Source organism: Schistocerca gregaria, unplaced genomic scaffold (assembly GCF_023897955.1).
Source record: "Schistocerca gregaria isolate iqSchGreg1 unplaced genomic scaffold, iqSchGreg1.2 ptg000317l, whole genome shotgun sequence".
Classification (NCBI taxonomy): domain Eukaryota; kingdom Metazoa; phylum Arthropoda; class Insecta; order Orthoptera; family Acrididae; genus Schistocerca; species Schistocerca gregaria.
This window is the reverse complement of record NW_026061795.1, coordinates 4,256,213-4,328,301: the sequence shown is the minus strand read 5'-3', so window position 1 is coordinate 4,328,301 and position 72,089 is coordinate 4,256,213.

The window sequence follows — 72,089 nt, the reverse complement described above, 5'->3', positions numbered from 1 at the left end:
TCGCGTGCTGCGGTATGCGCAGACACTAAAAGCACCATAGTAGAAAACAGATGAAGCTTCTATGTTGATGTAATAGCCAGTAAGAAGTAGTACAACTCAAGTTTTAGGTATCGATTAATGACTTTTTAGCTTGCTTTTGTGCCTTGGACATGAGCTAGGACCTTAAGAATCTGCATGAAAGGAGGACTAGCAGCCGAGTTGCACGGGAGAATGTGAAAAGTGTTCACATGTAGCAAAAACATTAGAAATCCGTCCGTTTTCGTCATTTGTTATCGAATCGACTTATAGCCATATCGTTACATTGGCCGCTCTTCTCTCTGAAACGGTTGTACTTATCGTCTGCAAAGCTATGACGCGTGCTGCGGTATGCGGAGACACTAAAACCACCATAGTAAAACACAGATGAAGCATCTAATTTAATGTAATAGTAAGTAAGAATTAGTACAATTCAAGTTTTAGGTATCGATTATGGACTTTTTAGCTGGCTTTGGTACCTTGGGCAAGAGCTAGGACCTTATGAATCTGCATGAAAGGAGGACTAGCAGCCGAGTTGCACGGGAGAATGTGAAAAGTGTTCATATGTAGTAAAAACCTGAGAAATCCGTCCGTTTTCGTCATTTGTTATCGAATCGACTTAAAGCCAGATCGTCACATTGGCCGCTCTTCTCTCTGAAACGGTTGTACTTATCGTCTGCAAAGCGATGTCGCGTGCTGCGGTATGCGCAGACACTAAAAGCACCATAGTAGAAAACAGATGAAGCTTCTAAGTTGATGTAACAAGCCAGTAAGAAGTAGTACAATTTAAGTTTTAGGTATCGATTATTGACTTTTTAGCTGGCTTTGGTGCCTTGGACATGAGCTAGACCCTTAAGATTCTGCATGAAAGGAGAAATAGCACCGGAGGTGCACGGGAGAATGTGAAAAGTGTTCATATGTAGTAAAAACCTGAGAAATCCGCCCGTTTTCGTCATTTGTTATCGACTCAACTTAAAGCCAGATCATCACATGGGCCGCTCTTCTCTCTGAAACGGTCGTAATTATCGTCTGCAAAGCTATGTCTCGTGCTCCAGTATGCGGAGACACTAAAAGCACCATAGTAGAAAACAGATGAAGCTTCTAAGTTGATGTAATAGCCAGTAAGATATAGTACAATTCAAGTTTTAGGTATCGATTATTGACTTTTTAGCTGGCTTTGTTGCCTTGGACATGAGCTAGGACCTTAACATTCTGCATGAAAGGAGTACTAGCAGCCGAGTTGGACGGGAGAATGTGAAAAGTGTTCATATGCAGTAAAAACCCGAAAAATCCGTTCGTTATCGTCATTTTTTATCGAATCGACATAAGGCCAGATCGTCACATTGGCCGCTCTTCTCTCTGAAATGGTTGTACTTATCGTCTGCAAAGATATGACGTGTGCTGCGGTATGCGGAGACACTACAACCACCATAGTAAAACACAGATGAAGCATCTAATTTAATGTAATAGCCAGTAAGAAGTAGTACAATTCAAGTTTTAGGTATCGATTGTGGACTTTTTAGCTGGCTTTGGTGCCTAGGACATGAGCTAGGACCTTAAGAATCTGCATGAAAGGAGGACTAGCAGCCGAGTTGCAAGGGAGAATGTGAAAAGTGTTCATATGTAGGAAAAACCTGAGAAATCCGTCCGTATTCGTCATTTGTTACCGAATCGACTTAAAGCCAGATCGTCACATTGGTCGCTCTTCTCTCTTAAACGATTGTACTTATCGTCTGCAAAGCGATGTCGCGTGCTGCGGTATCCGGAGACACTAAAAGCACCATAGTAGAACACAGATGAAGGTTCTAAGTTGATGTAATAGCCAGTAAGAAGTAGTCCAATTCAAGTTTTAGGTATCGATTATTGACTTTTTAGCAGGCTTTGGTGCCTTGGACATGAGCTAGGACCTTAAGATTCTGCATGAAAGGAGGACTAGCAGCAGAGTTGCACGGGACAATGTGAAAAGTGTTCATATGTAGTAAAAACCTAGAAATCCGTCCGTTTTCGTCATTTGTTACCGAATCGACTTAAAGCCAGATCGTCACATTGGCCGCTCTTCTCTCTGAAACGGTTGAACTTATCGTCTGCAAAGCTATGTCGCGTGCTGCGGTATGCGGAGACACTAAATGCACCATAGTAGAACACAGATGAAGCTTCCAAGTTGATGTAATAGCCAGTAAGAAGTAGTACAATTCAAGTTTTAGGTAGTGATTATTGACTTTTTATCTGGCTTTGGTGCCTTGGACATGAGCTAGGACGTTAAGTTCTGCATTAAAGGAGGACTAGCAGCCGTGTTGCACGGGACAATGTGAAAAGTGTTCATATGTAGTAAAAACCTGAGTAATCCGTCCGTTTTCGTCATTTGTTAACGAATCGACTTAAAAGCCAGATCGTCACATTGGCCGCTCTTCTCTCTGAAATGGTTGTACTTATCGTCTGCAAAGCTATGTTGCTTGCTGCGGTTTGTGGAGACACTAAAAGCACCATAGTAGAACACATATGAAGCTTCTAAGTTGATGTAATAGCCAGTAAGAAGTAGTACAACTCAAGTTTTAGGTATCGATAATTGACTTTTTAGCTTGCTTTTGTGCCTTGGACATGAGCTAGGACCTTGATATTCTGCATGAAAGGAGTACTATCAGCCGAGTTGCACGGGTGAATGTGAAAAGTGTTCACATGTAGCAAAAACATTAGAAATCCGTCCGTTTTCGTCATTTGTTATCGAATCGACTTAAAGCCAGATCGTTACATTGGCCGCTCTTCTCTCTGAAACGGTTGTACTTATCGTCTGCAAAGCTATGTAGCGTGCTGCGGTATGTGGAGACACTAAAAGCACCATAACAGAACACAGATGAATCTTCTAAGTTGATGTAATAGCCAGTAAGTAGTCCAATTCAAGTTTTAGGTATCGATTATTGACTTATTAGCTGGCTTTGGTTCCTTGGACATGAGCTAGGACCTTATGATTCTGCATGAAAGGAGGCCTAGCTGCAGACTTGCACGGGAGAATGTGAAAAGTGTTCATATGTAGTAAAAACCTAGAAATCCGTCCGTTTTCGTCATTTGTTACCGAATCGACATAAAGCCAGATCGTCACATTGGCCGCTCTTCTCTCTGAAACGGTTGTACTTATCGTCTGCAAAGCTATGTCGCGAGATGCGGTATGCGGAGACACTAAAATCACCATAGTAGAACACAGATGAAGCTTCTAAGTTGATGTAATAGCCAGTAAGAAGTAGTACAATTCAAGTTTTAGGTATCAATTATGGACTTTATAGCTGGCTTTGGTGCCTTGGACATGAGCTAGGACCTTAAGAATCTGCATGAAAGGAGGACTAGCAGCCGAGTTGCACGGGAGAATGTGATAAGTGTTCATATGTAGTAAAAACCTGAGAAATCCGTCCGTATTCGTCATTTGTTACCGAATCGAATTAAAGCCAGATCGTCACATTGGTCGCTCTTCTCTCTGAAACGATTGTACTTATCGACTGCAAAGCTCTGTCGCGTGCTGCGGTATCCGGAGACAATAAAAGCACCATAGTAGAACACAGATGAAGGTTCTAAGTTGATGTAATAGCCAGTAAGAAGTAGACCAATTCAAGTTTTAGGTATCGATTATTGACTTTTTAGCTGGCTTTGGTTCCTTGGACATGAGCTAGGACCTTAAGATTCTGCATGAAAGGAGGACTAGCTGCCGAGTTGCACGGGAGAATGTGAAAAGTGTTCATATGTAGTAAAAACCTGAGAAATCAGTCCGTTTTCGTCATTTGTTATCGACTCGACTTAAAGCCAGATCTTCACATTGGCCGCTCTTCTCTCTGAAACGGTCCTAATTATCGTCTGCAAAGCTATGTCTCGTGCTCCGGTATGCGGAGACACTAAAAGCACCATAGTAGAAAACAGATGAAGCTTCTAAGTTGATGTAATAGCCAGTAAGATATAGTACAATTCAAGTTTTAGGTTTCGATTATTGACTTTTTAGCTGGCTTTGGTGCCTTGGACATGAGCTAGGACCTTAAGATTCTGCATGAAAGGAGGACTAGCAGCCGAGTTGCATGGGAGAATGTGGAATGTGTTCATATGTAGTAAAAACCTAGAAATCCGTCCGTTTTCGTCATTTGTTACCGAATCGACTTAAAGCCAGATCGTCACATTGGCCGCTCTTCTCTCTGAAACGGTTGTACTTATCGTCTGCAAAGCTATGTCGCGTGCTGCGGTATGCAGAGACACTAAAAGCACCATAGTAGAACACAGATGAAGCTTCTAAGTTGATGTAATAGACAGTAAGAAGAAGTCCAATTCAAGTTTTAGGTATCGATTATTGACTTTTTAGCTGGCTTTGGTTCCTTGGACATGAGCTAGGACCTTAAGATTCCGCATGAAAGGAGGCCTAGCTGCAGAGTTGCACGGGAGAATGTGAAAAGTGTTCATATGTAGTAAAAACCTAGAAATCCGTCCGTTTTCGTCATTTGTTACCGAATCGACATAAAGCCAGATCGTCACATTTTCCGCTCTTCTCTCTGAAACGGATGTACTTATCGTCTGCAAAGCTATGTCGCGTGCTGCGGTATGCGGAGACACTAAAATCACCATAGTAGAAAACAGATGAAGCTTCTAAGTTGATGTAATAGCCAGTAAGATATAGTACAATTCAAGTTTTAGGTATCGATTATTGACTTTTTAGCTGGCTTTGGTGCCTTGGACATGAGCTAGGACCTTAAGATTCTGCATGAAAGGAGGACTAGCTGCCGAGTTGCACGGGAGAATGTGGAATGTGTTCATATGTAGTAAAAACCTAGAAATCCTTCCGTTTTCGTCATTTGTTATCGAATCGACTTAAAGCCAGATCGTCACACTGGCCACTCTTCTCTCTGAAACCGTTGTACTTATCGTCTGCAAAGCTATGTCGCGTGCTGCGGTATGCGCAGACACTGAAAGCACCATAGTAGAAAACAGATGAAGCTTCTAAGTTGATGTAATAGCCAGTAAGAAGTAGTCCAATTCAAGTTTTAGGTATCGATTATTGACTTTTTAGCAGGCTTTGGTGCCTTGGACATGAGCTAGGACCTTAAGATTCTGCATGAAAGGAGGACTAGCAGCAGAGTTGCACGGGACAATGTGAAAAGTGTTCATATGTAGTAAAAACCTAGAAATCCGTCCGTTTTCGTCATTTGTTACCGAATCGACTTAAAGCCAGATCGTCACATTGGCCGCTCTTCTCTCTGAAACGGTTGTACTTATCGTCTGCAAAGCTATGTCGCGTGCTGCGGTATGCGGAGACACTAAATGCACCATAGTAGAACACAGATGAAGCTTCCAAGTTGATGTAATAGCCAGTAAGAAGTAGTACAATTCAAGTTTTAGGTAGTGATTATTGACTTTTTATCTGGCTTTGGTGCCTTGGACATGAGCTAGGACGTTAAGTTCTGCATTAAAGGAGGACTAGCAGCCGTGTTGCACGGGACAATGTGAAAAGTGTTCATATGTAGTAAAAACCTGAGTAATCCGTCCGTTTTCGTCATTTGTTAACGAATCGACTTAAAAGCCAGATCGTCACATTGGCCGCTCTTCTCTCTGAAATGGTTGTACTTATCGTCTGCAAAGCTATGTTGCTTGCTGCGGTTTGTGGAGACACTAAAAGCACCATAGTAGAACACATATGAAGCTTCTAAGTTGATGTAATAGCCAGTAAGAAGTAGTACAACTCAAGTTTTAGGTATCGATAATTGACTTTTTAGCTTGCTTTTGTGCCTTGGACATGAGCTAGGACCTTGATATTCTGCATGAAAGGAGTACTATCAGCCGAGTTGCACGGGTGAATGTGAAAAGTGTTCACATGTAGCAAAAACATTAGAAATCCGTCCGTTTTCGTCATTTGTTATCGAATCGACTTAAAGCCAGATCGTTACATTGGCCGCTCTTCTCTCTGAAACGGTTGTACTTATCGTCTGCAAAGCTATGTAGCGTGCTGCGGTATGTGGAGACACTAAAAGCACCATAACAGAACACAGATGAATCTTCTAAGTTGATGTAATAGCCAGTAAGTAGTCCAATTCAAGTTTTAGGTATCGATTATTGACTTATTAGCTGGCTTTGGTTCCTTGGACATGAGCTAGGACCTTATGATTCTGCATGAAAGGAGGCCTAGCTGCAGACTTGCACGGGAGAATGTGAAAAGTGTTCATATGTAGTAAAAACCTAGAAATCCGTCCGTTTTCGTCATTTGTTACCGAATCGACATAAAGCCAGATCGTCACATTGGCCGCTCTTCTCTCTGAAACGGTTGTACTTATCGTCTGCAAAGCTATGTCGCGAGATGCGGTATGCGGAGACACTAAAATCACCATAGTAGAACACAGATGAAGCTTCTAAGTTGATGTAATAGCCAGTAAGAAGTAGTACAATTCAAGTTTTAGGTATCAATTATGGACTTTATAGCTGGCTTTGGTGCCTTGGACATGAGCTAGGACCTTAAGAATCTGCATGAAAGGAGGACTAGCAGCCGAGTTGCACGGGAGAATGTGAAAAGTGTTCATATGTAGTAAAAACCTGAGAAATCCGTCCGTATTCGTCATTTGTTACCGAATCGAATTAAAGCCAGATCGTCACATTGGTCGCTCTTCTCTCTGAAACGATTGTACTTATCGACTGCAAAGCTCTGTCGCGTGCTGCGGTATCCGGAGACAATAAAAGCACCATAGTAGAACACAGATGAAGGTTCTAAGTTGATGTAATAGCCAGTAAGAAGTAGACCAATTCAAGTTTTAGGTATCGATTATTGACTTTTTAGCTGGCTTTGGTTCCTTGGACATGAGCTGGGACCTTAAGATTCTGCATGAAAGGAGGACTAGCTGCCGAGTTGCACGGGAGAATGTGAAAAGTGTTCATATGTAGTAAAAACCTGAGAAATCAGTCCGTTTTCGTCATTTGTTATCGACTCGACTTAAAGCCAGATCTTCACATTGGCCGCTCTTCTCTCTGAAACGGTCCTAATTATCGTCTGCAAAGCTATGTCTCGTGCTCCGGTATGCGGAGACACTAAAAGCACCATAGTAGAAAACAGATGAAGCTTCTAAGTTGATGTAATAGCCAGTAAGATATAGTACAATTCAAGTTTTAGGTTTCGATTATTGACTTTTTAGCTGGCTTTGGTGCCTTGGACATGAGCTAGGACCTTAAGATTCTGCATGAAAGGAGGACTAGCAGCCGAGTTGCATGGGAGAATGTGGAATGTGTTCATATGTAGTAAAAACCTAGAAATCCGTCCGTTTTCGTCATTTGTTACCGAATCGACTTAAAGCCAGATCGTCACATTGGCCGCTCTTCTCTCTGAAACGGTTGTACTTATCGTCTGCAAAGCTATGTCGCGTGCTGCGGTATGCAGAGACACTAAAAGCACCATAGTAGAACACAGATGAAGCTTCTAAGTTGATGTAATAGACAGTAAGAAGTAGTCCAATTCAAGTTTTAGGTATCGATTATTGACTTTTTAGCTGGCTTTGGTTCCTTGGACATGAGCTAGGACCTTAAGATTCCGCATGAAAGGAGGCCTAGCTGCAGAGTTGCACGGGAGAATGTGAAAAGTGTTCATATGTAGTAAAAACCTAGAAATCCGTCCGTTTTCGTCATTTGTTACCGAATCGACATAAAGCCAGATCGTCACATTTTCCGCTCTTCTCTCTGAAACGGATGTACTTATCGTCTGCAAAGCTATGTCGCGTGCTGCGGTATGCGGAGACACTAAAATCACCATAGTAGAAAACAGATGAAGCTTCTAAGTTGATGTAATAGCCAGTAAGATATAGTACAATTCAAGTTTTAGGTATCGATTATTGACTTTTTAGCTGGCTTTGGTGCCTTGGACATGAGCTAGGACCTTAAGATTCTGCATGAAAGGAGGACTAGCTGCCGAGTTGCACGGGAGAATGTGGAATGTGTTCATATGTAGTAAAAACCTAGAAATCCTTCCGTTTTCGTCATTTGTTATCGAATCGACTTAAAGCCAGATCGTCACACTGGCCACTCTTCTCTCTGAAACCGTTGTACTTATCGTCTGCAAAGCTATGTCGCGTGCTGCGGTATGCGCAGACACTGAAAGCACCATAGTAGAAAACAGATGAAGCTTCTAAGTTGATGTAATAGCCAGTAAGAAGTAGTACAACTCAAGTTTTAGGTATCGATAATTGACTTTTTAGCTGGCTTTTGTTCCTTGGACATGAGCTAGGACCTTAAGATTCTGCATGAAAGGAGGACTATCAGCCGAGTTGCACGGGTGAATGTGAAAAGTGTTCACATGTAGTAAAAACCTGAGAAATCCGTCCGTATTCGTCATTTGTTACCGAATCGAATTAAAGCCAGATCGTCACATTGGTCGCTCTTCTCTCTGAAACGATTGTACTTATCGACTGCAAAGCTCTGTCGCGTGCTGCGGTATCCGGAGACACTAAAAGCACCATAGTAGAACACAGATGAAGGTTCTAAGTTGATGTAATAGCCAGTAAGAAGTAGACCAATTCAAGTTTTAGGTATCGATTATTGACTTTTTAGCTGGCTTTGGTTCCTTGGACATGAGCTAGGACCTTAAGATTCTGCATGAAAGGAGGACTAGCTGCCGAGTTGCACGGGAGAATGTGAAAAGTGTTCATATGTAGTAAAAACCTGAGAAATCAGTCCGTTTTCGTCATTTGTTATCGACTCGACTTAAAGCCAGATCTTCACATTGGCCGCTCTTCTCTCTGAAACGGTCCTAATTATCGTCTGCAAAGCTATGTCTCGTGCTCCGGTATGCGGAGACACTAAAAGCACCATAGTAGAAAACAGATGAAGCTTCTAAGTTGATGTAATAGCCAGTAAGATATAGTACAATTCAAGTTTTAGGTTTCGATTATTGACTTTTTAGCTGGCTTTGGTGCCTTGGACATGAGCTAGGACCTTAAGATTCTGCATGAAAGGAGGACTAGCAGCCGAGTTGCATGGGAGAATGTGGAATGTGTTCATATGTAGTAAAAACCTAGAAATCCGTCCGTTTTCGTCATTTGTTACCGAATCGACTTAAAGCCAGATCGTCACATTGGCCGCTCTTCTCTCTGAAACGGTTGTACTTATCGTCTGCAAAGCTATGTCGCGTGCTGCGGTATGCGGAGACACTAAAAGCACCATAGTAGAACACAGATGAAGCTTCTAAGTTGATGTAATAGACAGTAAGAAGTAGTCCAATTCAAGTTTTAGGTATCGATTATTGACTTTTTAGCTGGCTTTGGTTCCTTGGACATGAGCTAGGACCTTAAGATTCTGCATGAAAGGAGGCCTAGCTGCAGAGTTGCACGGGAGAATGTGAAAAGTGTTCATATGTAGTAAAAACCTAGAAATCCGTCCGTTTTCGTCATTTGTTACCGAATCGACATAAAGCCAGATCGTCACATTTTCCGCTCTTCTCTCTGAAACGGTCCTAATTATCGTCTGCAAAGCTATGTCGCGTGCTGCGGTATGCGGAGACACTAAAATCACCATAGTAGAAAACAGATGAAGCTTCTAAGTTGACGTAATAGCCAGTAAGATATAGTACAATTCAAGTTTTAGGTATCGATTATTGACTTTTTAGCTGGCTCTGGTGCCTTGGACATGAGCTAGGACCTTAAGATTCTGCATGAAAGGAGGACTAACAGCCGAGTTGCACAGGAGAATGTGGAATGTGTTCATATTTAGTAAAAACCTAGAAATCCGTCCGTTTTCGTCATTTGTTACCGAATCGACTTAAAGCCAGATCGTCACATTGGCCGCTCTTCTCTCTGAAACGGTTGTACTTATCGTCTGCAAAGCTATGTCGTGTGCTGCGGTATGCGGAGACACTAAAAGCACCATAGTAGAACACAGATGAAGCTTCTAAGTTGATGTAATAGCCAATAAGAAGTAGTACAATTCAAGTTTTAGGTATCGATTATTGACTTTTTAGGAGGCTTTGGTGCCTTGGACTTGAGCTAGGACCTTAAGATTCTGCATGAAAGGAGGACTAGCAGCCGAGTTGCACGGGAGAATGTGAAAAGTGTTCATATGCAGTAAAAACCCGAAAAATCTGTTCGTTATCGTCATTTTTTTTCGAATCGACATAAGGCCAGATCGTCACATTGGCCGCTCTTCTCTCTGAAATGGTTGTACTTATCGTCTGCAAAGATATGACGTGTGCTGCGGTATGCGGAGACACTAAAACCACCATAGTAAAACACAGATGAAGCATCTAATTTAATGTAATAGCCAGTAAGAAGTAGTACAATTCAAGTTTTAGGTATCGATTATGGATTTTATAGCTGGCTTTGGTGCCTTGGACATGAGCTAGGACCTTAAGAATCTGCATGAAAGGAGGACTAGCAGCCGAGTTGCACGGGACAATGTGAAAAGTGTTCATATGTAGTAAAAACCTGAGAAATCCGTCCGTATTCGTCATTTGTTACCGAATCGAATTAAAGCCAGATCGTCACATTGGTCGCTCTTCTCTCTGAAACGATTGTACTTATCGACTGCAAAGCTCTGTCGCGTGCTGCGGTATCCGGAGACACTAAAAGCACCATAGTAGAACACAGATGAAGGTTCTAAGTTGATGTAATAGCCAGTAAGAAGTAGTCCAATTCAAGTTTTAGGTATCGATTATTGACTTTTTAGCTGGCTTTGGTGCCTTGGACATGAGCTAGGACCTTAAGATTCTGCATGAAAGGAGGACTAGCAGCAGAGTTGCACGGGACAATGTGAAAAGTGTTCATATGTAGTAAAAACCTAGAAATCCGTCCGTTTTCGTCATTTGTTATCGAATCGACTTAAAGCCAGATCGTCACATTGGTCGCTCTTCTCTCTGAAACGATTGTACTTATCGTCTGCAAAGCTATGTCGCGTGCTGCGGTATCCAGAGACACTAAAAGCACCATAGTAGAACACAGATGAAGGTTCTAAGTTGATGTAATAGCCAGTAAGAAGTAGACCAATTCAAGTTTTAGGTATCGATTATTGACTTTTTAGCTGGCTTTGGTTCCTTGGACATGAGCTAGGACCTTAAGATTCTGCATGAAAGGAGGACTAGCTGCCGAGTTGCACGGGAGAATGTGAAAAGTGTTCATATGTAGTAAAAACCTGAGAAATCAGTCCGTTTTCGTCATTTGTTATCGACTCGACTTAAAGCCAGATCTTCACATTGGCCGCTCTTCTCTCTGAAACGGTCCTAATTATCGTCTGCAAAGCTATGTCTCGTGCTCCGGTATGCGGAGACACTAAAAGCACCATAGTAGAAAACAGATGAAGCTTCAAAGTTGATGTAATAGCCAGTAAGATATAGTACAATTCAAGTTTTAGGTTTCGATTATTGACTTTTTAGCTGGCTTTGGTGCCTTGGACATGAGCTAGGACCTTAAGATTCTGCATGAAAGGAAGACTAGCAGCCAAGTTGCATGGGAGAATGTGAAATGTGTTCATATGTAGTAAAAACCTAGAAATCCGTCCGTTTTCGTCATTCGTTACCGAATCGACTTAAAGCCAGATCGTCACATTGGCCGCTCTTCTCTCTGAAACGGTTGTACTTATCGTCTGCAAAGCTATGTCGCGTGCTGCGGTATGCGGAGACACTAAAAGCACCATAGTAGATCACAGATGAAGCTTCTAAGTTGATGTAATAGCCAGTAGGAAGTAGTCCAATTCAAGTTTTAGGTTTCGATTATTGACTTTTTAGCTGGCTTTGGTGCCTTGGACATGAGCTAGGACCTTAAGATTCTGCACGAAAGGAGGACTAGCAGCCGAGTTGCACAGGAGAATGTGGAATGTGTTCATATGTAGTAAAAACCTAGAAATCCGTCCGTTTTCGTCATTTGTTACCGAATCGACTAAAAGCCAAATCGTCACATTGGCCGCTCTTCTCTCTGAAACGGTCCTAATTATCGTCTGCAAAGCTATGTCGCGTGCTGCGGTATGCGGAGACACTAAAACCACCATAGTAAAACACAGATGAAGCATCTAATTTAATGTAATAGCCAGTAAGAAGTAGTACAATTCAAGTTTTAGGTATCGATTATTGACTTTTTAGCTGGCTTTGGTGCCTTGGACATGAGCTAGGACCTTAAGATTCTTCATGAAAGGAGGACTAGCAGCAGAGTTGCAAGGGACAATGTGAAAAGTGTTCATATGTAGTAAAAACCTGAGAAATCCGTCCGTATTCGTCATTTGTTACCGAATCGAATTAAAGCCAGATCGTCACATTGGTCGCTCTTCTCTCTGAAACGATTGTACTTATCGACTGCAAAGCTCTGTCGCGTGCTGCGGTATCCGGAGACACTAAAAGCACCATAATAGAAAACAGATGAAGCTTCTAAGATGAAGTAATAGCCAGTAAGATATAGTACAATTCAAGTTTTAGGTTTCGATTATTGACTTTTTAGCTGGCTTTGGTGCCTTGGACATGAGCTAGGACCTTAAGATTCTGCATGAAAGGAGGACTAGCAGCCAAGTAGCATGGGAGAATGTGGAATGTGTTCATATGTAGTAAAAACCTACAAATCCGTCCGTTTTCGTCATTTGTTACCGAATCGACTTAAAGCCAGATCGTCACAATGGCCGCTCTTCTCTCTGAAACGGTTGTACTTATCGTCTGCAAAGCTATGTCGCGTGCTGCGGTATGCGGAGACACTAAAAGCACCATAGTAGAACACAGATGAAGCTTCTAAGTTGATGTAATAGCCAGTAAGAAGTAGTCCAATTCAAGTTTTAGGTATCGATTATTGACTTTTTAGCTGGCTTTGGTTCCTTGGACATGAGCTAGGACCTTAAGATTCTGCATGAAAGGAGGCCTAGCTGAAGAGTTGCACGGCAGAATGTGAAAAGTGTTCATATGTAGTAAAAACCTAGAAATCCGTCCGTTTTCATCATTTGTTACCGAATCGACATAAAGCCAGATCGTCACATTGGCCGCTCTTGTCTCTGAAACGATTGTACTTATTGACTGCAAAGCTCTGTCGCGTGCTGCGGTATCCGGAGACACTAAAAGCACCATAGTAGAACACAGATGAAGGTTCTAAGTTGATGTAATAGCCAGTAAGAAGTAGACCAATTCAAGTTTTAGGTATCGATTATTGACTTTTTAGCTGGCTTTGGTGCCTTGCACATGAGCTAGGACCTTAAGATTCTTCATGAAAGGAGGACTAGCAGCAGAGTTGCAAGGGACAATGTGAAAAGTGTTCATATGTAGTAAAAACCTAGAAATCCGTCCGTTTTCGTCATTTGTTATCGAATCGACTTAAAGCCAGATCGTCACATTGGCCGCTCTTCTCTCTGAAATGGTTGTACTTATCGTCTGCAAAGATATGACGTGTGCTGCGGTATGCGGAGACACTAAAACCACCATAGTAAAACACAGATGAAGCATCTAATTTAATGTAATAGCCAGTAAGAAGTAGTACAATTCAAGTTTTAGGTATCGATTATTGACTTTTTAGCTGGCTTTGGTTCCTTGGACATGAGCTAGGACCTTAAGATTCTACATGAAAGGAGGACTAGCTGCCGAGTTGCACGGGAGAATGTGAAAAGTGTTCATATGTAGTAAAAACCTGAGAAATCAGTCCGTTTTCGTCATTTGTTATCGACTCGACTTAAAGCCAGATCTTCACATTGGCCGCTCTTCTCTCTGAAACGGTCCTAATTATCGTCTGCAAAGCTATGTCTCGTGCTCCGGTATGCGGAGACACTAAAAGCACCATAGTAGAAAACAGATGAAGCTTCTAAGTTGACGTAATAGCCAGTAAGATATAGTACAATTAAAGTTTTAGGTTTTGATTATTGACTTTTTAGCTGGCTTTGGTGCCTTGCACATGAGCTAGGACCTTAAGATTCTGCATGAAAGGAGGACTAGCAGCAGAGTTGCACGGGACAATGGGAAAAGTGTTCATATGTAGTAAAAACCTAGAAATCCGTCCGTTTTCGTCATTTGTTACCGAATCGACTTAAAGCCAGATCGTCACAATGGCCGCTCTTCTCTCTGAAACGGTTGTACTTATCGTCTGCAAAGCTATGTCGCGTGCTGCGGTATGCGGTGACACTAAAATCACCATAGTAGAAAACAGATAAAGCTTCTAAGTTGATGTAATAGCCAGTAAGATATAGAACAATTCAAGTTTTAGGTTTCGATTATTGACTTTTTAGCTGGCTTTGGTGCCTTGGACATGAGCTAGGACCATAAGATTCTGCATGAAAGGAGGACTAGCAGCCGAGTTGCACAGGAAAATGTGGAATGTGTTCATATGTAGTAAAAACCTAGAAATCCGTCCGTTTTTGTCATTTGTTACCGAATCGACTTAAAGCCAGATCGTCACATTGGCCGCTCTTCTCTCTGAAACGGTTGTACTTATCGTCTGCAAAGCTATGTCGCGTGCTGCGGTATGCGGAGACACTAAAAGCACCATAGTAGAACACAGATGAAGCTTCTAAGTTGATGTAATAGCCAGTAAGAAGTAGTACAATTCAAGTTTTAGGTATCGATTATTGACTTTTTAGGTGGCTTTGGTGCCTTGGACTTGAGGTAGGACCTTAAGATTCTGCATGAAAGGAGGACTAGCAGCCGAGTTGCACGGCAGAATGTGAAAAGTGTTCATATGTAGTAAAAACCTAGAAATCCGTCCGTTTTCGTCATTTGTTACCGAATCGACATAAAGCCAGATCGTCACATTGGCCGCTCTTCTCTCTGAAACGGTTGTACTTATCGTCTGCAAAGCTATGTCGCGTGCTGCGGTATGCGGAGACACTAAAATCACCATAGTAGAACACAGATGAAGCTTCTAAGTTGATGTAATAGCCAGTAAGAAGTAGTCCAATTCAAGTTTTAGGTATCGATTATTGACTTTTTAGCTGGCTTTGGTTCCTTGGACATGAGCTAGGACCTTAAGATTCTGCATGAAAGGAGGCCTAGCTGAAGAGTTGCACGGCAGAATGTGAAAAGTGTTCATATGTAGTAAAAACCTAGAAATCCGTCCGTTTTCGTCATTTGTTACCGAATCGACATAAAGCCAGATCGTCACATTGGCCGCTCTTGTCTCTGAAACGGTTGTACTTATCGTCTGCAAAGCTATGTCGCGTGCTGCGGTATGCGGAGACACTAAAATCACCATAGTAGAAAACAGATGAAGCTTCTAAGTTGATGTAATAGCCAGTAAGACATAGAACAATTCAAGTTTTAGGTTTCGATTATTGACTTTTTAGCTGGCTTTGGTGCCTTGGACATGAGCTAGGACCTTAAGATTCTGCATGAAAGGAGGACTAGCAGCCGAGTTGCACAGGAGAATGTGGAATGTGTTCATATGTAGTAAAAACCTAGAAATCCGTCCGTTTTCGTCATTTGTTACCGAATCGACTTAAAGCCAGATCGTCACATTGGCCGCTCTTCTCTCTGAAACGGTTGTACTTATCGTCTGCAAAGCTATGTCGCGTGCTGCGGTATGCGGAGACACTAAAAGCACCATAGTAGAACACAGATGATGCTTCTAAGTAGATGTAATAGCCAGTATGAAGTAGTACAATTCAAGTTTTAGGTATCGATTATTGACTTTTTAGGTGGCTTTGGTGCCTTGGACTTGAGGTAGGACCTTAAGATTCTGCATGAAAGGAGGACTAGCAGCCGAGTTGCACGGGAGAATGTGAAAAGTGTTCATATGCAGTAAAAACCCGAAAAATCCGTTCGTTATCGTCATTTTTTTATCGAATCGACATAAGGCCAGATCGTCACATTGGCCGCTCTTCTCTCTGAAATGGTTGTACTTATCGTCTGCAAAGATATGACGTGTGCTGCGGTATGCGGAGACACTAAAACCACCATAGTAAAACACAGATGAAGCATCTAATTTAATGTAATAGCCAGTAAGAAGTAGTACAATTCAAGTTTTAGGTATCGATTATGGACTTTTAGCTGGCTTTGGTGCCTTGGACATGAGCTAGGACCTTAAGAATCTGCATGAAAGGAGGACTAGCAGCCGAGTTGCACGGGAGAATGTGAAAAATGTTCATATGTAGTAAAAACCTGAGAAATCCTTCCGTATTCGTCATTTGTTACCGAATCGAATTAAAGCCAGATCGTCACATTGGTCGCTCTTCTCTCTGAAACGATTGTACATATTGACTGCAAAGCTCTGTCGCGTGCTGCGGTATCCGGAGACACTAAAAGCACCATAGTAGAACACAGATGAAGGTTCTAAGTTGATGTAATAGCCAGTAAGAAGTAGACCAATTCAAGTTTTAGGTATCGATTATTGACTTTTTAGCTGGCTTTGGTGCCTTGCACATGAGCTAGGACCTTAAGATTCTTCATGAAAGGAGGACTAGCAGCAGAGTTGCAAGGGACAATGTGAAAAGTGTTCATATGTAGTAAAAACCTAGAAATCCGTCCGTTTTCGTCATTTGTTATCGAATCGACTTAAAGCCAGATCGTCACATTGGCCGCTCTTCTCTCTGAAATGGTTGTACTTATCGTCTGCAAAGATATGACGTGTGCTGCGGTATGCGGAGACACTAAAACCACCATAGTAAAACACAGATGAAGCATCTAATTTAATGTAATAGCCAGTAAGAAGTAGTACAATTCAAGTTTTAGGTATCGATTATTGACTTTTTAGCTGGCTTTGGTTCCTTGGACATGAGCTAGGACCTTAAGATTCTACATGAAAGGAGGACTAGCTGCCGAGTTGCACGGGAGAATGTGAAAAGTGTTCATATGTAGTAAAAACCTGAGAAATCAGTCCGTTTTCGTCATTTGTTATCGACTCGACTTAAAGCCAGATCTCCACATTGGCCGCTCTTCTCTCTGAAACGGTCCTAATTATCGTCTGCAAAGCTATGTCTCGTGCTCCGGTATGCGGAGACACTAAAAGCACCATAGTAGAAAACAGATGAAGCTTCTAAGTTGACGTAATAGCCAGTAAGATATAGTACAATTAAAGTTTTAGGTTTTGATTATTGACTTTTTAGCTGGCTTTGGTGCCTTGCACATGAGCTAGGACCTTAAGATTCTGCATGAAAGGAGGACTAGCAGCAGAGTTGCACGGGACAATGGGAAAAGTGTTCATATGTAGTAAAAACCTAGAAATCCGTCCGTTTTCGTCATTTGTTATCGAATCGACTTAAAGCCAGATCGTCACATTGGTCGCTCTTCTCTCTGAAACGATTGTACTTATCGTCTGCAAAGCTATGTCGCGTGCTGCGGTATGCGGAGACACTAAAAGCACCATAGTAGAACACAGATGAAGGTTCTAAGTTGATGTAATAGCCAGTAACAAGTAGACCAATTCAAGTTTTAGGTATCGATTATTGACTTTTTAGCTGGCTTTGGTTCCTTGGACATGAGCTAGGACCTTAAGATTCTGCATGAAAGGAGGTCTAGCTGCCGAGTTGCACGGGAGAATGTGAAAAGTGTTCATATGTAGTAAAAACCTGAGAAATCAGTCCGTTTTCGTCATTTGTTATCGACTCGACTTAAAGCCAGATCTTCACATTGGCCGCTCTTCTCTCTGAAACGGTCCTAATTATCGTCTGCAAAGCTATGTCTCGTGCTCCGGTATGCGGAGACACTAAAAGCTCCATAGTAGAAAACAGATGAAGCTTCTAAGTTGATGTAATAGCCAGTAAGATATAGTACAATTCAAGTTTTAGGTTTCGATTATTGACTTTTTAGCTGGCTTTGTTGCCTTGGACATGAGCTAGGACCTTAAGATTCTGCATGAAAGGAGGACTAGCAGCCAAGTTGCATGGGAGAATGTGGAATGTGTTCACATGTAGTAAAAACCTAGAAATCCGTCCGTTTTCGTCATTTGTTACCGAATCGACTTAAAGCCAGATCGTCACAATGGCCGCTCTTCTCTCTGAAACGGTTGTACTTATCGTCTGCAAAGCTATGTCGCGTGCTGCGGTATGCGGAGACACTAAAAGCACCATAGTAGAACACAGATGAAGCTTCTAAGTTGATGAAATAGCCAGAAAGAAGTAGTCCAATTCAAGTTTTACGTATCGATTATTGACTTTTTAGCTGGCTTTGGTTCCTTGGACATGAGCTAGGACCTTAAGATTCTGCATGAATGGAGGCCTAGCTGCAGAGTTGCACGGCAGAATGTGAAAAGTGTTCATATGTAATAAAAACCTAGAAATCCGTCCGTTTTCGTCATTTGTTACCGAATCGACATAAAGCCAGATCGTCACATTGGCCGCTCTTCTCTCTGAAACGGTTGTACTTATCGTCTGCAAAGCTATGTCGCGTGCTGCGGTATGCGGTGACACTAAAATCACCATAGTAGAAAACAGATAAAGCTTCTAAGTTGATGTAATAGCCAGTAAGATATAGAACAATTCAAGTTTTAGGTTTCGATTATTGACTTTTTAGCTGGCTTTGGTGCCTTGGACATGAGCTAGGACCATAAGATTCTGCATGAAAGGAGGACTAGCAGCCGAGTTGCACAGGAAAATGTGGAATGTGTTCATATGTAGTAAAAACCTAGAAATCCGTCCGTTTTCGTCATTTGTTACCGAATCGACTTAAAGCCAGATCGTCACATTGGCCGCTCTTCTCTCTGAAACGGTTGTACTTATCGTCTGCAAAGCTATGTCGCGTGCTGCGGTATGCGGAGACACTAAAAGCACCATAGTAGAACACAGATGAAGCTTCTAAGTTGATGTAATAGCCAGTAAGAAGTAGTACAATTCAAGTTTTAGGTATCGATTATTGACTTTTTAGGTGGCTTTGGTGCCTTGGACTTGAGGTAGGACCTTAAGATTCTGCATGAAAGGAGGACTAGCAGCCGAGTTGCACGGGAGAATGTGAAAAGTGTTCATGTGCAGTAAAAACCCGAAAAATCCGTTCGTTATCGTCATTTTTTTATCGAATCGACATAAGGACAGATCGTCACATTGGCCGCTCTTCTCTCTGAAATGGTTGTACTTATCGTCTGCAAAGATATGACGTGTGCTGCGGTATGCGGAGACACTAAAACCACCATAGTAAAACACAGATGAAGCATCTAATTTAATGTAATAGCCAGTAAGAAGTAGTACAATTCAAGTTTTAGGTATCGATTATTGACTTTTTAGCTGGCTTTGGTTCCTTGGACATGAGCTAGGACCTTAAGATTCTGCATGAAAGGAGGACTAGCTGCCGAGTTGCACGGGAGAATGTGAAAAGTGTTCATATGTAGTAAAAACCTGAGAAATCAGTCCGTCTTCGTCATTTGTTATCGACTCGACTTAAAGCCAGATCTTCACATTGGCCGCTCTTCTCTCTGAAACGGTCCTAATTATCGTCTGCAAAGCTATGTCTCGTGCTCCGGTATGCGGAGACACTAAAAGCACCATAGTAGAAAACAGATGAAGCTTCTAAGTTGATGTAATAGCCAGTAAGATATAGTACAATTCAAGTTTTAGGTTTTGATTATTGACTTTTTAGCTGGCTTTGGTGCCTTGGACATGAGCTAGGACCTTAAGATTCTGCATGAAAGGAGGACTAGCAGCCGAGTTGCATGGGAAAATGTGGAATGTGTTCATATGTAGTAAAAACCTAGAAATCCGTCCGTTTTCGTCATTTGTTACCGAATCGACTTAAAGCCAGATCGTCACATTGGCCGCTCTTCTCTCTGAAACGGTTGTACTTATCGTCTGCAAAGCTATGTCGCGTGCTGCGGTATGCGGAGACACTAAAAGCACCATAGTAGAACACAGATGAAGCTTCTAAGTTGATGTAATAGCCTGTAAGAAGTAGACCAATTCAAGTATTAGGTATCGATTATTGACTTTTTAGCTGGCTTTGGTGCCTTGGACATGAGCTAGGACCTTAAGATTCTGCATGAAAGGAGGACTAGCAGCCGAGTTGCATGGGAGAATGTGGAATGTGTTCATATGTAGTAAAAACCTAGAAATCCGTCCGTATTCGTCATTTGTTACCGAATCGACTTAAAGCCAGATCGTCACATTGGCCGCTCTTCTCTCTGAAACGGTTGTACTTATCGTCTGCAAAGCTATGTTGCGTGCTGCGGTATCCGGAGACACTAAATGCACCATAGTAGAACACAGATGAAACTTCTAAGTTGATGTAATAGCCAGTAAGAAGTAGTACAATTCAAGTTTTAGGTAGTGATTATTGACTTTTTATCTAGCTCTGGTGCCTTGGACATGAGCTAGAACATTAAGAATCTGCATGAATGGAGGACTAGCAGCTGAGTTGCACGGGACAATGTGAAAAGTGTTCATATGTAGTAAAAACCTGAGTAATCCGTCCGTTTTCTTTATTTGTTATCGAATCGTCTTAAAAGCCAGATCGTCACATTGGCCGCTCTTCTCTCTGAAACGGATGTACTTATCGTCTGCAAAGCTATGTCGCATGCTGCGGTATGCGGAGACTCTCAAAGCACTATAGTAGAATACAGATGAAGCTTCTAAGTTGATGTAATAGCCAGTAAGAAGTAGTACAATTTAAGTTTTAGGTATCGATTATTGACTTTTTAGCTGGCTTTGGTGCCTTGGACATGAGCTAGGACCTTAAGATTCTGCATGAAAGGAGAACTAGCACCGGAGTTGCACGGGAGAATGTGAAAAGTGTTCATATGTAGTAAAAACCTGAGAAATCCGTCCGTATTCGTCATTTGTTATCGACTCAACTTAAAGCCAGATCTTCACATTGGCCGCTCTTCTCTCTGAAACGGTCGTAATTATCGTCTGCAAAGCTATGTCTCGTGCTCCAGTATGCGGAGACACTAAAAGCACCATAGTAGAAAACAGATGAAGCTTCTAAGTTGATGTAATAGCCAGTAAGATATAGTACAATTCAAGTTTTAGGTACCGATTATTGACTTTTTAGCTGGCTTTGGTGCCTTGGACATGAGCTAGGACCTTAAGATTCTGCATGAAAGGAGGACTAGCAGCCGAGTTGCACGGGAGAATGTGGAATGTGTTCATATGTAGTAAAAACCTAGAAATCCTTCCGTTTTCGTCATTTGTTATCGAATCGACTTAAAGCCAGATCGTCACATTGGCCGCTCGTCTCTCTGAAACGGTTGTACTTATCGTCTGCAAAGCTATGTCGCGTGCTGCGGTATGCGCAGACACTAAAAGCACCATAGTAGAAAACAGATGAAGCTTCTAAGTTGATGTAATAGCCAGTAAGAAGTAGTACAACTCAAGTTTTAGGTATCGATAATTCACTTTTTAGCTTGCTTTTGTGCCTTGGACATGAGCTAGGACCTTGATGTTCTGCATGAAATGAGGACTATCAGCCGAGTTGCACGGGTGAATGTGAAAAGTGTTCACATGTAGCAAAAACATTAGAAATCCGTCCGTTTTCGTCATTTGTTAGCGAATCGACTTAAAGCCAGATCGTCACATTGGCCGCTCTTCTCTCTGAAACGGTTGTACTTATCGTCTGCAAAGCTATGTCGCGTGCTGCGGTATGCGGAGACACTAAAAGCACCATAGTAGAACACAGATGAAGCTTCTAAGTTGATGTAATAGCCAGTAAGAAGTAGTACAATTCAAGTTTTAGGTATCGATTATTGACTTTTTAGGTGGCTTTGGTGCCTTGGACTTGAGCTAGGACCTTAAGATTCTGCACGAAAGGTGGACTAGCAGCCGAGTTGCACGGGAGAATGTGAAAAGTGTTCATATGCAGTAAAAACCCGAAAAATCCGTTCGTTATCGTCATTTTTTTATCGAATCGACATAAGGCCAGATCGTCACATTGGCCGCTCTTCTCTCTGAAACGGTCCTAATTATCGTCTGCAAAGCTATGTCTCGTGCTCCGGTATGCGGAGACACTAAAAGCACCATAGTAGAAAACAGATGAAGCTTCTAAGTTGATGTAATAGCCAGTAAGATATAGTACAATTCAAGTTTTAGGTTTTGATTATTGACTTTTTAGCTGGCTTTGGTGCCTTGGACATGAGCTAGGACCTTAAGGTTCTGCATGAAAGGAGGACTAGCAGCCGAGTTGCATGGGAGAATGTGGAATGTGTTCATATGTAGTAAAAACCTAGAAATCCGTCCGTTTTCGTCATTTGTTACCGAATCGACTTAAAGCCAGATCGTCACATTGGCCGCTCTTCTCTCTGAAACGGTTGTACTTATCGTCTGCAAAGCTATGTCGCGTGCTGCGGTATGCGGAGACACTAAAAGCACCATAGTAGAACACAGATGAAGCTTCGAAGTTGATGTAATAGCCTGTAAGAAGTAGACCAATTCAAGTATTAGGTATCGATTATTGACTTTTTAGCTGGCTTTGTTTCCTTGGACATGAGCTAGGACCTTAAGATTCTGCATGAAAGGAGAACTAGCACCGGAGTTGCACGGGAGAATGTGAAAAGTGTTCATATATAGTAAAAACCTGAGAAATCCGTCCGTATTCGTCATTTGTTATCGACTCAACTTAAAGCCAGATCATCACATTGGCCGCTCTTCTCTCTGAAACGGTCGTAATTATCGTCTGCAAAGCTATGTCTCGTGCTCCAGTATGCGGAGACACTAAAAGCACCATAGTAGAAAACAGATGAAGCTTCTAAGTTGATGTAATAGCCAGTAAGATATAGTACAATTCAAGTTTTAGGTACCGATTATTGACTTTTTAGCTGGCTTTGGTGCCTTGGACATGAGCTAGGACCTTAAGATTCTGCATGAAAGGAGGACTAGCAGCCGAGTTGCACGGGAGAATGTGGAATGTGTTCATATGTAGTAAAAACCTAGAAATCCTTCCGTTTTCGTCATTTGTTATCGAATCGACTTAAAGCCAGATCGTCACATTGGCCGCTCGTCTCTCTGAAACGGTTGTACTTATCGTCTGCAAAGCTATGTCGCGTGCTGCGGTATGCGCAGACACTAAATGCACCATAGTAGAACACAGATGAAACTTCTAAGTTGATGTAATAGCCAGTAAGAAGTAGTACAATTCAAGTTTTAGGTAGTGATTATTGACTTTTTATCTGGCTCTGGTGCCTTGGACATGAGCTAGGACATTAAGATTCTGCATGAAAGGAGGACTAGCAGCTGAGTTGCACGGGACAATGTGAAAAGTGTTCATATGTAGTAAAAACCTGAGTAATCCGTCCGTTTTCGTTATTTGTTATCGAATCGTCTTAAAAGCCAGATCGTCACATTGGCCGCTCTTCTCTCTGAAACGGATGTACTTATCGTCTGCAAAGCTATGTCGCATGCTGCGGTATGCGGAGACTCTCAAAGCACTATAGTAGAACACAGATGAAGCTTCTAAGTTGATGTAATAGCCAGTAAGAAGTAGTACAATTTAAGTTTTAGGTATCGATTATTGACTTTTTAGCTGGCTTTGGTGCCTTGGACATGAGCTAGGACCTTAAGATTCTGCATGAAAGGAGAACTAGCACCGGAGTTGCACGGGAGAATGTGAAAAGTGTTCATATATAGTAAAAACCTGAGAAATCCGTCCGTATTCGTCATTTGTTATCGACTCAACTTAAAGCCAGATCATCACATTGGCCGCTCTTCTCTCTGAAACGGTCGTAATTATCGTCTGCAAAGCTATGTCTCGTGCTCCAGTATGCGGAGACACTAAAAGCACCATAGTAGAAAACAGATGAAGCTTCTAAGTTGATGTAATAGCCAGTAAGATATAGTACAATTCAAGTTTTAGGTACCGATTATTGACTTTTTAGCTGGCTTTGGTGCCTTGGACATGAGCTAGGACCTTAAGATTCTGCATGAAAGGAGGACTAGCAGCCGAGTTGCACGGGAGAATGTGGAATGTGTTCATATGTAGTAAAAACCTAGAAATCCTTCCGTTTTCGTCATTTGTTATCGAATCGACTTAAAGCCAGATCGTCACATTGGCCGCTCGTCTCTCTGAAACGGTTGTACTTATCGTCTGCAAAGCTATGTCGCGTGCTGCGGTATGCGCAGACACTAAAAGCACCATAGTAGAAAACAGGTGAAGCTTCTAAGTTGATGTAATAGCCAGTAAGAAGTAGTACAACTCAAGTTTTAGGTATCGATAATTCACTTTTTAGCTTGCTTTTGTGCCTTGGACATGAGCTAGGACCTTGATGTTCTGCATGAAATGATGACTATCAGCCGAGTTGCACGGGTGAATGTGAAAAGTGTTCGCATGTAGCAAAAACATTAGAAATCCGTCCGTTTTCGTCATTTGTTACCGAATCGACTTAAAGCCAGATCGTCACATTGGCCGCTCTTCTCTCTGAAACGGTTGTACTTATCGTCTGCAAAGCTATGTCGCGTGCTGCGGTATGCGGAGACACTAAAAGCACCATAGTAGAACACAGATGAAGATTCTAAGTTGATGTAATAGCCAGTAAGAAGTAGTACAATTCAAGTTTTAGGTATCGATTATTGACTTTTTAGGTGGCTTTGGTGCCTTGGACTTGGGCTAGGACCTTAAGATTCTGCATGAAAGGTGGACTAGCAGCCGAGTTGCACGGGAGAATGTGAAAAGTGTTCATATGCAGTAAAAACCCGAAAAATCCGTTCGTTATCGTCATTTTTTTATCGAATCGACATAAGGCCAGATCGTCACATTGGCCGCTCTTCTCTCTGAAATGGTTGTACTATCGTCTGCAAAGATATGACGTGTGCTGCGGTATGCGGAGACACTAAAACCACCATAGTAAAACACAGATGAAGCATCTAATTTAATGTAATAGCCAGTAAGAAGTAGTACAATTCAAGTTTTAGGTATCGATTATTGACTTTTTAGCTGGCTTTGGTCCCTTGGACATGAGCTAGGACCTTAAGATTCTGCATGAAAGGAGGACTAGCAGCAGAGTTGCACGGGACAATGTGAAAAGTATTCATATGTAGTAAAAACCTAGAAATCCGTCCGTTTTCGTCATTTGTTATCGAATCGACTTAAAGCCAGATCGTCACTTTGGTCGCTCTTCTCTCTGAAACGGTCCTAATTATCGTCTGAAAAGCTATGTCTCGTGCTCCGGTATGCGGAGACACTAAAAGCACCATAGTAGAAAACAGATGAAGCTTCTAAGTTGATGTAGTAGCCAGTAAGATATAGTACAATTCAAGTTTTGGTTTCGATTATTGACTTTTTAGCTGGCTTGGGTGCCTTGGACATGAGCTAGGACCTTAAGATTCTGCATGAAAGGAGGACTAGCAGCCGAGTTGCATGGGAGAATGTGGAAAGTGTTCATATGTAGTAAAAACCTAGAAATCCGTCCGTTTTCGTCATTTGTTACCGAATCGACTTAAAGCCAGATCGTCACATTGGCCGCTCTTCTCTCTGAAACGGTCCTAACTATCGTCTGCAAAGCTATGTCTCGTGCTCCGGTATGCGGAGACACTAAAAGCACCATAGTAGAAAACAAGATGAAGCTTGTAAGTTGATGTAATAGCCAGTAAGATATAGTACAATTCAAGTTTTAGGTATCGATTATTGACTTTTCAGCTGGCTTTGGTGCCTTGGACATGAGCTAGGACCTTAAGATTCTGCATGAAAGGAGGACTAGCAGCCGAGTTGCATGGGAGAATGTGGAATGTGTTCATATGTAGTAAAAACCTAGAAATCCGTCCGTTTTCGTCATTTGTTACCGAATCGACTTAAAGCCAGATCGTCACATTGGCCGCTCTTCTCTCTGAAACGGTTGTACTTATCGTCTGCAAAGCTATGTCGCGTGCTGCGGTATGCGGAGACACTAAATGCACCATAGTAGAACACAGATGAAGCTTCTAAGTTGATGTAATAGCCAGTAAGAAGTAGTACAATTCAAGTTTTAGATAGTGATTATTGACTTTTTATCTGGCTTTGGTGCCTTGGACATGAGCTAGGACGTTAAGATTCTGCATGAAAGGAGGACTAGCAGCTGAGTTGCACGGGACAATGTGAAAAGTGTTCATATGTAGTAAAAACCTGAGTAATCCGTCCGTTTTCGTCATTTGTTATCGAATCGACTTAAAACCCAGATCGTCACATTGGCCGCTCTTCTCTCTGAAACGGATGTACTTATCGTCTGCAAAGCTATGTCGCATGCTGCGGTATGCGGAGACTCTCAAAGCACTATAGTAGAACACAGATGAAGCTTCTAAGTTGATGTAATAGCCAGTAAGAAGTAGTACAATTTAAGTTTTAGGTATCGATTATTGACTTTTTAGCTGGCTTTGGTGCCTTGCACATGAGCTAGGACCTTAAGATTCTGCATGAAAGGAGAACTAGCACCGGAGTTGCACGGGAGAATGTGAAAAGTTTTCATATGTAGTAAAAACCTAGAAATCCGTCCGTTTTCGTCATTTGTTATCGAATCGACTTAAAGCCAAATCGTCAAATTAACCTCTCTTCTCTCAGAAACGGTTGTACTTATCGTCTGCAAAGCTATGTCGCGTGCTGCGGTATGTGGAGACACTAAAAACACCATAGTAGAACACAGATGAAGCTTCTATGTTGATGTAATAGCCAGTAAGAAGTAGTACAATTCAAGTTTTAGGTACCGATTATTGACATTATAGCTGGCTTTGGTGCGGTTGGACATGAGCTAGGACCTTAAGATTCTGCATGAAAGGAGAACTAGCAGCCGAGTTGCACGGGAGAATGTGAAAAGTGTTCATATGTACTAAAAACCTGAGAAATCCGTCCGTTTTCGTCATTTGTTATCGAATCGACTTATAGCCAAATCGTCACATTGGCCTCTCTTCTCTCTGAAACGGTTGTACTTATCGTCTGCAAAGCTATGTCGCGTGCTGCGGTATGTGGAGAACTAAAAGCACCATAGTAGAACACACATGAAGCTTCTAAGAAGGTGTAATAGCCAGTAAGAAGTAGTACAATTCAAGTTGTATTTATGGATTATTGATTTTTTACCCTTCTTTGTTGCCTTCGACATGAGCTAGGAACTTAAGACTTTGCATGAAAGGAGGACTAGCAGCCGAGTTGCACGGGAGAATGTGAAAAGTGTTCATATGTATTAAAAACCTGAGAAATCCGTCGGTTTTCGTCATTTGTTTTCGAATCGACTTAAAGCCAGATCGTCACGTTGTCGCCCTTCTGTCTGAAACGGTTGTACTTATCGTTTGCAAAGCTATGTCGCGTGCTGCGGTATGCTGAGACACTAAAAGCACCATAGTGGAACACATATGAAGCTTCTAAGTTGATGTAATAGCCAGTAAGAAGTAGTACAATTCAAGTTTTTGTTATCGATTATTGACTTTTTAACTTTCTTTGGTGCCCTGGACATGAGGTAGGACCTTAAGATATTGCATGAAAGGAGGACTAGCAGCCGCGTTGCACGGGAGAATGTGAAAAGTGTTCATATGTAGTAAAAACCTGAGAATTCCGTCCGTTTTCGTCATTTGTTATCGAATCGACTTGAAGCCAGATCGTCACATTGGCCGCACTTCAGTCTGAAACGGTTACATTTATCGTCTGCAAAGCTATGTCTCGTGCTGCGGTATGCGGAGACACTAAAAGCACCATAGTAGAACACAGATGAAGCTTCTAGGTTGATGTAATAGCCAGTAAGAAGTAGTACAATTCAAGTTTTAGTTATCGATTATTGACTTTTTACACTACTTTGGTGCCTTGGACATGTTCTAGGACCTTAACGTTTTGCATGAAAGGAGGACTAGCTGCCGCGTTGCACGTGAGATTGTGAAAAGTGTTCATATGTAGTAAAAACCTGAGAAATCCGCACGTTTTCGTCATTTGTTATCGAATCGACTTAAAGCCAGATCATCACATTGGCCGCTCTTCTCTCTGAAACTGTTACATTTATCGTCTGCAAAGCTATGTCGCGTGCTGCGGTATGCGGGGACACTAAAAGCACCATAGTAGAACACAGATGAAGCTTCTATGTTGATGTAATAGCAAGTGAGAAGTAGTACAATTCACGTTTGAGGTATCGATTATTGACTTTTTACACTTCTTTGGTGCCTTGGATATGAGCTAGGACCTTAACATTTTGCATGAAAGGAGGACCAGCAGCCGAGTTGCACGGGAGAATGTGAGAAGTGTTCATATGTAGTAAAATCCTGAGAAATCCGTCTGTTTTCGTCATTTGTTATCGAATCGACTTAAAGCCAAATCGTCACATTGGCCCCTCTTCTCTCTGAAACGGTTGTACTTATCGTCTGCAAAGCTATGTCGCGTGCTGCGGTATGTGGAGAACTAAAAGCACCATAGTAGAACACACATGAAGCTTCTAAGAAGGTGTAATAGCCAGTAAGAAGTAGTACAATTCAAGTTGTATTTATGGATTATTGATTTTTTACCCTTCTTTGTTGCCTTCGACATGAGCTAGGAACTTAAGACTTTGCATGAAAGGAGGACTAGCTGCCGAGTTGCACGGGAGAATGTGAAAACTGTTCATATGTAGTAAAAACCTAGTTATCCGTCCGTTTTCGTCATTTGTTATCGAATCGACTTAAAGCCAGATCGTCACATTGGCCGCATTTCTGTCTAAAACGGTTGTACTTATCGTCTGCAAAGCTATATCGCGTGCTGCGGTATGCGGAGACACTATTAGCACCATAGTAGAACACAGATGAAGGTTCTAAGTTGATGTAATAGCCAGTAAGAAGTAGGACAATTCAAGTTTAAGGTATCGATTATTGACTTTTTAGCTGGCTTTGGTTCCTTGGACATGAGCTAGGACCTTAAGATTCTGCATGTAAGGAGAACTAGCAGCCGAGTTGCACGGGAGAATGTGAAAAGTGTTCATATGTAGTAAAAACCTGAGAAATCCGTCCGTTTTCGTCATTTGTTATCGAATCGACTTAAAGCCAAATCGTCACATTGGCCCCTCTTCTCTCTGAAACGGTTGTACTTATCGTCTGCAAAGCTATGTCGCGTGCTGCGGTATGTGGAGACACTAAAACCACCATAGTAAAACACAGATGAAGCATCTAATTAAATGTAATAGCCTGTAAGAAGTAGTACAATTCAAGTTTTAGGTATCGATTATGGACTTTTTAGCTGGCTTTGGCGCCTTGGACATAAGCTAGGACCTTAAGAATCTGCATGAAAGGAGGACTGGCAGCCGAGTTGCACGGGACAATGTGAAAAGTATTCATATGTAGTAAAAACCTAGAAATCCGTCCGTTTTCGTCATTTGTTATCGACTCGACTTAAAGCCAGATCTTCACATTGGCCGCTCTTCTCTCTGAAACGGTCCTAATTATCGTCTGCAAAGCTATGTCTTGTGCTCCGGTATGCGGAGACACTAAAAGCACCATAGTAGAAAACAGATGAAGCTTCTAAGTTGATGTAATAGCCAGTAAGATATAGTACAATTCAAGTTTTAGGTTTCGATTATTGACTTTTTAGCTGGCTTTGGTGCCTTGGACATGAGCTAGGACCTTAAGATTCTGCATGAAAGGAGGACTAGCAGCCGAGTTGCATGGGAGAATGTGGAATGTGTTCATATGTAGTAAAAACCTAGAAATCCGTCCGTTTTCGTCATTTGTTACCGAATCGACTTAAAGCCAGATCGTCACATTGGCCGCTCTTCTCTCTGAAACGATTGTACTTATCGTCTGCAAAGCTATGTCGCGTGCTGCGGTATGCGGAGACACTAAAAGCACCATAGTAGAACACAGATGAAGGTTCTAAGTTGATGTAATAGCCAGTAAGAAGTAGTACAATTCAAGTTATAGGTATCGATTATTGACTTTTTAGCTGGCTTTGGTTCCTTGGACATGAGCTAGGACCTTAAGATTCTGCAAGAAAGGTGGACTAGCAGCTGAGCTGCACGGGAGAATGTGAAAAGTGTTCATATGCAGTAAAAACCTGAGAAATCCGTCCGTTATTTTCATTTGTTATCGAATCGACTTAAAGCCAGATCGTCACTTTGGTCGCTCTTCTCTCTGAAACGATTGTACTTATTGTCTGCAAAGCTATGTCGCGTGCTGCGTCATGTGGAGAACTAAAAGCACCATAGTAGAACACAGATGAGGCTTCTATGTTGATGTAATAGCCAGTAAGAGGTAGTACAATTCAAGTTTTAGGTATCGATTATTGACTTTTTAGGTGGCTTTGGTGCCTTGGGCATGAGCTAGGACCTTAAGATTCTGCATGAAAGGAGGACTAGCAGCTGAGTTGCACTGGAGAATGTGAAAAGTGTTCATATGCAGTAAAAACCCGAAAAATCCGTTCGTTATCGTCATTTGTTATCGAATCGCTTAAAGCCAGATCGTCACATTGGCCGCTCTTCTCTCTGATATGGTTGTACTTATCGTCTGCAATGCTATGACGTGTGCTGCGGTATGCGGAGACACTAAAACCACCATAGTAAAACACAGATGAAGCATCTAAGTAAATGTAATAGCCTGTAAGAAGTAGTACAATTCAAGTTTTAGGTATCGATTATGGACTTTTTAGCTGGCTTTGGCGGCTTGGACATGAGCTAGGACCTTAAGAATCTGCATGAAAGGAGGACTGGCAGCCGAGTTGCATGGGAGAATGTGAAACGTGTTCATATGTAGTAAAAACCTGAGAAATCCGTCCGTATTCGTCATTTGTTATCGAATCGAATTAAAGCCAGATCGTCACATTGGTCGCTCTTCTCTCTGAAACGATTGTACTTATCGTCTGCAAAGCTATGTCGCGTGCTGCGGTATGCGGAGACACTAAAAGCACCATAGTAGAACACAGATGAAGCTTCAAAGTTGATGTAATAGCCAGTAAGAAGTAGTACAATTCAAGTTTTAGGTATCGATAATTGACTTTTTAGCTGGCTTTGGTGCCTTGGACATGAGCTAGGACCTTAAGATTCTGTATGAAAGGAGAACTAGCAGCCGAGTTGCACGGGAGAATGTGAAAAGTGTTCACATGTAGTAAAAACCTGAGAAATCCGTCCGTTTTCGTCATTTGTTATCAAATCGACTTAAAGCCAAATCGTCACATTGGCCTCTCCTCTCTCTGAAACGGTTGTACTTATCGTCTGCAAAGCTATGTCGCGTGCTGCGGTATGAGGAAATACTAAAAGCACCATAGCAGAACACAGATGAAGCTTCTATGTTGATGTAATAGCCAGTAAGAAGTAGTACAATTCAAGTATTAGGTATCGATTATTGACTTTTTAGCTGGCTTTGGTGCGGTTGGACATGAGCTAGGACCTTAAGATTCTGCATGAAAAGAGAACTAGCAGCCGAGTTGCACGGCAGAATGTGAAAAGTGTTCATATGTAGTAAAAACCTGAGAAATCCGTCCGTTTTCGTCATTTGTTATCGAATCGACTTAAAACCAGAATGTCACACTTGCCGCTCTTCTCTCTGAAACGGTTGTACTTATCGTCTGCAAAGCTAAGACGTGTGCTGCGGTATGCGGAGACACTAAAACCACCATAGTAAAACACAGATGAAGCATCTAATTTAATGTAATAGCCAGTAAGAAGTAGTACAATTCAAGTTTTAGGTATCGATTATTGACTTTTTAGCTGGCTTTGGTTCCTTGGACATGAGCTAGGACCTTAAGATTCTGCATGAAAGGAGGACTAGCTGCCGAGTTGCACGGGAGAATGTGAAAAGTGTTCATATGTAGTAAAAACCTAGAAATCCGTCCGTTTTCGTCATTTGTTATCGAATCGACTTAAAGCCAAATCGTCAAATTAACCTCTCTTCTCTCAGAAACGGTTGTACTTATCGTCTGCAAAGCTATGTCGCGTGCTGCGGTATGTGGAGACACTAAAACCACCATAGTAAAACACAGATGAAGCATCTAATTAAATGTAATAGACTGTAAGAAGTAGTACAATTCAAGTTTTAGGTATCGATTATGGACTTTTTAGCTGGCTTCTTCACCTTGGACATGAGCTAGGACCTTAAGAATCTGCATGAAAGGAGGACTGGCAGCCGAGTTGCACGGGAGAATGTGAAAAGTGTTCATATGTAGTAAAAACCTGAGAAATCCGTCCGTATTCGTTATTTGTTATCGAATCGACTTAAAGCCAGATCGTCACATTGGTCGCTCTTCTCTCTGAAATGGTTGTACTTATCGTCTGCAATACTATGACGTGTGCTGCGGTATGCGGAGACACTAAAACCACCATAGTAAAACACAGATGAAGCATCTAATTAAATGTAATAGACTGTAAGAAGTAGTACAATTCAAGTTTTAGTTATGGATTATTGAGTTTTTAACCTTCTTTGGTGCCCTGGACATGAGCAAGGAACTTAAGATTTTGCATGAAAGGAGGACTAGCAGCCGCGTTGCACGGGAGAATGTGAAAAGTGTTCATATGTAGTAAAAGCCTGAGAAATCCGTCCGTTTTTGTCATTTGTTATCGAATCGACTTAAAGCTAGATTGTCACATTGTCCGCTCTTCTGTCTGAAACAGTTACATTTATCGTCTGCAAAGCTATGTCGCGTGCTGCGGTATGCGGAGACACTAGAAGCACCGTAGTAGAACACTGATGAAGCTTCTAAGTTGATGTAATAGCCAGTAAGAAGTAGTACAATTCAAGCTTTAGTTATCGATTATTGACTTTTTACCCTTCTTTGGTGCCTTGGATATGTGCTAGGACCTTACGATTTTGCATGAAGGGAGGTCTAGCAGCCACGTTTCATGGTTTAATGTGAAACGTGTTCATATGTAGTGAAAACTTGAGAAATCAGCCCGTTTGGTCTTTTGCTATCGAATCAACTTAATGCCAGATTGTCATATTGGCCGCTCTTTCCTCTGAAACGGTTCCATTTATCGTGTGCAAACCTATGTCGCGAGCTGCGGTATGAGGAGACACTAAAAGCACCATAACAGAACACAGAAGAAGTTGATGTGTCAGAACACAGAAGAAGCATCTAAGTTGATGTGAAAGCCAGCACGTAGCAGTACAATTTAAGTTTTAGTTATCGATTATTGCCTTTTTAGACGGCTTTGGTGAATGGACATGAGCTCGGAGCTTGAGATTTTGCAGGGAAGGAAGTATAGCTGCCGCGTTGCATGGGGGAATGTGAAAAGTGTTCATATGTAGTGAAAACCGAAGAAATCCGACCGTTTTCGTCATATGCTAATGAATCGACTTAATGCCAGATCGTCAAATTGGCCGCTCTTCTCTCTGAAACGGTTACATTTGTCATGTGCAAAGCTATGTCGCGTGCTGCGGTATGCGGAGACACTAAAAACTGCATAATAGAACACACAAGAAACTACTAAGTTGATGTGATAGCCAGTACGAAGCAGTACAATTCAAGTTTTATTTACCGATTATTTACTTGTCAGACGGCTTTGGTGGCGTGGACGTGAGCTAGGACTTTAAGATTTTGCAGGAATGGAGGTCTCGCTGCCGCGTTGCACGGGGGAATGTGAAAAGTGTTCATATGTATTGAAAACCTGAGAAATCCGCCCGTTTTCGTCATTTGCTATGGAATCGACTTAATGCCAGATCGTCATATTGGCCGCTCTTCTCTCTGAAACTGTTACATTTGTCGTGTGCAAAGCCATATCGCGTGCTGCGGTATGCGGAGACACTAAAAACTGCATAATAAAACACACAAGAAACTACTAAGTTGATGTGATAGCCAGTACGAAGCAGTGCAATTCAAGTTTTAGTTATCGATTATTGTCTTTATAGACGGCTTTGGTGCCTTGGACATGAGCTAGGACCTTAAGATTTTGCATGAAGGGAGGTCTAACAGCCACGTTGCACGAGAGAATGTGAAAAGTGTTCATATGTTGTAAAAACCTGAGAAACCCGCCCGTTTTCGTTATTTGCTGTCGAATCGACCTAATGCCAGATCTTCATATTGGCCGCTCTTCTCTCTTAAACGGTTACATTTATCGTGTGCAAAGCTATCTCGCGTGCTGCGGAATGCCTAGACACTAAAAGCACCATAATAGAAAATAGGAGAAGCATCTAAGATGATGTGACAGCCAGTACGAAGCCGTACATTTCAAGTTTTAGTTATCGATTATTGACTTTTTAGACGGCTTTGGTGCTGTGGGCATGAGCTAGGACCTTAAGATTTTGCATGAAGGGAGGTCTAGCAGCCGCATTGCACGGCGGAATGTGAAAAGTGTTCATATGTAGTGAAAACCTGAGAAATCCTCCTTTTCGTCATTTGCTATCGAATCAACTTAATGCCATATTGTCAAATTGGCCGCTCTTCTCTCTGAAAAGGTCACACTTATCGTGTGCAAACCTATGTCGCGAGCTGCGGAATGCCTAGACACTAAAAGCACAATAATAGAACACAGAAGAAGCTTCTAAAATGATGTGACTGCCAGTACCAGACAGTGCAATTCAAGTTTTAGTTATCGATTATTGTCTTTATAGGCGGCTTTGGTGCCTTGGACATGAGCTAGTACCTTAAGATTTTGCATCAAGGCAGGTATAGTAGCCGCGTTGCACAGGGGAATGTGGAAAGTGTTCATATGTAGTGAAAACCTGAGAAATCTGCCCGTTATCGTCATTTGCTATCGAATCGACTTAATGCCAGATCGTCATATTGACGGTTCTTCTCTCTGAAATGGTTACATTTATCGTGTGCAATGCTATGTCGCGTGCTGCGGTATGTGGAGACACGAAAAGCACCATAATATAATACAAAAGAAGCATCTAAGTTGATGTGATAGAAAGTACGAAGCAGTATAATTCAAGTTTTAGTTATCGATTATTGAATTTTTAGACGATTCTGGTGCCTTGGACATGAGCTAGGACCTTACGACCCTGCATGAAGGGAGGTATAACACCCGCGTTGCACGCGAGAATGTGAAAAGTGTTTATATGTAGTGAAAACCTGAGAAATCCGCCCGTTTTCGTCATTTGCTATCGAATCGACTTAATGCCAGATCGTCATATTGGCCTGTATTCTCTCTGAAACGGTTACATTTATCGTGTGCAAACCTATGTCACGACCTGCGGAATGACTGAACACTAAAAGAACCATAATAGAACACAGAAGAAGCATCTAAGTTGATGTGATAGAAAGTACTTAGCCGTACATTTCAAGTTTTAGTTATCGATTATTGACTTTTTAGACGGCTTTGGTGCATTGGACATGAGCTAGGACCTTAAGATTTTGCATGAAGGGAGGTCTAGCAGCCACGTTGCACGAGAGAATGTGAAAAGTATTCATATGTTGTAAAAACCTGAGAAATCCGCCCGTTTTCGTTATTTGCTATCGAATCGACCTTATGCCAGATCTTCATATTGGCCGCTCTTCTCTCTTGAATGGTTACATTTATCGTGTGCAAAGCTATCTCGCCTGCTGCGGAATGCCTAGACACTAAAAGCACCATAATGGAACATAGGAGAAGCATCTAAGTTGATGTGATAGCCAGTACGAAGCCGCACATTTCAAGTTTTAGTTATCGATTATTGACTTTTTAGACGGCTTTGGTGCCTTGGACATGAGCTAGTACCTTAAGATTTTGTAAGAAGGTAGGTATAGCAGCCGCGTTGCACAGGGGAATTTGAAAAGTGTTCATATGTAGTGAAAACCTGAGAAATCTGCCCGTTTTCGTCATTTGCTATCGAATCGACTTAATGCCAGATCGTCATATTGACGGATCTTCTCTCTGAAATGGTTACATTTATCGTGTGCAATGCTATGTCGCGTGCTGCGGTATGTGGAGACACGAAAAGCACCATAATATAATACAAAAGAAGCACCTAAGTTAATGTGATAGCCAGTACGCAGCAGTACAATTCAAATTTCAGTTATCGATTATTGCCTTTTTTAGACGGCATTGGTGCCTTGGACATGAGCTAGGACCTTCAGATTTTGCAGGAAGGGAGGTCTAGCAGCCGCGTTGCATTTGAGAATGTGAAAAGTGTTGATATGTAGTGAAAACTTGTGAAATCCGCCCGTTTTAGTTATTTGCTATCGATTCGACTTAATGCCAGATCGTCATCTTGGCCCTGTTCTCTCTGGAATGGTTACATTTATCGTGTGCAAAGCTATGTCGCGTGCTGCGGTATGTGGAAACAGTAAAAGCACCATAATATAATACAAGAGAAGCTTCTAAGTTGATGTGATAGCCAGTACGAAGCCGTACATTTCAAGTTTTAGTTATCGATTATTGACTTTTTAGACGGGTTTGGTGCATTGGACATGAGCTAGGACCTTAAGATTTTGCAGGGAGGGAGGTCTAGCCGCCGCGTTGCATGGGGGAATGTGAAAAGTGTTCATATGTAGTGAAAACCGGAGAAATCCGCCTGCTTTCGTCATTTGCTATAGAATCAACTTAATGCCAGATCGTCATATTGGCCGCTTTTCTCTCTGAAACGGTTACATTTATCGTGTGCAAAGCTATGTCGCGTGCTGCGGTATGAGGAGACACTAAAAGCACCATAACAGAACACAGAAGAAATTTCTAAGTTGATGTGATAGAACACAGAAGAAGCTTCTAAGTTGATGTGAAACCCAGCACGTAGCAGTACAATTCAAGTTTTGGTTATCGATTATTGAGTTTTTAGACGGCATTGGTGAATCAAACATGATCTAAGACCTTAAGATTTGGCATGAAGGGAATTCTAGCAGCCACGTTGCACGGGGTGATGTGAAAAGTTTCGTATGTAGTGAAAAGCTGAGAAATCCGCCCGTTTTCGTTATTTGCTATCGAATCGACCTAATGTCAGATCTTCATATTGGCCGCTCTTCTCTCTTGAACGGTTACATTTATCGTGTGCAAAGCTATCTCGCCTGCTGAGGAGTGCCTAGACACTAAAAGCACCATAATGGAACATAGGAGAAGCATCTAAGTTGATGTGATAGCCAGTACGAAGCCGGACATTTCAAGTTTTAGTTATCGATTATTGACTTTTTAGACGGGTTTGGTGCCTTGGACATGAGCTAGTACCTTAAGATTTTGTAAGAAGGTAGGTATAGCAGCCGCGTTGCACAGGGGAATGTGAAAAGTGTTCATATGTAGTGAAAACCTGAGAAATCGGCCCGTTTTCGTCATTTGCTATCGAATCGACTTAATGCGAGATCGTCATATAGACGGTTCTTCTCTCTGAAATGGTTACATTTATCGTGTGCAATGCTATGTCGCGTGCTGCGGTATGTGGAGACACGAAAAGCACCATAATATAATACAAAAGAAGCACCTAAGTTAATGTGATAGCCAGTACGAAGCAGTACAATTCAAGTTTCAGTTATCGATTATTGCCTTTTTTAGACGGCTTTGGTGCCTTGGACATGAGCTACGACCTTCAGATTTTGCGGGAAGGGAGGTCTAGCAGCCGCGTTGCATGGGAGAATGTGAAAGGTGTTGATATGTAGTGAAAAATTGTGAAATCCGCCCGTTTTCGTTGCTATCGATTCGACTTAATGCCAGATCGTAATCTTGGCCGCTGTTCTCTCTGAAATGGTTACATTTATCGTGTGCAAAGCTATGTCGCGTGCTGCGGTATGCGGAGACACTAAAAACTGCATAATAGAACACACAAGAAACTACTAAGTTGATGTGATAGCCAGTACGAAGCAGTGCAATTCAAGTTTTAGTTATCGATTATTGACTTTTTAGACGGCTTTGGTGCATTGGACATGAGCTAGGACCTAAAGATTATGCATGAAGGGAGGTCTAGCAGCCACGTTGCACGACAGAATGTGAACAGTGTTCATATGTTGTAAAAACCTGAGGAATTCGCCCGTTTTCTTTATTTGCTATCGAATCGACTTAATGCCAGATCGTCATATTGGACGCTCTTCTCTATGAAACGGTTACATTTATCGCGTGCAAAGCTATGTCGCGTGCTGCGGTATGAGAAGACACTAAAAGCACCATAACAGAACACAGAAGAAATTTCTAAGTTGATGTGTTAGAACACAGAAGAAGCATCTAAGTTGATGTGATAGAAAGTACTTAGCCGTACATTTCAAGTTTTAGTTATCGATTATTACCTTTTTAGACGGCTTTGTTGCCTTGGACATGAGCTGGGACCTTAAGATTTTGCATGAACGGAGGTCTAGCAGCCTCGTTGCAAGAGAGAATGTGAAAAGTGTTCATATGTTGTAAAAACCTGAGAAATCCGGCGGTTTTCGTTATTTGCTATCGAATCGACCTAATGCCAGATCGTCATATTGGCCGTTCTTCTCTCTGAAATGGTTACCTTTATCGTGTGCAAAGCTATGTCGCGTGCTGCGGTATGTGGTAACACTAAAAGCACCATAATATAATACAAAAGAAGCATCTAAGTTGATGTGATAGCCAGTACGAAGCAGTACTATTCAAGTTTTACTTATCCATTATTGACTTGTCAGACGGCTTTGGTGCCGTGGACATGAGCTAGGACTTCAAGATTTTGCAGGAATGGAGGTCTCGCAGCCGCGTTGCACGGGGGGAATGTGAAAAGTGTTCATATGTAGTGAATACCTGAGAAATCCGCCCGTTTTCGTCATTTGCTATCGAATCGACTTAATGCCAGATCGTCATATTGTCCGCTCTTCTCTCTGAAACTGTTACATTTGTCGTGTGCAAAGCCATATCGCGTGCTGCGGTATGCGGAGACACTTAAAACAGCGTAATAGAACACACAAGAAGCTTCTAAGTTGATGTGATACCAGTACGAAGCAGTACAATTCAAGTTTTAGTTATCGATTATTGACTTGTCAGACGGCTTTGGTGCCTTGAACAAGAGCTGTGACCTTAAGATTTTGCATGAAAGGAGGTCTAGCAGCCACGTTGCACGAGAGAATGTGAAAAGTATTCATATGTAGTAAAAACCTGAGAAATCCGACCGTTTTCGTCATTTGCTATGGAATCGACGTAATGCCAGATCGTCATACCGGCCGCTCTTCTCCCTGAAACGTCTACATTTATCGTGTAAAAAACTATGTCGCGAGCTGCGGAATGTCTAGACACCAAAAGCACAATAATAGAACACAGATGAAGCTTCTAAGTGGATGTGGTAGCCAGTACGAAGCAGTACAATTCAAGTTTTACTTATCGATTATTGACTCTTCACACGGCACTGGTGCCTTGGACATGAGCAAAGAAATTCAGATTTTGCAGGAATGGAGGTCTCGCAGACGCGTTGCACGGGGGAATGTGAAAAGTGTTCATATGTAGTAAAACCTGAGAAATCCGACCGTTTTCGTTATTTGCTATCGAATCGACTTAATGCCAGATCGTCATATTGGCCGCTCTTCTCTCTGAAACGGTTACATTTATCGTGTGCAAAGCAATGTCTCGTGCTAAGGTAAGCGGAGACACTAAAAACACCATAATAGAACACACATGAAGCTTCTAAGTTGATGTGATAGCCATTACGAAGCAGTAGATTTCAAGTTTTAGTTATCCATTATTGACTTTTTATATGGCTTTGGTGCCTTGGACATGAGCTAGGACCATAAGAATTTGCAGGAAGGGAGGTCTAGCAGCTGCGTTGCACGGGGGAATTTGAAAAGTGTTCAAATACAGTGAAAACCTGAGATATCCTTCTATGTTTCGTCATTTGCTATCGAATCGACTTAACGCCAGATCGTCATAGTGCCCGCTATTCTCTCTGAAACCGTTATATTTATCGTGTGCAAAGCTATGTCACGTGCTGCGGTATGCAGAGACACTAAAAGCATCATAATAGAACACAGAAGAAGCTTCTAAGTTGATGTGATAGCTAATACGAAGCAGTACAATTAAAGTTTTAGTTATCGATTATTGAATTTTTAGACGATTCTGGTGCCTTGGACATGAGCTAGGACCTTACGACCCCGCATGAAGGGAGGTCTAGCAGCCGCGTTGCACGGGGGAATGTGAAAAGTGTTCATATGTAGTGAAAACCTGAGAAATCCGCCAGTTTTCGTCATTTGCTATCGAATCGACTTAATGCCAGATCGTCATATTGGCCGGTATTCTCTCTGAAACGGTTACATTTATCGTGTGCAAACCTATGTCGCGAGCTGCGGAATGCCTGAACACTAAAAGCACCATAATAGAACACAGAAGAAGCATGTAAGTTGATGTGATAGAAAGTACTTAGCCGTACATTTCAAGTTTTAGTTATCGATTATTGACTTTTTAGACGGCTTTGGTGCATTGGACATGAGCTAGGACCTTAAGATTTTGCATGAAGGGAGGTCTAGCAGCCACGTTGCACGAGACAATGTGAAAGTGTGTTCATATGTTGTAAAAACCTGAGAAATCCGCCCGTTTACGTTATTTGCTATCGAATCGACTTAATGCGAGATCGTCATATTGACGGTTCTTCTCTCTGAAATGGTTACATTTATCGCGTGCAAAGCTATGTCGCGTGCTGCGGTATGAGGAGACACTAAAAGCACCATAACAGAACACAGAAGAAATTTCTAAGTTGATGTGTTAGAACACAGAAGAAGCTTCTAAGTTGAAGTGAAAGCCAGCACGTAGCAGTAAAATTCAAGTTTTAGTAATCGATTATTGACTTTTTTAGACGGCTTAACACGCGATCTAGTGTCCAGGACCTGAAGATTTTGCATGAAGGGAATTCTAGCAGCCACGTTGCACGGGGTGATGTGAAAAGTTTCGTATGTAGTAAAAGCTGAGAAATCCGCCCGTTTTCGTTAATTTCTATGGAATCGACCTAATGCCAGATCTTCATATTTGCCGCTCTTCTCTCTTGAACGGTTACATTTATCGTGTGCAAACCTATGTCGCGAGCTGCGGAATGCCTGAACACTAAAAGCACCATAATAGAACACAGAAGAAGCATCTAAGTTGATGTGATAGAAAGTACTTAGCCGTACATTTCAAGATTTAGTTATCGATTATTACCTTTTTAGACGGCTTTGGTGCCTTGAACATGAGCTGGGACCTTAAGATTTTGCTATGAACGGAGGTCTAGCAGCCACGTTGTAAGAGAGAATGTGAAAAAGTGTTCATATGTTGTAAAAACCTGAGAAATCCGCCCGTTTTCGTTATTTGCTATCGAATCGACCTAATGCCAGATCGTCATATTGGCCGTTCTTCTCTCTGAAACGGTTACATTTATCGCGTGCAAAGCTATGTCGCGTGCTGCGGTATGAGGAGACACTAAAAGCACCATAACAGAACACAGAAGAAATTTCTAAGTTGATGTGTTAGAACACAGAAGAAGCTTCTAAGTTGATGTGGAAGCCAGCACGTAGCAGTACAATTCAAGTTTTAGTTATCGATTATTGACTTTTTAGACGGCTTTGGTTCCTTTGACATGAGCTACGACCTGTCCTGATGTGATAGCCTGTACGAAGAAGTACAATTCAAGTTTTAGTTGTCGGTTATTGAATTTTTAGACTATATTGGTGAATTGGACATTAGCTAGGACCTTACGACCTTGAATGAAGGGGGGTCTAGCAGCCGCGTTGCAGGGGAGAATGTGAAAACTGTTCATATGCATTGAAAACCTGAGAAATCCGCTTGTTTTCGTCATTTCCTATCGAATCGACTTAATGCCAGATCGTCATATTGGCCGGTATTCTCTCTGAAACGGTTACATTTATAGTGTGCAAAGATATGTCGCGTGCTGTGGTATGCGGAGAAACTAAAAGCACCATAATGGAACACAGAAGATGCTTCTAAGTTGATGTGATAGCCAGTAAGAAGCAGTACAATTCAAGTTTTAGTTATCGATTATTGACTTTTTTAGATGGAGATGAGCTGGGACTTTACGATTTGCATGAGGGAGTTATAGCAGCCGCGTTGCACGTTGGAATGTGAAAAATGTTCATATGTAGTGAAAACCTGAGAAATCCTACAGTTTTCGTCATTTCCTATCGAATCGAATTAATGCCAGATCGTCATATTGCCCGCTATTCTCTCTGAAATGATTACGTTTATCGTGTGCAAAGCTATGTCGCGTGCTGCGGTATGCGGAGACACTAAAAGCACCATAACAGAACACAGAAGAAGCTTCTATGATGACATGATATCCAGTACGAAGCAGTACAATTCAAGTTTCAGTTATCGATTATTGACTTTTAAGAAGGCTTTGGTTCCTTTGACATAAGCGTCGACCTTAAGATATTGCATGAAGGGAGATCTAGGAGCTGCGTTGCATGGGGGAATGTGAAATGTGTTCATATGTAGTGAAAACCTGAGAGATCCGCCCGTTTTCGTCACTTGCTATCGAATCGACTTAATGCCAGATCGTCATATTGGCCGCTCTTCTTTCTGAATCGGTTACATTTATCGTGTGCAAAGCAAGGTCTCGCGCTGCGGTATGCGGAGACACTAAACGCACCATAATAGATCACAGAAGAAGCTTCTCAGTTGATGTGATAGACAGTACGAAGCAGTACAGTTCAAGTTTTAGTTATCGATTATTGACTTTTTAGACTGCTTTGGTGCCTTGAACATGAGAAGTACAATTCAAGTTTTAGTTGTCGGTTATTGAATTTTTAGACTATATTGGTGAATTGGACATTAGCTAGGATCTTACGACCTTGAATGAAGGGAGGTCTAACAGCCGCGTTGCACTGGAGACCGTGAAAAGTTTTCATATGCAAAAAAAACCTGAGAAATCCGCCCTTTTTCGTCATTTGCTATCGAATCGACTAAATGCCAGATCGCCATTTTGGCTGGTATTCTCACTAAAACGGTTACATTTATCGTGTGCAAAGCCATGTCGCGTGCTGCGCTATGCGGAGACACTAAAAGAACCATAATAGAACACAGAAGAAGCTTCTAAGTTGATATGATAGCCAAAACGAAGCAATACAATTCAATGTTTGCTATCGATTGTTGACTTTTTAGACGGCTTTGGTGCCTTGGACATGAGCTAGGACCTTAAGATTTTGCTTGAAGGGAGATCTAGGAGCCGCGTTGCACGGGGGAATGTGAAAAGTGTTCATATAAAGAGAAAACCTGTGAAATCCGCCAATTTTCGTCAGTTGCTATCGAAACGACTTTTGTCATATCGTCCAATTGCCCGCTCTTCTCTATGAAACGGTTACATTCATCGTGTGCAAAGCTATGTCGCGTGCTGCGGTATGCGGAGACACTAAAAACACCATAATAGAACACAGATGAAGCTTCTAAGTGATGTGATAGCCAGTAAGAAGCAGTACAATTGAAGTTTGTGTTATCGATTATTGACATTTTAGATTGCTTTGGTGCCTTGGACATAAGCTGGGACCTTAAGATTTTGCATGAGGGAGTTCTAGCAGCCGCGTTGGACGTGGGAATGTGAAAGGTGTTCATATGTAGTGAAAACATGAGAAATCCACCCGTTTTCGTCATTTGCTATCGAATAGACATTTGCCAGATCGTCATAATGGCGGCTCTTCTCTCTGAAACGGTTACATTTATCGTGTGCAAAGCTATGTCGCGTGCTTCGGCATGCGGAGACACTAAAAGCACCATAATACAACACAGATGAAGTTTCTAAGTTGTTGTGATAGCCAGTAAGATGCAGTACAATTCAAGTTTTAGTTATCGATTACTGACTTTTTAGACGGCTTCGGTGCCTTGGACATGAGCTAGGACGTTAAGATTTTGCATGAGGGAGTTCTAGCAGCCGTCTTTCACGGGGGAATGTGAAATGTGTTCATATGTAGTGTAAACCTGAGAAATCGCCCCGTTTTCGACATTTGCTATCGAATCGACTAAATGCCAGATCGTCATATTGCCCGCTCTTCTCTCTGAAACGGTTACATTTATCGTGTGCAACGCTATGTCGCGTGCTGCGGTATGCGGAGACACTAAACGCACCATAACAGAACACAAAAGAAGCTTCTAAATTGGTGTGATAGCCAGTCCGAAGCAGTACATTTCAAGTTTCAGTTATCGATTATTGACTTTTTAAACGGCTTTGGTGCCTTGGACATGAGCTAGGACCTTAAGATTTTGCATAAAGGTAGGTCTAGTAGCCGCGTTGCACTGTGGAATGTGAAAACTGTTCATACGTTGTGAAAACCTGAGAAATCCGCCCGTTTTCGTCATTTGCTATCGAATCGACTTAATGCCAGATCGTCATATTGGCCGGTATTCTCTCTGAAACGGTTACATTTATCGTGTGCAAAGCAATGCCGCTGCTGTGGTATGCGGAGACACTAAAAGCACCATAATAGAACACAGAAGAAGCTTCTAAGTTGATGAGATAGTTAGTACTAAGCAGTAATATTGAAGTTTTAGTTATCGATTATTGACTTTTCAGACGATTTTGGTGACTTGGGCATGAGCTAGGACCTTACGACCTTGCATGACGGGAGGTTTAGCAACCGCGTTGGACGGGGGAATGTGAAAAGTGTTCATATGTAGTGTAAACGTGAGAAATCCGCCAGTTTTCGTCATTTGCTATCGATTCGACTTAATGCCAGATCGCCATATTGGCAGCTCTTCACTCTGAAACGGTTACATTTATCGTGTGCAAAGCTATGTCGCGTGCTGTGGAATACGGAGACACTAGAAGCACTATAATAGAACACAGAAAAAGCTTCTAGGTTGATGTGGTCGCCAGTACGAAGCAGTACAATTCAAGATTTAGTTACAGATTATTGACGTTTTAGACGATTTTGGTGCCATGTACATGCGCTAGGACCTTACGACCTTGCATGAAAGGAGTCTAGGAGCCGCGTTGCACGGGGGAATGTGAAATGTGTTCATATGTAGTGAAAACCTGAGAAACCCCCCGTTTTGGTCATTTCTATCGAATCGACTTCATGCCATATCGTCATATTGGACGCTCTTCCCTCGGAAACGATTATTTTTTTCGTGTGCAAAGCTATGTCGCGTGCTGTGGTATGTGGAGACTCTAGAAGCACCATAATAGAACACAGAAGAAGCTTCTAGGTTGATGTGGTAGCCAGTACGAAGCAGTACAATTCAAGATTTAGTTATCGATTTTTGACTTTTTAGACGATATTGGTGCCTTGGACATGCGCTGGGACCTTACGACCTTGCATGAAAGCAGTTTAGCTGCCGCGTTGGACGGGGGAATGTGAAAAGTGTTCAAATGTAGTGAAATCCTGAGAAATCCATTCGTTTTCGTCATTTGCTATCGAATCGACTTAATGCCAGATCGTCATATTGGCCGCTCTCCTCTCTTAAACGGTTACATTTATCGTGTGCAAAGCTATGTCGCGTGCTGCGGTATGCGGAGACACTAAAGGCATCATAATAGAACACAGAAGAAGCTTCTAAGTTGATGTGATAGCTAGTACGAAACAGTACAATTTAACTCTTAGTTATCGATTATTGAATTTTTAGACGGCTTCGGTGCCTTGGACATGATCTAGGACATTACCATTTTGCATTAAGGGAGGTCTAGCGACCGCGTTGCACGGGGGAATGTGAAAAGTGTTTATATGTAGCGAAAACCTGAGAAATCCGCCCGTCTTCGTCATTTGCTGTCGATTCGAGTTTTGCCAGATCGTCATATTGGCCGGTTTTCACCCTGAGAAGGTTACATTTATCGTTAGGAAAGCTATGTCACGTGCTGCGGTATGCGGAGTCACTAAAAGCACCATAATAGATCAAAGAAGAAGCTTCTAAGTTGATGTGATAGCCACTACGCCGCAGTACAATTCAAGTTTTAATTTTTGAGTATTGACTTTTTAGACGGCTTTGTTGCCTCTGACGCGAGGTAGGACCATAAGATTTTGCCTGAAGGGAGGTCTAGCAGCCGTCATGCACTGGGGAATGTGAAAAGTGTTCATATGTAGTGAAAACCTGAGGAATCCGCCCGTTTTCGTCATTTGCCATCGAATCGACCTAATGCCAGATCGTCATATTTCGCGCTCCTCTCTCTGAAACGGTTACATTATTCGTGTGCAAAGCCATGTCGCGTGCTGCGTTATGCGGAGACACTAAAAGCACCATAATGGATCACAGAAGAAGCTTCTAAGTTGAAGTGATAGCCAGTAAGAAGCAGTACAAATCAAGTTATAGTTATCGATATTGACTTCTTAGACGGCTTTGGTGCCTTGGACATGAGCTAGGACCTTACGATTTTGCATGAAGGGAGGTCTAGCAGCCGTAATGCACTGGGGAATGTGAAAAGTGTTCATATGTAGTGAAAACCTGGGAAATACACCCGTTTTCGTGATTTGCTATCGAATCGACATTTGCCAGATCGTCATATTTTCGGCTCTTCTCTCTGAAACGGTGACAGTTATCGTGTGCAAAGCTTTGTCGCGTGCTGCGGTATGCGGAGACACTAAAAGCACCATAATAGAACACAGAAGAAGGTTCTAAGTTGGTGTGATAGCCAAAACGAAGCAGTACAATTCAAGTTTTAGTTATCGGTTATTGACCTTTTAGACGGTTATGGTGCATTGCACATGAGCTAGGACCTTAAGATTTTCCATGAAGGGACGTCTAGCAGCCGCGTTGCACGGGGTAATGTGGAAAGTGTTCATATGTAGTGAACACCTTAGAAATCCGCCATTTCGTCATTTGCTATCGAATCGACTTTTGCCAGTTCGTCTTATAACTGGTCTTCTCTCTGAAACGGTTACATTTATCGTGTGCAAAGCTATGTAGCGTGCTGCGGTACGCGGGGACCCTCAAAGCACCATCATAGAACACAGAAGAAGCTTCTAAGTTGATGTGACAGCCAGTACGTAGCAGGACTATTCAAGTTTTTGTTATCGATTATTGACTTTTTATACGGCTTTGGTGCCTTCGACATGAGCTCGGACCTTAAGATTTTTCATGAAGTGAGGTCTAGCAGCCGCGTTGCACGGCGGAATGTGAAAAGTGTTCATATGTAGTGAAAACCTGAGAAATAAGCCCGTTTTCGTCATTTGCTATCGAATCGATTTCATGCCAGATCGTCATTCTGGCCGCACTTGTCTCTGAAACGGTTACATTTATCGTGTGCAAGCTATGTCGCGTGCTGCGGTATGCGGAGACACTAGAAGCACCATAATAGAAAACAGAAAAAGCTTCTAAGTTGATGTGATAGCCAGTACGAAGCAGTACTATTCAAGGTTTAGTTATGGATTATTGAATTTTTAGACGATTTTGGTGCCTTGAACTTGAGCTAGGACTTTACGACTTTGCATGAAGTAAGGTCTAGCAGCCGCGTTGCACGGGGGAATGTGAAAATTGAACATATGTAGTGAAAACCTGAGAAATCCGCCCATTTTCGTCATTTGCTATCGTATCAGCTTAATGCCAGATCGTCATATTGCCCGCTTTTCTCTCTGAAACCGTTAGATTTATCGTTTGCAAAGCTATATCGCGTGCTAAGGTATGCGGAGACACTAAAATCACCATAATAGAACACAGAAGAAGCTTCTAAGTTGATGTGATAGCCAGTACGAAGCAGTACAATTCAAGTTTTATCTATCGATTATTTTCTTTTTAGACGGCTTTGGTTCCTTTGAGATGACCTAGGACCTTAAGATTTTGCATGAAGGGAGGTCTAGCAGCCGCGTTGCACGGGGGAATGTGAAACGTGTTCATATACAGTGAAAACCTGAGATATCCGCCCGTTTTCGTCATTTGCTATCGAATCGACTTTTGCCAGATCGTCATATTGGCCGCTCTTTTCTCTGAAACGCTGACATGTATCGTGTGCAAAGCTTTGTCGCGTGCTGCGGTATGCGGAGACACTAAAAGCACCATAAAGGATCACAGAAGAAGCTTCTAAGTTGATGTGATAGACAGTACGGAGCAGTCCAAATCAAGTTTTAACTATCGATTATTGACTTTTTAGACGGCTTTTGTGGCTTGGACATGAGGTAGTTCCGAACGATTTTGTATGAGGGAGGTCTAGCAGCCGCGTTTGACGGGGGAATGTGAGAAGTGTTCATATGTAGTGAAAAACTGAGAAATCCGCCCGTTTTCGTCCTTTGCTATCGAATCGAATTAATTCAGATCGTCATATTGGCCGCTCTTCTCTCTGAAACGGTTACATTTATCGTGTGCAAAGCTATATCGCGTGCTGCGGTACGCGGAGACCCTCAAAGCACCATAATAGAACACAGAAGAAGCTTCTAAATTGATGCGATAGCCAGTACGTAGCAGTACAATTCAAGTTTTTGTTATTGATTATTGACTTTTTATACGGCTTTGGTGCCTTCGACATGAGCTCGGACCTTAAGATTTTTCATGAAGGGAGGTGTAGCAGCCGCGTTGCATGGGGGAATGTGAAAAGTGTTCATATGTATTGAAAACCTGAGAAATCCGCCCGTTTTCGTCATATGCTATCGAATCGACTTGATGCCAGATCATCATATTGCCCGCTGTTCTCTCTGGAACCGTTATATTTATCGTGTGCAAAGCTATGTCGCGTGCTGCGGTATTCGTAGACACTAAAAGCACCATAATAGAACACAGAAGAAGTTTCTAAGTTGATGTGATAGCCAGTAAGGAGCAGTAAAATTCAAGTTTTAGTTATCGATTACTGACTTTTTAGACGTCTTTGGTGCCCTGGACATGAGCTAGGACCTTAAGATTTTGCATGAGGGAGCTCTAGCAGCCGCGTTGCACATGGGAATGTGCAAAGTGTTCATATGTAGTAAAAACCTGATAAATCCGCCGATTACGTCATTTGCTATCGAATCGATTTTAGCCAGATCGCCATATTGGCCGCTCTTCTCTTCGAAACGGTTACATTTATCGTGTGCAAAGCTATGTCGCGTGCTGCAGTATGCGGAGACACTAAAAGCACCATAATAGGACACAGAAGAAGTTTCTAAGTTGGTGTGATACCCTAAAGGAAGCAGTACAATTCTAGTTTAAGTTATCGATTACTGCTTTTTTAGACGGCTTTGGTGCCTTGGACATGAGCTAGGACCTTAAGATTTTGCATGAAGGGAGGTGTAGCAGCCGCGTTGGACGGGGGAATGTGAAAAGTATTCATATGTAGTGAAAACCGGAGAAATCCGCCCGTTTTCGTCATTTGCTATCGATTCGACTTTTGCCAGAGTGTCATATTGGCTGCTCTGCTCAATGAAACGGTTACAATTATCGTGTGCAAAGCTATGTCGCGTGCTGAGGTATGCAGAGACAATAAAAGCACCATAATAGGTCAGAGAAGTAGCTTCTTCAAAGATGATGTGATAGCCTGTACTAAGCATTACAATTTTTGTTTTAGTTATCGATTAATGACTTTTTACACGTCTTTGGTGCCTTTGACATGAGCTAGGACCTTAAGGTATTGTATGAAGGGAGGTCTAGGAGCTGTGTTGCACTGGGGAATGTGAAAAGTGTTCATATGTAGTGAAAACCTGAGAAATCCGCCCGTTTTCGTCATTTGCTATCGAATCAGCTTAATGCCAGATCGTCATATAGCCCGCTTTTCTCTCTGAAACCGTTACATTTATCGTGTGCAAAGTTATGTCGTATGCTGCGGTATGCGTAGACACTAAAATCACCATAATAGAACACAGAAGAAGCTTCTAAGTTGATGTGATAACCTGTACGAAGCAGTACAATTCAAGTTTTAGTTATCGATTATTGACTTTTTAAATGGCTTTGGTTCCTTTGAGATGAGCTAGGACCTTAAGATATTGCATAAAGGGATGTCTAAGAGAAGCGTTGGACGGGGGAATGTGAAAAGTGTTCATATGTAGAGAAAACTTGAGATATCCGAGCGTTTTCGTCATTTGCTATCGAATCGACTTAATTTCAGATCGTCATATTGCCCGCTATTCTCTCTGAAACCGTTACATTTATCGTGTGCAAAGATATGTCGCGTGCTGCGGTATGTGGAGACACTAAAAGCACCATAATGGGGGACAGAAGAAGCTTCTAAGTTGATGTGATAGCCAGTACGAAGCAGTCCAATTCAAGTTTTAACTATCGATCATTGACTTTTTACACGGCTTTCGTGGCTTGGACATTAGGTAGTTCCTTAAGATTTTAAATGAGGGAGGTCTAGCATCCGCGTTTGACAGGGGAATGTGGGAAGTGTTCATATGCAGTGGAAACCTGGAAAATCCGCCCGTTCTCCTCATTGCTATCGAATCGACATTTGCCAGATCGTCATATTGGCGGCTCTTCTCTCTGAAACGGTTACATTTATGGTTTGCAAAGCTATGTCGCGTGCTGCGGTATGCGGAGTCACTAAAAGCTCCATAATAGAACATAGATGAAGCTTCTAAGTTGCTTTGAAAGTCATTACGTAGCAGTACAATTCAAGTTTTAGTTATCGATTAATAACTTGTTAGACGGCTTCGGTGCCCTATACATGATCAAGGACCTTAAGATTTTGCATGAAGCGAGGTCTAGCAACCGCGTTGCACTGGGAGAGTGAAAAGTGTTCATATGTAGTGAAAACCTGAGAAATCCGCCAGTTTTCGTCATATGCTATCGTATCAGCTTAATGCCAGATCGTCATACTGGCCGCACTTGTCTCTGAAACGGTTACATTCATCGTGTGCAAAGCTATGTCGCGTGCTGCGGTATGCAGAGACACTAGAAGCAAAATAATATAAAACAGAAAAAGCTTCTAAGTTGATGTGTTAGCCAGTACGAAGCAGTACTATTCAAGATTTAGTTATCGATTATATAATTTTTAGACGATTTTGGTGCCTAGAACATGAGCTAGGACTTTACGACCTTGCATGAAGTAAGGTCTAGCAGCCGCGTTGCACGGGGGAATGTGAAAAGTGTTCATATGTAGTGAAAACATGAGAATTCCGCCCGTTTTCGTCATTTGCAATCGAATCGACTTAATGCCAAATCGTCATATTGGCCGGTTATCTCTCTGAAACAGTTACATTTATCGTGTGCAAAGCCATGTAGCGTGCTGCGGTATGCGGAGACACTAAAAGCCCCATTATAGATCACAGAAGAAGCTTCTAAGTTGATGTGATAGCCAGTAAGAAGCAGTAAAATTCAAGTTTTAGTTATCGATTACTGACTTTTTAGACGTCTTTGGTGCCCTGGACATGAGCTAGGACCTTAAGATTTTGCATGAAGGGAGGTGTAGCAGCCGCGTTGCACGGGGGAATGTGAAAAGTGTTCATATGTAGTGAAAAGCTGAGAAATCCGCCCGTTTTCGTCATTTGCTGTCGAATCGACTTAATGACAGATCGTCATATTACCCGCATTTCTGTCTGAAACCGTTACATTTATCGTGTGCAAAGCTAAGTTGCGTGCTCCGGTATGCGTAGACACTAAAAGCACCATAATAGAACACAGAATAAGCTTCTAAGTTGATGTGATAACCAGTACGAAGCAGTACAATTCAAGTTTTTGTTATCGATTATTGATTTTTTAGACGGCTTTGGTGCCTAGGACATGAGCTAGGACCTTAAGATTTTGCATGAGGGAGTTCTAGCAGCCGCGTTCCACGGGGGAAAGTGCAAAGTGTTCATATTTAGTGAAAACCTGAGAAAACCGCCGATTTCGTCATTTGCTATCGAATCGACTTTTGCCAGATCGTTATATTGGCCACTCTTCTCTCTGAAACGGTTACATGTATCGTGTTCAAAGCTATGTCGCGTACTGCGGTATGCGTAGACACTAAAAGCAGCACAATAGAACACAGAAGAAGTTTCTAAGTTGGTGTGATACCCAAAACGAAGCAGTACAATTCTAGATTAAGTTATCGATTATTGATTTTTTAGACGGCTTTGGTGCCTTGGACATGAGCTAGGACCTTAAGATTTTGGATGAAGGGAGGTCTAGCAGCCGCGTTGGACGGGGGAATGTGAAAAGTGTTCATATGTAGTGAAAACCGGAGAAATCCGCTCGTTTTCGTCATTTGCTATCGATTCGACTTTTGCCAGATCGTCATATTGGCCGCTCTTCTCAATGAAACGGTTACAATTATCGTGTGCAAAGATATGTCGCGTGCTGCGGTATGCGGAGACACTAAAAGCACCATAATAGAATACAGAAGAAGCTTCTAAGTTCGTGTGATAGCTAGTACGAAGCAGTACAATTCAAATTTAGTTATCGATTATTGATTTTATAGACGGCTTTGTTGCGTTGGGCATGAACTAGGACCTTCAGATTTTGCATGAAGGGAGCTCTAGTAGCCGCGTTGCTCGGGGGAATGTGCAAAAGTGTTCATATGTAGTGAAAACCTGAGAAACCCGCCCGTTTTCGTCATTTGCCATCGAATCGACTTATGCCAGATCGTCAGATTAGACGCTCTTCTCTCTGATACGGTTAAATTTATCGTCTGCAAAGGTATGGCGCGTGCTGCGTATGCGGAGATACTAAAAGCACCATAGTAGAACACAGATGAAGCTTCTAAAATGATGTAATAGCCAGTAAGAACCAGTACAACTCAAGTTTTAGCTATCGATTATTGACTTTTTACCCATCTTTGGTGCCTTAGACATGAGCTATGACCTCAAGATTTTGCATGAAAGGAGGCCTAGCAGCCGCATTGCACGGGAGAATGTGAAAAGTGTTCATATGTAGTAAAAACCTGAGCAATCCGTCCGTTATCGTCATTTGTTATCGATTCGAGTTAAAGTCTAATCGTCACATTGGCCGCTCTTCTCTCTAAAACGGTTACATTTATCGTCTGTAAAGCTATGTCGCGTGCTGCGGTACGCGGAGACACTAAATGCACCATAGTAGAACACTGAAGAAGCTTCTAAGTTGATGTAATAGCCAGTAAGAAGTAATACAATACAAGTTTTAGATATCGATTATTGTGTTTTTAGCCTTTGGTGCCTTTGACATGAGCTAGGACCTTACGATTTTGCATGATGGGAGGTCTAGCAGCCGCGTTGCACGAGAGAATGTGAAAAGTGTTAATTTGTAGTAAAAAACAGGGAAATCAGTCCGTTTTCGTCATTTGTTATCGAATCGGCTTTTAGCTAGATCGTCACATTGGCCGGTCTTCTCTCTGAAACGGTTACATTTATGGACTGCAAATCTATGTCGTGTGCTGCAGTATGCGGAGACACTAAATGCAGCATAGCAGAATACATAAGAGGCTTCTAAGTTGATGTAATAGGCAGTAAGAAGTAGTACAATTCAAGTTTTAGTTATCGATTATTGACTTTTTACCCTTCTTTGGTGCGTAGGACTTGAGCTAGGACCTTACAATTTTGCACCACAGAAGAACTAGCAGCCGCGGTACAAGGGAGACTGTGTTCACAAGTAGTAAAAACCTGGAAATCCGTCCGTTTTCGTCATTTGTTATCAAATCGACTTAAAGTGAGATCGTCATTTGCTATCAAATCGACTTTTGCCAGATCGTCATATTGGCCGCTCTTTCCTCTGAAACGGTTACATTTATCGTCTGCAAAGCTAAGTCGCGTGCTGCGGTATGCGGGGACAATAAAAGCACCATAATAGAACACAGAAGAAGGTTCTATGTTGATGTAATAGCCAGTAAGAAGTAGTACAATTCAAGTTTTAGTTATCGATTATTGACTTTTTAGCCGGCTTTGGTGCCTTGGACATGAGCTAGGACCTTAAGATTTGGCATGAAGGGAGGTCGAGCAGCCGTGTTGCACGGGGGAATGTGAAATGTGTTCATATGTAGTGAAAACCTGACAAATTCGGCCGTTTTCGTCATTTGATATTGCTGGAGCCCACCCACGGTCATCCTGCAGACATCTATTTAAGGATCTAGGGATCCTCACAGTAACCTCACAGTATATATATTCCCTTATGAAATTTGTTGATAATAATCCAACCCAATTCAAAAGTAATAGCAGTGTGCATACCTATAACACCAGGAGAAAGGATGATCTTCACTATGCAGGGTTAAAACTGACTTTGGCACAGAAAGGGGTAAATTATGCTGCCACAAAAGTCTTTGGGCACCTACCAAACAGCATCAAAAGCCTGACAGATAGCCAACTAACATTTAAAAATAAATTAAAAGAATTTCTAGATGACAACTCCTTCTACTCATTGGCTGAATTTTTAGATATAAACTAAGTAAAAAAAACTTAATCATTAGTGTCATGCAATATTTTGTGTAATGTAATTTCTTGTACAGACATCTTTTATTAACCTGACACGTTCCACATCATTACGAAGTGTCGTATTCATGATCTATGGAACAAGTATTAATCTAATCTAATCTAATCTAATCTAATCGACTTAATGCCAGATCGTCATATTGGCCGCTTTTCTCTCTGCAATGGTTATATTTATCTTCTGCAAAACTATATCGTGTCCTTCGCTATGCTTAGACACTAAAAGAACCATAGTAGAACACAGAAGAAGACTCTCAGAAGATGTAATCGGCCAGTACGAAGCATTACAATTCACATTTTACTTATCTATTATTGACTTATTAACCGGCTTTGGTTATTTGTACATGAGCTATGACCTTGAGATTGTTCATGAAACGAGGTCTGTCTGCCACGTTGCGCGGGAGAATGTGAAAAGTGTTCATATGTAGTAAAAACCTGAGAAATCCTCCCGTTTTCGTCATTTTCTATTTAATCGACTAATTGCCAGATCTGCAAGCTTATGTCGCGTGCTGCGTTATGTGGAGACAGTCAAAGCATCACAGTAGAACACAGATGAAGCTTCTCTGTTGGTGTAATCAGCGAGAAAGAACCAGTAATAAGTTGTACAATTCAAATTTTAGTTATCATTTATTGACTTATTAGCCTGCTTTGGTACCTTGGACATGAGCTAGGGCCTTAAGATTTTGCATGAAACGCGGTCTGGACGCCACGTTGCACGGGATGATGTGAAAAGTGTCCATTTGTAGTAAAAACCTGACAAATCCGACCGTTTTCTTCATTTGCTGTCGAATCGACTTATTGGCAGATCGTCACATCGGCCGCTTTACGCTCTGGGACGGTTAAATTTATAGTCTGCAAACTTATGTCGCCTGCTGCGGTTTGCGGAGACACTAAAAGCACCACAGTAGAAGACAGAAGAAGGTGTTAAGAAGATGTATTCGGCCAGTAAGAAGCAGTACAATTCAAGTTTTAGTTATAGATTACTGACTTATTAGCCGGCTTTGGTGCCTTGGACATGATCGAGGACCTCAAGCTTTTGCATCAAACGAGGTCTGAACGTCATGTTGCACGGGGAAATGTGAAACGTGTTAATATATATTAAAAACCTAAGAAAACCTTTCGCATTTATTTAAGTTCCTTTAGTACAATAAGAATCTGTTAAAAAACTGACTACAATAATCATAATCTTGCTGTACAAGGGAAGTAGCTACTATTATTGACAGTATTTATCAACAGCAAATAAAACAAAAGGTAAAACAGAAAGATTATCAAACGTCTAATGGCACAGTAACGAAACTGAAAACAGTTCGCGACAATTTCTTCTGAAATTATTTCACCAGGAAACAACAAGAACACCGATTGAAGACTACTAAAGTTCCAAAATAAACCACTATACACAAACAACTAATTAGTACTTAGCTTTGGATGCGCCGCTACAGCTGCAACTGGTCAGCGCGGAATGTAAACACAGGTAAGAAGTTAAGTTGCTCGATACGAAACACTCGCAAATATCAGGTCACAACCCAAGAAAGGCGGAGGTGAATGAAGAAACCATTAATAAGTATCTCATATAGTAAATATTATCACAAAAAACCGTTAAAATATGTATCTGAAACCTATAAATGTATGAAAACTTAGAGAGCGATTTCACACGCACTCACGCGCCTAATCGTAATGCCAGATCGTCGCAGTGGCAGCTTTGCTCACGGAACTGTTTACATATACATCTGGAAACTTACGTCATGTGCTGAGGTATGCGGTCGCACCACAAACAACAAAATAGGAGCTTCTCATTTGATGCAATCGGCAGGTAAGAAGTAGTACTACTCAAGTTTTAGGTATCGAAAATTCAACTGTAGGCCGGTTCTTGCAGTTGATAGAGGACCTTGGAACATGCCTGTCTTTTTACCCCCCTCCCCCCTCGTAAGATGACTGTCTACGTACACACGCCACCCCCCCCCCCCCCCTCGTAATATGTCTGCCTACCTACTCACGCCTTCTGAAAATGTGTGTCTACCCACTTCCCCCTCAGAAGATGACTCTCTACTTATCCCCCCAACCGGAAAACGTCAGTTTTCCCACCCCCTCCCCCCTCAGAAGATGACTGTCTACCTACACACCCTCGGAAGATACCTGTCTACTTAACACCCCCCCCCCCCCCCTCGTTTGGAGCATGTCTGCCTACCTACCAGCCTCTCAAAATATGTCTTTCTATCTACATCCCCCACCCCCCTCAGAAGATCACTCTCTACCTACTCCGCACGTGGATGATGCCTGTCTCCCTAACCCACCCTTCAGAAGATGTTTGCCTACATACCCCTTCTTGGAAGATGTCTGTCTACCTACACACCTTTGGAAGAGGCCTGTCTACCTACCCCCTCCCCACCCCTTGGAAGATGTCTGCCCAGCTACCCTCCATCTAAGAAAATATTTGTCTACATACACCCCCTTCGGAAAATGTCTGTCTACCTACTACTGCTCTGATGATGTCTGTCTCCCTACCCCACCCTTCAGAAGATGTCTGCCTACCTTCTACTCCATGGAAGATGTCTCTATACATACCACCTATCGGGTGATGTTTGTCTACTCGCCCCCCCCCCACCCCATAACATGCCAATCTAACATCCCCCCCTGTGAAGATGCCTATCTATCGCCTAGCTCGGAAGCTACCCCAACTCAGAAGATTCCTATCTACCTGCACTTGGAAGATGACTATCTCTCCATCACCTTCAGAAGACTCTTATCTACCCCCTCAGAAGATGGCTGTCTACATACCCCACCCTCAGAATATGACTGTCTCTGATCTCCCACCCTATCTGTCTGTCTACCATTCTCACACATCGAGAGAGGTGGTACAGTGGTTAGCACACTGGACTCGCATTCGGGAGGACGACGGTTCAATCCCGTCTCCGGCCATCCTGATTTAGGTTTTTCGTGATTACCCTAAATCGTTTCAGGCAAATGCCGGGATGGTTCCTCTGAAAGGGCACGGCCAATTTCTTTCCCAATCCTTCCCTAACCCGAGCTTGCGCTCCGTCTCTAATGACCTCGTTGTTGACGAGACATTAAACACTAACCACCACCACCACCATTCTCACAATCAGAAACTGTCTGTCTACCTACCTCCCCCCCCCCCCCGAAGATGTCTGCATATCTTCCTAGGTACCGCCATTTAGAAGGTGTCTGCCTACCTACACCCACTTCAAAAGATGTGTAACTGACTACCCCACCTCCGAAGATCTCTGTCAAACCCTCCTCCCATCCCTGGAGGATGTATGTGTGCAGACCCCCCTCTTGGAAGACATTTGACAACCGAAAAAACCGCTTTGGAAGATGTATGACTTCCTACCACTACCCTCGGAAGGTGTATGTCTACCTAGCACCCCATCGAAGATGCCTGTCTATCTACCGAACCACGGTATATGCCTGCCTCACCCTGTCAGAATATGTCTGTCTACATACCCCACATGGAAGATGTCTGTCTACTTACCCCCCCCCCCCCCCCCCTTGGAAGATGTTTGTCTACCTAGCCCCTCTTGGAAGATGTCTGCCCACATAAACACACACTCGGAATATGTATGACTAGCCACCACTCCCCTCGGAACATGTATGTCTACCTACCCCACCTCCGGACATGTCTCTCTACCTACGCCCCCACTCATAAGTTGTGTGTCTACCAACCCGCCATTTGAAGATGTCTGTCAACCTGGCCCTCCCTCAGAAAATGTCTGTCTACCTGCCCACCTTGGAATATTTATGTCTACCAAAACCCGGAGGATGTCTGTCTACCCAACACCCCCTCAGAAGATGATTGTCTACCTACCCCCGGAAGATTTCAGTCTACCTGCACCCCCTCACTTCTGAAAGATGCCTGTCAATCAACCCCTCCAACAGAAAATGTCTGTCTACCTACCGCCCCTCGAAAGTTGTATGTCTACCACCCCTCCTCGGGAGATGTCTGTCTACCTACCCCCCTTCAGAAGATGTCTATCTACCAACCCCCCATCCCCTCGGTAAATGCCTGTCTACCCAACCCCCTCTCGGGAAAAGTATGTCTACCTATCCCCACTCGGAAGATGGCAGTCTACCTACCACCTCCCTCGGAATATGTCTGTATATCGAACCCGACCTCGGAATATGATTTTCCACCTAATGCATGGGAGATGTCAGTCCACCTGCACCCCACTTTGCAAAATGCCTGTCTACTTTCCACCCCTTTGGAAGATGTCTATCATCCCACCTCGGAAGATGTCTGTCTACCTACCCCCCTCTGAACGTGATTGCCTACTGAACCACAACTCAGAAGATGATTGTCTACTGACCACCCAGAAGATGGAAGCCTACCTGCCCCCTCCCACTACAACAGAAGATGACCATCCATCTAACCCCCTTGGTGGATGTCTGTTCATCTCCCCCCCCCCCCTTGGAGGACTTTGTCTTCCTACCCCCTCGGAAGATGTATGTATTCCATTCGCCCCTCAGAAGAGGTCTATCTTCCAACCCCCCTCAGAAGATTTTTGTCTACCTACCCTGCCTTGGTATATGTATGTCTTCCTACACCCCCTCATACGATGTCTGCATACCTACCCCCCTCGGAAGAAGTCTATCATCCCTCTGTTAGAGAATTTCTGTCTACCTTGCCCCCCCCCCCCCCCTCGGAAGATATATGTCTTCATATCCTCTACCCTTGGTGCCTACATACTCAACCTCAGAAGATGTCTACCAACCTACCCCACCTTATAAGAAATCTTTCTACCTACCCCCCCCCCCCCTCATAATATGTGTGTCTACCACCTCATGGAGGATGTATGTCTACTCCCCCCCCCCTCGTAAAATGTCTGTCTTTCCCAGTTGGAAAGATGTCTATCATCCCACTCTTAGAAGGTGTCTGTCTACCTGTCCTCCCACTCTGAAGATGTCTGTGTACCTACGCTCCCTCAGGAGATATCGGTCTAATTGCCCACCGGGACTATGTCTATCTACATACTCTCAGCCTTGGAAAATACGTGCCTACCTACCCCACCCCCTGTAAGATATCTGTCTACCTACAACCTGCCCTCGGATACTGTCTGTCTACATACACCCTCTAATAAGATGTCTGTCTACATACCCCACACTGTCTGTCTTCCTACCCCAACCATCCTCGGAAGATGTTTGTCTACCTACCCCTCCTTGGAAAATGCCTGTCTACCTAAATCTCGCTTGGAAAATATCTGTCTACCTACCCCCCATCCTTGGAAGGTGTCTGTCCACCAACTCTCCTGTCGGAAGATGTATGGCTACCTAACCCCCCTCAGAAGATGTCTGTCTATCTATCTGCCTGTGGAATGTGTATGTCTACCTAACTCCCTTAGACAATGTCAGTCTACATACCCCCCTCGGAAGATACCTGTCTACCAATACTCTTCCCTCTACATGCCAAAACTAATAAGATAGCTGCCAACCTAACCCACCTCAGAAGGTCTCTGTTTATGCACACAAACTGAACATGTATGTCTATCTACCCCCCAGAAGTTGTCTGTCTACCTGCCCCCTCAGAAAATGTCAGTCGACCTACCCCCCCTTGGACGATTTCAGTCTACCTATAACACCTCACGGAAAATATCTGTCTACCAGCCCCCTCTCAGAAGATGTCTGTCTACCTACCACCCCCCTCAGAAGTAGTATATCTATCTACCGTACCCTTGGAACATGTCTACCTATCCCCCCCTCCCAGTCAGCAGTTTTCTGTCCACCACCTACATAAGTTGTCTATCTACACCCCCTCGGAAGATGTCTGTCCAATACACCACCCTCAGAAGATATCTGTCCTACCCCTCTCGAAAATGTTAATCTACCTACACCCCAGATAATGAATGTCTACCAACCCCACCTCGGAAGATGTTTGTCTACCTACCCCATGGAAGATGTGTTTACCTACCACCACTCGTAGTATGTGTGTCTACCTACCCCCATTGGAAAATATCGGTCTACCAACTGCCCTTGAAGATGTATGCCTACATACCCAACACCCTCGGAAGACGTCTGGCTACCTAGCTCCCCCCCACGAAGATATCTGCCTTCATACCCACTTCTCTTGGAAGATGTCTGTCAACGGACCCAAATTCAGAAAACGACTGCCTACCTACCCCACCTCAAAAGATGTCTGCCTACCAACCACCCCTCGGAATATGTATGTCTACCTACACTCATTCGGAATATTGCTTTCTACCACCCCTCCCTCTGAACATGTCTATCTACCTACCTCCCTCAGAACATGTCTATCTACCAACATCCCCCACCTCTTATGAAGTCTCTCTCACTAGCCCCCCCCCCTTCGAAAGTGACACCCTACCTACTATCCTCAGGAAATGTCAGTCTTCCTACTCCCCATACCTCAGAAGGTGTGTCTAACTATCCCCATGGACAATGTCTGTCTACATACCCCTAGCCTCAGAAAATACTTGTCTAACTACACCCCTCAGATTATTTCTGTCTACCTACCCCCTCACTAATTGTCTCTCTACCTAAGCTACCTTAGAAGATATATGTCTACATATCCCTCATCCTCTGAAGCTGTATGTCTACTACCCCTGCTCAGAAGATGTCTGTCTACTTAAAAACCCCTCAGAACATGTCTGTCTAACAACCCCCCCCCAGTTGTCTGTCTACCTACCCCCTTGAAGATGTCTGTCTACCTACCCCCAGTAAAATGTCTCTGTACCCATCTTCCCCTCAGAAGATGATTGTCTACCTACCCCCATACAGAAGATGCACCCCTTTCAGAAAATGTCTGTCTACCTACCCCATCCACACATGGAAGATTCCTATCTACCCACTTTGGACAATGCCTTTCTACCCCAACTCAGAAATGTCTATCTACTACCATCTCAGAAGATGTCTGTCTACCTACCCCCCATTGAATATATCTGCCTACCCAACCCATCTTTGGAAGATGATTGGCTACCTACCCCATGGAAGATGTCAGGCAACCTGCCCGCTCACTTAGGAAGATGCCTACCTCCCCCTTGGAAGTGGTCTATTTTCCACCACTCAGAAGATGTCTGTCTAACTACCCCCTCTGAATGTATATGTCTATCAACTATGTCTGTTTACCTACTCCCATAAGATGTCTATCATCCCCCTCAGAAGGTATCTTCCTATATACTCCCTCCCCTTGGAAGATGTCTGTCTACATACCCAAACTAAGATGATGTCTGGCAATCTACTCCCCCACAGAAGATGTCTGTCTACCTACCACCCTTGGAACATCTATGTCTTTCTACTCCCCGGAAGATGTCTGTCAGTCTGCCCAACTTGGAAAATGTCTGTCTACGTGCCCTCCTTCGGAAGATGTCTATCATCCCCAGCCTCAGAAGAATTATGTCTATTTGTCCCGCACCAACAGTAGATGTCTGTGTACCTACCCCCTTAAGAAGAAGTCTGTTTACCAACCCCCCTTCAGGAGATTCTCAAACCACCCACCAGGAAAGTCTCTGTCTACCTATCCCTCCCCCCCCCCCCCCCCTTTGGGAGATATGTGTCTACCTACAACACAACTCGGTAAATGTCTGTCTACCTACCCCTCAGAAGATGTCTGTTTATCCACACCTCCACAGATGATGTCTATCTACCTACCCCCTGCCCCCATCCTCCGAGGATGTCTGTCTTCCTACACCCTCAGAAGATGTCTGTCTACCTACCCCCCTTGGAAGATGTTGGTCTACTTACCCCTCTAGATGATGTCTGTCTACGTACGCCCCTCAGAAGATGGCTGTCTACCAATCCACCAATGGGAGATGTCTGTCTACCAACCCCCTCGAAAGGTGCCTTTGTGCCTACCCTCTCAGAAGATTGTCTACCTACGAACACTCAGTAAATGTATGTATACCTACCCCCCCCCCCCTCGGAAGAAGTCTGTCTAATTATTCCCCACCCCTTGGTAATTTCTGTCTACATACCACTCCCTTGCAAGATGTCTGTGTACCTACTCCCTCTTGAAAGATATCTGTTTACCTACATCTTCTGCGGGGAGGTAGGAAGACACACATCTTCCGCGAGGGGTAGGTAGACAGACATATTCCAAAGCAGGGTACATGGTCAGACATCTTCTGAAGGGTGGTAGGTAGACAGACATCCTCCAAGAGGGGGGGGGAGACATTTTCTGTGGTGATAATGGTAGACAAACAATTCCAAGGAGGGGTAGTTAGACAGTCATCTTCTGAGTGGTTGTTTCTTAGTCAGACGTCTTCAAGGGGGAGGATTGGTAGACCGACAGTTTCCAAGGGGGGAGACATTTTTCGATTGGGGCCAAATAGGTAAACAGATATCCTTTGAGAGGGAGGTAGACATTTTCCGGGGGGGGGGAGATATTTTCGAGGGGGAGAGTAGATTGACATCTTCTGGGAGGGGGGAGATAGTATTCTTCCATGGGGGGAGGTGAGTTGTCAGACTTCTTCAAAGGTTGGGGGGGGGGGGGGGGGGGTCGGTAGACAGACATCTTCCAAGAAATGTCGGTAAGTAGACAGACATCTTCTGTGGGAAGTGATGGTATGTACACTTACATCTTCTGATGGGTTCGGGTAGATAAACAGGCATCTTTCATGATGGGGGGATAGAGCTCCTCGAAGATGGGGTGTAGATGTCTTTGGCAAGGAGGGTAGATAGACATATTCCGAGAGGGAGTTAGATAGATTTCTTCCATAGCGGGGATAGATAGACTTGTCCCGAGTTTGTGAGGTAGACAGACATACAGACATCTTCCTAGAATTTGGAGGTAGACAAACATATTCAGAATGGGCAATAGACACATTCCAAATGAAGGGAGGCTGTAGAAATCTTCTGAGTCTAGGATAAATGTTCTCTGAGAGGAGGGGCTAGATGGAAATCTTAACAGGGGTGGGGTAGGTAGTCAGACATATTCTGAGAGGAGGGGGTTGATAGACAGGCATCTTTCATGAGGTGAGTTATAGACATCCGCCTGGGGGATAGACATCTTCTGAGGTGGGGATAGGTATCTTCCAGTAGGTGTAGATATCTGTGGGTGGGGTAGATAGACATCTTCTGAGGTGTTGGTTGATAGTCACCTTCTTAGTGGAGGGATACAGATATTTTCCGCCTGGGCTGGGTAGATAATCTTCTGAAGGGGGGTAGACGTCTTCCAAGGGGGGGTAGAGAGACAGCTTCTGAGGGGGGTAGATAGACATTTTCCAAGGATGGGGGCAGATACACATCTTCTGAGGGGGTAGATACACCTCTTCCGAGGAAGGTATGGATAGATAATCTTATGAGGTGGGTGTTGGTAGGCATCAGCTGAAGGGGGCTAGATTGGCATCTTCCGATGTGGAAGGGTTTAGGTAGGCATTTTTAGAGGGAGGGATTTCTTCCCAGGGGTTTAGATAGGCATCTTCCAAGTGGGTGTAGAATGACATCTCAGAGAGGGGGTAGACAAAATCTTCCGAGAGGGGGTAGGTAGAAAGACATCTTTCGATGGGAGAGTAGGTAAGCAGACATCTTTTGAGTGGGGTTGGTAAACTGACATCTTCCAAAGGGGCAAGGTAGACATATAGTTTCTGAGGGTGGGGCATAGGTAGACTGACACTTTCCGATGTGTGGTAAGTAGAATTACATCTTCTGAAGTGATGGGGTAGGTAGACAGACATTTTCCGAAGGGGTGTAGGTATACAGACATATACCTAGGGGGAAGGTAGACAGACATGTCCCGAGTGGTGGTAGGTAGACAGCCATCTTCCAGTTGGGTAGGTACACAGACATCATCCAAGGAGGTTAGAAGGACAGACATTTTCCATGTGGGGGTTGGTAGACATAAATCATCTGTTGGAGGAGAGACATCTTTTGAGGGGAGGGTACATAGACGGACATCTTCAGAGAGGAGGTAGTCATCCTCGGAGAGGGAGATAGTCATCCTCCGAGAGGGGGAGTAGATGTCTTCCGAGATGGGAGGCAGTTGTACATCTTCCACTGGTCTTAGCTAGGCAGACATCTTCTGAGGGAGGGTATGTAGACAGACATCTTCTGAGAGGGATAACGTCGACAGTCATCTTCTGATCGGGGTGGGTGGGTAGACAGACATCTTCCGAGTGGTGGTAGGTATGGAGACATCTTCTGAGGCTGGATTCGGTAGACAGGCAACTTCCAAGGGGGGTGTTGGAAGACAGATATTTTGCAAGGGGTGGGAAACATCTTCTAAAGGATGCAGTTTGGTAAGCAGTATCCTCCGAGAGGGGTCTAGACATTCTGTGAGGGGGATAACGTCGACAGTCATCTTCTCATTGGGGGGGGGGGGGTAGGTAGAAAGACATCTTCGAGGAGTGTTAGGTATGGAGACATCTTCTGAGCCTGGGTGCGGTAGAAAGACATCTTCCAAGGGGTGGAGGGGGGTGTTGGAAGACAGACATCTTCCAAGGGGTGGGAAGCACCTTCTAAAGGATGCAGTTTGGTAGACAGACATCCTACGAGAGAGGATGTAGACATTCTCAGATGGGGAGTGTATATCTTCTGAGAGGAGTGGTAGATTGACATCTTCCGAGAGGGGGGAGATACTTTTCTTCCATGGCGGCAATAGATAGATATCTTCCGAGAGGAGGTACATAGATAGACATGTTTAAATGTGTGGTGAATGTACACAGACAACTTTCGAGAAGGTGGGTAGGTATACAGACATCCTCAGAGGGGGTGGGTTGGGAGACAGACATCTTCCGAGATAGGGATAAGATAGAGACAAATCATTCAAGGTGTGGTAGATAAATATACATATTCTGAGGGGTTTAGGTAAACATTCATATTATGACGGGTTGTGGGTGTAGGTAGACAGAAACCATCCGAGGAGGGGTATTTAGGCAGATAATGTCTGAGAGGGTTTATGTAGACTGGCATCTTCTGAGGGGTTGTAGGAGGACAGATATCTTCCAAGTGGAGGGTTGGTAGACAGACATCTTCAGATGTGGGGTGGGGTAGGTAGCCAGACATCTTCCAATAGGGGGTTGGTAGGCAGACATATCATGTGAGGGGATGGTTTAGACAGCCTTCTTCTGATGGGTGGGTGGGTAGACTGACATCTTCCATGATGGGGCGTAGGCAGAGAGACATTGTCCGAGGCAGGGTGACTATAGACATTTTTCGAGAGGGGGGTAGTTAGACAGACTTCTTCTGGGGGGTTGTAGGTAAACTGACCTCTTCAGAGGGGTGGCGTAGAATGACATTTGCCAAGAGGGGTAGGTAGAGAGACATTTTCCGATGGTGGAAAGTAGACAACATCTTCTGATGAGTGTAGGTAGACAGACATCTTCCAAGGGGGATGTGTAGGTGGACATACATCTTCCGATGGTTGGTGGGTACATAGACAGACATATTCCAATGGGTGCGGTAGGTAGACAAACATCTTCCAAGTGCGGGCGTCGTAGACAGATATCATACAAAAGTCCATGTAGGTAGACACACATCTTCTGAGGGGGTGTAGGGAGACAGACATTTTCCGAGGTGTGTACATAGACATACATTTTCCACGTGGGGTCTAGGTAGACAGACATCTTCAGATGAGGGGGTAATTAGACAATCATCTTCTGGGGTAGGCTGACAGACATATTCAGAAGTATGGGTTGGTAGACAATACTTTATGACTGGAGGGATGTAGAGAGACATCTTCCAAGGGGTTTAAGTAGGTAGACAGACCTCTTCTGTTGTGGGATTTGTAGGTAGGCAGACATCTTCCGAAGCAGAGGTGTTGGTAAACAGACAATTATCATGGACAGGGTTAGGTAGGCAGACATCTTCCCAGTGAAGTTTTGTAGACAGACATCTTCCAACGAGGGGTTAGGTAGACTGACACCTTCTGAGGTAGGGTAGGTAGATAGTCATCTTTGGAGGAGTGTTTGGTATACAGACATCTTCCGAACGGGTGTAGGTATACAGACATATACCTAAGGGGGAGGTAGACAGACATCATGGGAGTGGGGGTACGTAGACAGACAGGTGGGTAGGTATACAGACATCTTCCGAGGGGGATTAGGAGGACAGACATTTTCCATTTGAGGGTTGATAGACTTACATCATCTGAGGGAGGAGAAATATCTTTTGAGAGGAGGGTATGTAGACAGACATTTCAGAGAGAGGGTAGACATCATCCGAGAGGGAGGTAGTCATCCTCCAACACAGGGGTAGATATCTTCCAAGAGGGGTGTAAATAAATATCTTCCAAGATGCGAGGTAGATGGACCTCTTCCGAGGGTTTTAGGTAGGCAGACATGTTCCGAGGTGTGGCATGTAGACATACACCTTCTGAGGGGAATAAGGTAGACAGTCATCTTCTTATGGGAAATGGGTAGGTAGACAGACATATTCCAAGGGAGGGGGGGTAGGTAAGGAGGAGATATATTCTGAAGGTGAGTTCAGTACTCAGACATCTTCTGAGGGGTGTTCATGGTAGACAGACATCTTTCAAAGGGGGGGAGACATCTTCCAAAGTATGCGTTTTGGTATACAGACATCCTCCAAGAGGGGTGTGGACACTCTCTGATGTGGGAGTAGATATCTTCCCAGAGGAGTGGTAGTTTAACAACTTCCGAGAGGGGGGGGTTGGGTAGGCAGACAGATATCCTCAGAGGTAGGGGTAGGGAGACAGATATCTCCCACAGGAGGGATAAAATCGAATCATTTGAAGGGGGTAGATAGGCATACATCTTCTGAGGGGTTTAGGTAGACATTCATCTTATGACAGGGGAAGGGGGTAGGTAGACAGATCATGCGGGGGGGGGGGGGGATATGTAGACAGATATCTTACGAGAGGGGGGTAGTTAGGCAGACATATTCTGAAGAGTTGTAGGAGGACGGACATATTCCAAGGGGGTAGGTAGACAGGCATCTACAGAGGGGGTTAGGTAGACAGTCTTATCAGAGGTGTATAGGTAGACAGACATCTTCTAAGGGGTTTGGTAGACCAACATTTCCTAAGGAGTGGCAGGTAGACAAACTTCTTCCGAGTGTGGGTGGGTATGTAGACAGACACCAGTAAGGAATTGTAGGCTGACAGACATCCTTTGTGATAGATGGTAGGTAGGCAGAAATATTCCGAAGGGAGGGTTGGAAAACATACATCTTCCAGTGGAAGGGGTAGGTAGTCATACATCTTCTGAGGGCTGGGTTTAGGTATACAGAGATCTTTCCAAGGGGGGGCAGGTAAGTAGACAGACATATACTCAGGGTAGGGGGATGAGAGACAGACATTTTCCGAGGGGGAGGGGTAGGTAGACAGACATCTTCTGATGGTTGGGTAGGTAGACAGACATCTTCCGGGGTGGACAGCTAATCGGACATGGTTTGAGGGAGCTTAGGTAGACAGACATTTCCGATGGGGAGTGTAGGTAGACAGACATATTCTAAGGGTGGGGAGATGAGAGACATTTTCTGATGTGGAGATAGGTAGACAGACGTCTTCTGAGGGGTTGTAGGTAGACAGACATCTTCCAAGCGGGAGCTGTAGGTAGACAGACATCTTCAGAAGGAGATTGTAGGTTGATGGACATATTTTGTGCAGGTAATGATAGATAAACAAATTCCAAGGGGTGGTAGTTTAACAGACATCTTCCCAGGGGGGCTGAGTAGATAGACAGACATCATCCAACGTGGGTAGACAGACATATTCCAGGTGGAGTAGACATCCTCCAAGGGGTAGACATCTTCGAATGGTGGTGAGGGTAGGTAGACATCCTATGAGAGTGGGGTTAGAGATTCTCTGAGAGGGAGGTGTAGACAGCTACCAAGAGTGGAGGTAGATAGACATATTCCGAGTGGGGGGGGGGGGTTGGATAGAAATCTTCTGGGGGTTGAAATTTGGCATTTGGTAGACTGGGCTTTTCTGAGACTGTGTTTGGAAGACATTTTCCGAGGTGGGAGGTAGACAGATATATTCCGAGGCAGTTGGTAGGTAGACAGACTAATTCCAGGGTGGTTGGTATGCTGACAGACATCTTCTGAGGGGGGGGGGGGGTAGACAGACATCGCCTGAGGGGCTGGAAGACACCTTCCAAAGTTTGGGGGTCTCTAGACATCTTCCGAGACAGGGGTAAACAACTTCCGAGTGGGGGGGCTGAGTAGGGGTTGGGATAGGTAGACAGACAAATTCCGAGAGGGCAGGTAGGTAGATAGACTTCTCCTTAGTGTGGGGGGGGGGGGTGTTGAGAGACATCTTTCAGGGTGATAGACATCTTACGAGGTGGGGAGAGAGTTTTTGTGGGGGTATAGATAGACATCTTCACAGGGTGAGGTAGGTGGACAAACATCTTCCTTAGGGGGGTGAGGTAGGCAGACATCTGACGAGGGGGCAGGTAGACAGACATCTCCTGTGGAGAGTTACGTAGACTGACATTTTATAAGGAGCAAGTAGGTAGAATTACATATTAGGTGGTGGGGCGATGAGAGACAGACAGCTTTCGATGGGGTAGAGGTAGTATGAAATCTTCCGATGTGGGAGGTGTAGGTATATATCATCTGAGAGGGGTAGGTACACAGACATCTCCCGAGGGGTGGGGTAGGTAGACATTCATATTCTGTGGGGAGGGGTAGGTAGTCATACATATTCTAAGGGGGGGGGGGATTTAGGTAGACAGACATATTCCAAGGGTGTGGGTAGGTACACAGACATCATCTGAGGGGGGAGGGGCGGTGCAGGTTGACAGAGATCTTCCATGGATGGGTAGCTCGGTAGATATCTTCTGAGGGGGATAGATAGGCATATTTCGAAGGTGGGGTAGATAGCCACCTTCCCAGGGGGGGGGGGGGGCAGATCATCATGGGTGTGACGTCACGTGAGCTGCACTGCTGTTGAAATAGCTTGTTAATGTTTTATAAATTTTAGACTTCATTTACGTATTTTAAAGTTTTTTTGTGTTATTATTTTTGCCGTAAAAGCAAATTATTAGTGGATATTCATTTATCTCAGTGTTTCTTCCTGTGGTATTGACTCGAGTGGTCTATTATGTGTAAGTGTGCTTCCATGGTTCGTCTAAGCCTCGCGCCTCATCAGCGTGTTTACATTTTGCGGCGTGCACTGCATCTGCAGCGGTTATAAGCTAAGTACTGACGAACTTGTTTGTGCTCTGTAATACGTTATTAAACTGAATAGATTGCAGTGGTGTTGCTTGCCATTTTTGGCGAAATAATGACTTAATAAACTCTTGTAATCGTTCGCTCGCTGTGTTTTATAGAGTTTTCAGTGTGTTGAAGTCGTTTAGTAAATTTCGTGCTTTAGTTTTCAACTGGCGTTTAGTTTAAATTTTTTGGTTTTAGCCAATAATTTTGTGAAGTTTTGCTGGTATTGGTATCGGCTGTGTTGTAGTAGTATTAATACAAGTAGCTGCTTTCTTAGTAGGCAGAGAATTTCGAGACCATAGTTGTTAGTTCTTAAATAGTGCTGCTTTTGTAACTGAACTTTGGTAACGTAGACGTATAGTTTTTTTTAGTAACTGTAAAATTTTATCGTGAGTGAGAAGTGATTGCTATGTCGTAGGTTTGTGAGTAGTGGATTAAGCTGTGGGATTTGTTCAAAGTATTTTCATTGGGAGGAATGCGGTGGGGAAGCCAGTGGTCATTTGAGGGTGATCCTGTCCTGGGAATGTAGAATCTGTAATAGAAACAAGTTAATAGAGGAGCAGGAGCGTAAGATCTGTGCCCTTCAGGTGCAGTTACAATGCGCAAAGGAGGAACTAGATAAGTGGAGGAGGGTGAAGGGTGCTGGGGAATGGGAACTGGTAGTTGACAAGAAGATAGATAGGAAAAGAAGGTAGTCAGACAGTTTTACTTTGCATACATGCAATAGATACGACAAACTGTCAAAGTTGAGCGGAGAGGAGCCTCATGTAGCTGTATATGGAGGTAACTTGCAGCCGTCCTCAGCAATTAGGAGGCCTAGGTTCTGCTGCTAGGTAGTTACCGGGTAGATGTGTGGGCCAGCATTTGCAAGAAGTTTTGTGGAGTGAGTACCAGGTCACAAGCATTGTGAAGCTTAATGCAGGGTTGGCTCAGGTGGCTGAAAGCATAGGGGAGTTATGTAAGAATTTTACAAAGGAGGATCAGGTAGTGATAGTGGGTGGTGCTGGGAGCAGTCGCAATAGGGACAGGGGGTATGATGTCAGTGGTGACTTGGTTAAGATAGCTACTCAAACTGGTGGCACTAATGTGCTTTTCGTGCAACTGTTTCAGCATAATGATCGGCCACACCTTAATGCGGCTGTTGGGGGCGTAATTGTGGGGCTGGGGAGTGCAGTGATGGGAGAGGGCATGGATCACATCTCAGTGGTGCCAGTTGGGTCTATCAGTAGATGGGGTTTCACTAGGCATGGCCTGCACCTCAATAGGTATGCGAAGGAGAGGCTACCTAAGCTTATAGGTGACAGTGTAGTGGGTGGTGGTGGCGGTAGTGGTGTCACTCATGGAAAAATTCCTGTAGTATTTGGTGTTAGAGCTGCACCTTTTTAATACTGAAGTCAGCTGATTGGTATACCAGCTTAAAGGAAGTGCCTCTAAGGTTCAAAAATGGTTCTAATGGCTCTGAGCACTATGCAAATTAACATATGGGGTCATCAGTCGCCTAGAACTTAGAACTAATTAAACCTAACTAACCTAAGGACGTCACACACATCCATACCCGAGGCAGGATTCGAACCTGCGACCGTAGTAGTCGCGCGGTTCCGAACTGAGCGCTTAGAACCGCAAGACCACCGCGGCCGGCGTGGCTCTAAGGGCTCTCCTCCAGAGGATGTAATGTTTCCAAGTAGAGAAGGAATTGGCATATTTCATCAGAATATAAGAGTTATTAGAGATAAAGTTAGTGAACTGCTAACAGATGTTAACGCTGAAATTATTTGTATATCAGAGCACCACTTCAATAAATTGATAATTTATAGGCTTCCTTTACCAGGCTACATATTACCTGGCTGTTTCTCAAGGAGTTCCTTGCGGGGTGGGGAGGTGTCTCCGTACATAAAAAACAGTACGTTATTTGAGTCCATAGACTTATCACGACACTGCACTGAACAGATATTTGAAAGTTGTGCAGCATTTGTTGAATTTAGTGAAACTCAACTTCTAATTGCTGGTGTTTATAGGGCCTCTAACTCAAACTTCAGAGCATTTTTGCTTAAGCTAGAGAGGGTTCTTGATTCACTTTGTAGGAAGTACCAGAAAGTAGTTATATGTGGGGACTTCAATATTAATTTTGTATATGATTGTGCAAGAAAAAGGGGGGTTGGGTTGTTTGGGGAAGGAGACCAGACAGCGATGTCATTGGTCTCATCGGATTAGGGAAGGATGGGGAAGGAAGTCGGCCATGCCCTTTGAGAGGAACTAACCCAGAATTTGCCGGGAGTGATTTAGGGAAATCACGGAAAACCTGAATCAAGATGGCTGAACGCGGGACTGAACCGTCGTCCTCCCGAATGTGAGTCCAGTGCCTTAACCACTGCGCCACCTCGCTCGGTCCCAAGAAAAATGATGTTGGTAGATCTCCTAAATTCATATGATCTGATGCCAACTGTGTTTTTTTTTTTTTTTTTTAAACTAGGGTGCAGGCGAATAGTAGCACAATTATAGACAATATTTTTATTCGTTCTTCAATACTAGATGGGCATCCTGTTAGTAAAAAAGGGAATGGCCTTTCAGACCATAATGCACAAATTTTAACACTAAAAGGTTTTTGTACTCAACCCAATGTCATATTTAGTTACAAAGAACGTAGGAAAGTCAATCCAACAGCAATAGAGTGTTTTTAAAACTTGTCAAGGAACAAGAGTGGCAAGATGTTTATAGTGCCAATAATACAGATGATAAATACAATGCTTTCCATGGCACATTTCTCATGCTCTTTGAGAGTTGTTTTCCATTAGAACATTCTGAATGGGGTACTAGCAGTAATAGACAGCACAGTTGGCTGACTAGTGGGATAATGATTTCATGTAGAACATAGGGCGAATTATATCAAAATGTTAGAAGTAGTCACAATCAAGCTAAATAAAAATTTAGTTTCAACAGGAAATCATACAAATTTCTTCGCAAATACCTTTCTGAGATTGACGTCTGAAATACTCCTCTGTGATACAAACAAGAGAGAGATTGAGTCAATAACTATATCACTGAAGACTAAGGACTCTCATGGATATGATGGAGTGCCTAGAAGCATATTGAAGTACTGTGCTGCACATGTTAGCCCTGTATTTAGCCATATTTGCAATTTTTCCTTTAGAGTTGGTCAGTTTCCTGACCGATTAAAGTACTCATCAGTAAAGCCGCTTTATGAAAAGGGAGAAAGGGATAATATAGATAATTTTAGACCTACTTCTATGCCATCAGTGTTTGCAAAAGTTACCGAAAAGGCTGT